The sequence below is a fragment of the Theobroma cacao genome, chromosome 5, assembly GCF_053813885.1.
Source record: "Theobroma cacao isolate CCN51 chromosome 5, ASM5381388v1, whole genome shotgun sequence".
NCBI classification, from domain to species: domain Eukaryota; kingdom Viridiplantae; phylum Streptophyta; class Magnoliopsida; order Malvales; family Malvaceae; genus Theobroma; species Theobroma cacao.
In genome coordinates, this window is record NC_142643.1 from 36162432 (window position 1) to 36234520 (window position 72089).

The window sequence follows — 72089 nt, forward strand, 5'->3', positions numbered from 1 at the left end:
TGATAAAAAATCTAGGTTGGTTATTGCTACTGTTAATAAGGCACAAAATAATATGTTTTCTCTTGAAGTGTCAAAAGTTGAGAATTATGCTTTAGTTTCCCATGGAAGTAATGAAGATTATGGCATCTTCGTTATGGACACTTGAATGCTAATGGGTTAAAGTTGTTAGCTAAAAAGAACATGGTTTATGGTTTGCTTGTGGTTGATTCTCATGACTTTTATGAAGATTGTGTGTTAGGAAAATAAAGCAGAAACTCATTTCCAGTAGGAAAGTCATGGAGAGCTTCAAATTGTCTTGAACTTGTACATGTTGATTTATGTGGACCTATGGATACTGAATCATTTGGTGGGAGTAAATATTTTTTGCTATTTATTGATGATTATAGTCAAAAAATTTGGGTGTTTTTCTTGAAATTTAAATTTGAGACATTTGACAACTTCAAGAAATTCAAAACAGAAGTGGAAAACCAAAGCGGGTGCAATATAAATGTTCTTAGCACAGACAGAGGTGGTGAATTTGTTTCTAATGAATTTAATAATTTTTGTGAAGAACAGGGCATTCGAAGGGAGCTTAGTGCACCATACACACCTAAGCAAAACGGTGCAGCTAAAAGGAAGAATCGTACCATTGTTGAGATGGCTACAAGTTTGCTTGTAGCCAAGGGTCTTCCAAATCAGTTTCGGGCAGAAGCTGTTGCTACAACAGCATATCTTTTGAATGTCTTTCCCACAAGGGCTGTTCTAAACTGTACACCATATGAAGCTTGGAGAGGGATGAGACCTTGGGTAAGCTACTTAAGAGTTTTTGGATGTATCGCTTATGCTTTAGTGAAATCTCAAACTCAACATAAGCTTGATGAAAAGTCAGAAAAATGTATCTTTCTTGGCTATAGCTCTCAATCTAAGGCATATAGACTGTATAATTCTAAAAATGGCAAGATAATAATTAGCAGGGATGTGATATTCAATGAAGATGCAAGTTGGGATTGGAGCTCTGATGGTAATGTAGCAAAGAAACAGCCTCCAATACACATTGAAGCTCTAGAAATTGGTGATCCAGTACCTGCAAGATCTGATGCTACAGCAAATAGCAATAGTCCATCTTTATCACCAAATAGCAACAATCTTACTTGACAAGACAGCAATATCTCTTTGACCCCATCAAGCTCCCAATCATCCTCTGAAACTCCTCCAATACGCTTTCAATCCTTGAGAAATATTTATAATATTTGTACTTTTGTATTATATGTTTCAGATCCTACAAGTTATGAAGAGGCAGCTAAACAACAAGAATGCGAAATTGCCATGAAGGAAGAAATTCAGGCCATTAAAAAAAAATAAAACTTGGGAGCTGATAGATTTGCTTGAAGGAAAAAATGCAATTGGGCTTAAATGGGTGTATCGAACAAAGTATTGTGCTGATGGTAGTATACAAAAGTATAAAGCTCGACTCGTTACAAAAGGGTATGCACAGCAACAAGGTATTGATTTTGAAGAAACTTTTTCTCCTATTGCTAGATTTGAAACTGTGAGAGTTTTACTTGCCTTGACTGCTCAATTAAATTAGCCTGTTTATCAACTTGATGTAAAGTCTGCTTTTTTGAACAGAGATTTAGAAGAAGAAGTTTATGTGGTTCAACCATAGGGTTTTTCTATTGGTGGTAGTGAAAATAAAGTCTACAAGTTGAGGAAAGCTGTTTATGGGCTAAAACAAGCTCCACTTGCTTGGTACAGTAAAATAGATGCTTTCTTTCATGAGAAGGAGTTTACTAGAAGTGAGAATGAACCCATTCTATACCTCAAGAAGCAAGGTAATGCTGATTTATTGGTTGTGTGCCTTTATGTTGATGATATTATTTATGTAGTCTTTTGAGTCTTTACTTGCTGAATTTAAGTCATGCATGATGAAAAGTTTTGAGATGACAGATTTGGGTATGTTGCAATATTTACTTGGACTTGAAGTGAAACAGGGAAGTGATGGAATCTTTGTCTCCCAAAGGAAGTATGCAGCTGATCTTGTAAAGAGATTCAAAATAGAGAATTGCAAAGTGTCAGCTACTCCAATGAATGTGAATGAAAAACTACAACTTGAAGGTAAAACAAAGATAGCAAACCTGAAATTCTTTAGGAGTCTTGTAGGTGGGCTGAATTTTCTCACTAACACTTGTCCAGATATTGCTTTTTCAGCCAGCCTAGTATCCAGGTTTATGCATAGTCCTAGTAAACAACATCTTGGTGCAGCAATAAGAATCTTACGTTGTGTTGCAGGAACTATGGATTTTGGGATTTGGTACTCCAAAGTCTCAAATTTCAAGTTGATTAGCTTTACAGATAGTGATTGGGCAGGATGCATCAATGATCAGAATAGCACATCTGGTAGTATTTTCACCTTCAGATCTAGAGCTGTCACATGGAGTTCCAAGATGTAAGAAACAGTGGCCTTGTCATCCTCTGAAGCAGAGTACATTGTAGCAACTTCAGCAGCCCGTTAAGCAATTTGGCTAAGAAGATTGTTGACTGATCTTAATCAAAAGCAAGAGGGTCCAACGCCAATCTTTTGTGACAACAAGTCTGTTGTTGCAATGATGAAAAATTCAGCTTTCCATGGAAGAACTAAGCACATTGAACTTCGTTATCACTTCAATCGAAGCAAGATTGCAAGCAAAAGAGATTGAGCTAAAGTCTTGTGGCACTGATGAACAAGTTGCAGATGTTTAAGTCACTTTCACAAAGCAAGTACAATTCTTTTATAGTGCAATTAGGAGTAACTGATTTTGAATCAAGGGGGAGTGTTGTTTAATGAGTCAAAATCAATTAAGATATTTTCCTAGTTTTTTATTAGTTAATAAGTATGATGTTGAGTCTGCACGTTTGAAACTTTGTTACTTATTTTTAACTGTTTTTGTTATCATGTAAACCTATTTATGAGGCCAATTTCAGTCATTTGCTATGTCTGAGAAATAAGAGTTCTCTTCCTACAAAAAGTCTCCAGCCTTTGCTTCTCTGTTTTTCAACAGTTGCCATTTTGCTCCTTAATACCCTGGCTGAATTAATGGAAGAAGCAGTTGCATTAATGCGTCCTTCTAACATGTTAGAATGAAGGCTCTGCTCTTGGCGAGATTATCAATAGTATACCATCATAAATTCACCATTAAACGACCATACTGACAGCAATTAAGAAATAATAATTTTTTAACGAGCCAAAGAAAGAAGAAAAAGAGAAAGGTAACCCCACATTGCCAATACATTTTCTAACGTAAGAATTTGGTAAATGACACACAAATGTAAGCATGCAACTGATTTTGTTGCAAAATACTCTGCATGATGAGGTAAGAAGCCCAAATTTTAGTATCCTTATTTTATATGCCAACAAGGAAAGCAACCCTTCTTCTCGATTACCTGTATACACAAATTCTCAAAAGCAAAAGAAAGGATTGGCCAGCTTTTATTGTTTTGAACACGTACTACTACACATTTTGACTTGAAATTAAAACGTACATTTTGACGAGACTACTGTGGAACCCACTCAAAACTCATGCGGCCATATTAGCATGATTGCAGAATTTAATATATGCAACTATATATGGTTAGTAAAATCTTAAATATTTATCACTTGGGAACGAGAAATTTGCCATTTCACTCACTAAATATGCTGTTTTCTTACTTCACTCTCACATGTTGAAAGCAAAAGATTTCTCAGGTTGATGTTGGTGAAGCCAAATCTTGCAAAACATTCTTAGATTTTTGGGTTTTATTTGGATTTAAACTCACTTCTGTTCAGATATTTTATCAGGTCAGTTTGAAGGAGTTCCTTTGTCCAATTGATAACAAAGTTATATATTCTTTGCTTTTACTATTGATTTTTCTTTTTCTTTTTTTGCCATTTTCATGTTTTCTAATGTTTTGCTTTAAGGCCTCATCTTTTCTTTTATATATGTTCCTTGAGCCGATTTATTTCTGATAGATTTAATTCATCTTTTTTTTTTTTTGTATGATTTATTGATGTAATTAGTGTTGGTGATAATTAGACGGAATGTTTCTTCACCTTCGAATTTCAAATTTGACTGAATAATTCTATTTTTTAAATCATATCTAAATTAAAAAAAATGAAAAAATTTTATTAGATATTGTTCTGTTTATGCATGTCAATAGATTTTTCGTCGAAGGATTTCACATCGTTTAATCATTTGTGGTAAAGCTAATTAGTTTAGGGATTTTGGAGATGAAAATCATGTAAAATTGTAATTGCAATATATTTTATTTAAAAATTGAATATATATATATATATATATAAATTATATGTTTTGTTATCCAAAAACTTAAATAATAATTATATAATCACTATCTTATGAATTCATTAAACGACAATTTTAAAAAGATTTTTTCGCATGCATTCATAGCACTAATATAGATTTCAAATGCAACGTATCGATTATCACTCAATCACTAGATTTTTTTGTCGTTTATTATAAATGTAAAAAGTCATAATATGTATGCGTAGATATGAATCTTGTCGTGACATTGTCGTACATTTATAATAATAAACATTTTACAATTTTACATATTGAAAATGTGTGTTTATATAGAGGTTAAGAAACTACACTCATGTAGATATTCATCTAGGAGTGTAGTTTCATAATCTCTATATAAACAAATATGTAATATGAAAATTACATGTGCAAAATATTAGTTATTATAAATATAAACATTCATCACCTATCCAACTTCCTAGGATGGTTAAGGGTTTGATCCTCTTGGGAAAATTACAGAAATTCACCTCTGATAATATTTACATTTATTACATTATTCTATTTTTGACTTTATGCAAATTTTCTCTAATTATTGATTACCGTTTTTTGCAGGACAATTTTCTCATCTATTAACATGAGTTCACCAAACTTTGATGGGAGTCCATGTCTGCCCTTCAGTCCAATGTCCTCTCCTCATCCAACTCAGTTAGCTCCCCAGCTTGAAGATTCTAATACAATATTCATGAATGGTACTTTGGACAACTTATTCCAAAACCATAGTCTATTCCCCATGGCACAGCCAAATTACTCCCCTGATGCTCATCAAAGCTTTGGTTTTCTTTCTAATTTCCTTCAAGTGAACCAAACGGCAGCCTCATTGCCTGAGTATCCCTTACAAAATGAAACTTCGTTGCTACTTCAAAATTCCCCTGAATTCCCTTACAATATGTCCCAAGGGATCACAAACTCTTTCATGGAGCAAAATGCTGAGGAAATGATCTGTGGAAGTGATGAGGCAAGCAATAAATCTAGCACTGTCAAAAGGAAGCAAAGGAATACGTCAAAGAATAAAAAACAAACAGTAGAAACAAGGTTGTTGTCTATCACTTATGCACTCTTGTTAATGATTTATCTAAATTTGTGTATTTGATCATCAACTGAACAAATTCCTGTGGCAGTGTTAAGGATAACAGTAGTCAGAGCTCTGGTGGAAGTAACGAAACCACAAGTAACAAATGTAGGAAAAGACGCCAAAGAAGGCAGGAGCGGGTTTTTGGTGTGAGAAGCTCAACTTACCGGGGAGTAAGCAGGTCTGATTCTATACATCCATCTTATTTAAGTTAGTTAGACATGTAAATAATGCATACATATACAAGTAATTTATGATTGAAATCGAAAGATGACATCGAACAAGATGCAGGTACACTGATCGATATGAGGCATTTTTGTGGGATAACAGTGATCGAAGTCAAAAACCAAAGACAGGTCACTCAAATTATCAAGCTTTCTCTTCTGTTTTCGTGGTTATCATCATCTCATTGATTACTAACGCTTTGTTCTTCTTCTTCCTTGTATTCTTGCAGTATACATAGGTGAGTGATCATTCAATATTGCCACCTTTTAAACTAATTTGACACATCTCAAGAAAAAAATAGTGCTTGTTTTGGAAACAGTACTTCACTTCTTGTTCAGGCTTATAAGCTTCCTACCTCTCCTATTTGGGAAGCACTAATTAGGGAAAAATATTATGAGGTATGAGAGGGGAAGATATGTTGAGTTGCCCCATTCAGAAGCATGAGGGTGCTAACATGCTTTCCTCTCAAAGCTCATGCATGTCCTGTCAATTACAGGAGTACTAAGCTAGCTTGACAATAGGTCTTCTTTCCCATCGGAAAACGAAGAAGTATTGTTTTTGGGGACAAGATTTTTTAAACTTCATTTGGTTTGTCAGGTGGATATGATGATGAAGAGTCTGCAGCAAGGGCTTACGATATAGCTGCCCTGAAGTTATGGGGTGAATCCGCGCCATTGAATTTCCCAGTATGTTTCCTGTCACAGCATATATTTTAGTAGTTTGATCAGTTAATGCTTAATTAGCAGCTAAATTTTCTTCATGTATCTGATCTAGATGTGTAATTATGAGAAGGATTTGGAAGAGATGCAGTTTTATACAAAAAATGAATATTTTCGCAGCCTAAGGAGGTAAGCTTCCAGTTAACTAGAATTATTTCAATTCGGCATTATGTTCCTGGAAGTGAATCAATTGCTTTCTTCATTTTCCTTATGTGCTCAATGGTCCATTAATACAAACGAATTGATTCACATTATACTCTGGAAGCTGTGACTTGAAAATCTTAATAGTTTTTGTGTTATGGCTTATAACTGGACAAATTTCAGAAAAAGTAGAGGCTTTGCAAAGGGTGCATCAATTTATCGTGGAGTCTCCAGGTAGTCTATATATCTATCTATATATATACATCCTCCCCTCTTTTTCTCCACCTGTCCTATTCTTCTTTTTCTCCTCTCTCATGAGAAATCACTCTGCAGGAACTCAGATTTCAAGAAATGGCAAGCAAGAATTGGAAAAGGAAAAGAGATTAAAGGAATTTACCTAGGAACATTTGGTGAGTGCTAATCTTAACTTACTCATTTTTGGATAAAAATTATAGTGATTATTATAATTAAAGATAACTTGGCAATCATGCAATTGTTTATAAGTTATGTAACCAAAGGGGGAAAGCCATCCATTCAAGACAATAAAACCAAAATTAATGTTAGATATAGGATTCTGAAATTGAATTACTTGTAGTGAATTACATCAGAAATTAAACAATTGTGAAACAAATCTAGCTAGCACATTTTTGTGAACTGTTTCGAAGAACTAAATGCTTCAACTTTCATGGTTCATATGTCTTATACTCTTTTTTCAATATTTAAACAACCAGACACTGAAGAGGAAGCAGCTAGGGCTTATGATGTTGCAGCAATTAGGCTCAAAGGTGACAATGCTATTACCAATTTTGATATAAATGAGTATGATCTGACGAGCATTCTTCAAAGTACAAAGCTACCAATTGGAAAGGGAGCTTCTAAGTTATTGCTAGAGTCTTCGATGGATGATGTTATTCGAAAGAAAAGAAATTGTACCAACGAGCAAATCGCCCTAGTACATTTTGAAGAAGATGATTCAGGCAGCCCAGACCCGAACCTAGTATCAATGCACCCTCAACAGTTTCAAAACCTACTAGCTCCAGAAGACCCTAACATGGAGCATCAGCAGAATTTGAACCATTCCAACCAGCAAGACCTGAACCAAATTCTTAACTCCTCTCTTCTCCATGGCTTCCAGAACCTTGATGAGCTCCGGGCTAATCCTACTCTACTTCAAGGATTTAACTGCTTTGGAGGTGATATGAGCAATGATGAGAATCTAAGCTTTAACTTCGACGTGGAGTTTCCTAGTAATGTGGACCTAGATGGGTACTTAACAATTTTAGAGGCTGGTGAGAAGTACAATGGTGGGTTAGAAAGGGGGATTCAAGAAATGCAGCCTTTTGAATTCCCACAGGATATAACAGCACCAGAGAACCTGCAATTTACTAACCAGGTCTTGCATCAAAATCCCAGCTTCAACTTTATGCAAGGCTATGATCAAAACCCTACCTTTCCAATTCTTCAAGGCTACCAAAACCCTGTTGAGTTGCGGGAAAATCTTGCAGGGACTGGCTGGAGGAATCGTTTGGAGACTGCCACAGAGTTTAATGGTAACTATAATGGAGGAACATTTCCAATTGAAGGGATTATGGAAGGCTGTTCAGCAGTGGGATCAGCATATGATAATTTTTCTACTGAATTATCAGGGGAAGTCCAACAGATGCAGCTACGTGAGAACCTTCAGAGCCTGTTAGCCCTTCAGGGACAAGATTCTCATAACTTGAATCAGGGTCATGAGGATGTTACCACCCAGAACCTGTATCAAGAGCCTATTAATTTTCAAACAAATCCCTCATCTGACTATCTGTTTAGTGGCAACTACAATGAAGAAGTTTCATGTAATGGGATTTTCGAGGGGCTTCCAAGAGTAATGGAGATTAAGAATAATTCTACCGGAGACCATGATGACAATTTCTGGGACAGTAGAGCAGCTCTTGTGGAAAACCCAGTCCCAGGAACTGCAGGAAATGGAGTTAACTTCTTTGAAGACATTGAAGAGGACTTTCTTTCCAGTTGCTTGCAAGCACTAAATGAACTGGGACCCTTGAGCTTCTAATTGCGGTAAGGCTTATGGTTGACCAAAAGAAAAGAAAAGAGAAAGACATTATCATGGCAGTGCATTACAAAATTTTTCAAAACCTAACAAGGAACTTGAAATAGTTGACTATTTTTATATTATGCATTTGCAATGCCATGTAATTATTGCAGATAATTGCGTAGTTAAGCTTGAAAGAAGGAAAGAGCTTGCCAACGTGATTATGCTTATTCTAATTATGATTTTATTTGAGATTATATTTGATGCATTGACAATGTAGAGTTTTGATGCACTGTCAAGTCATATAATAATATTATTTCATTAAAAAAATAAATATAATTTTTTGAAAAATTTAAAAATAAATAATACTAAATTTCTTTTTAAAAATTAAAAGCAATTTTTCTTTCTCTCTCCCACTCCCGCTCACCCAATCTCCTCATCTTCTTCTCTCCTTTTTCATCCATTATCAACAATATTAGAAACCTAAATCTAATTGATTGTTGTTGTAATTAAACTTGAATAGAAAAGCTGGAACAGATTTTGTAAAACTTGAATAGAAAAGCTGGAACATATTCTCCAACTCCTTTTTTTCACGTTGGAAAAGATTCTGTAAGGAAAAAGTAGATGCAAAATGTAGTGAAACTGCTACTTTGAAGCATGATATTGTTGTTTAATCAAAAGATAAAAGAATCAACAAGAAAGATTGATGATTAATTTTCAATAAAAGGAAAATTAACAACTGCTAGGTGGTTAAGTTTTACTTTGACTTTGGTTCTTTTGGTGTTTTTGCTGGATAGCTGTTAATTTGGATGTAGAATTTACAGGGTAATATCTTTATTTTGAGTTTAGTTCTTTACGTTTATCTTTAAAAATGAAATTTAATTAGTTTTACTTCCCCTCTTGTTTCTGCTTTACAAAATTTGTTCTAATGTGAAAATTAAGAGTTATTGATTAAATTTTAATAGGTTGATTGTGAACGTTTTCATTCAAGTTTAACCAAACGTTTGAGTTTAGTTGCTGATAATGGATGAAAAATGGGAGAAGAAGAGGATATACATTGGATAAGAGGGAGTTGAAGAGAGATAAAAAAAATTATTTTTATCTTTTTTTCTAAAAAAATTAGTAATATTTATTTTTAAGTCCTTTAAAAATTATATTTATTTTTTAATGAAATGACACTATTTGATGGCTTGATAGTATATGAAAACTATATACTGTCAATGCATCAAATATAATCGCAAATAGTTGACTTTTTTTTATATTATGCACTTGCAACACCATGTATGGCAGATAATTGTGTAATTAAGCTTTAAAGAAGGAAAGAGCTTATAAATATGATTATGCTTATTCTAATTATGATTTTGTTTATGAGTGCTTGTTTTCTATTTTAGAAAGTAGTAGTATCACACCGTAAAAAGAAAATTTTTTTTATCTAATTACAAGATATTACATGTCTTTCGAAGTTAATAAAGGGTTTATATTTGATGCAATGATAGTGTATAGGTTCTATACACTATTAGTTTACCAAATGCTACCAACTTATTAATGAACAAAGACTAAAATGCTTTAGGGACTTGAAACTAGAAATTAAAAGTTTCTTTGAAAAATACGTTAAAAATAAAATTTTTTTTTCTCTTCCCAACTCCCTCACAACTGATTTTTTTTTATTCTTTCTCTTTTTGTCTCTCTCTAACCCTATCATCTTCTCCTCGTCCTCCTCTTCTTCCTCCATTAAAATTAAGTATGGTAAAATTATGAAACTTTAAGAACAATAGGATAATTAAAGATTTCAAGATAAAAAAAAATCAATTCTTTCTTTTTCATGATAAAATAGTAAAACTTTAAAAACAATAGGATAATTAAAGATTTCAAGGTAAAATAAAATCAATTCTTTCCTTTTCACTTATAATTTGAAAAAAAGAAAACACTAATGGGGCTAAGTTTAACGATGAAGGATGAATAATGGTTTTGAAACCAAGCTAAAATTCGAGCGAAGAATCAAATTTTTGTATTTTTTGGGCGATTTTTAGAGGTAATTTTAAAAAATAACTTATAAAGGAATTAAAATCGTAAAGCTTTTTTTTTTAGAGGTGATGAAAAAGGAAATTGAGAAAGATTTATATATGGAGAACTATTTGTCAAGTTCTTAAGTTGGCGTACGCTGGTTTTTTTCCTTTTTAATTGCTATTTGTTGAGCCACGCTCGAATCAAAGGAACCTGTTGAAAACACACCACCTCGTTTAAAAGAACTGAGAAAGCAAATTTAAGATGGACTTAAATACTCAAATAAAACAAGGATTAGATTATTTTTTTGGACCTTTTATTTTATAATGAACACCTGTTAGTTAACTAATTTTTTTTTTTTTATAATTAAGGGAAGGGAGATTCGAACCCTACTATTTAGGCAGGAGAATTATGCACCCACTAATAAATCAAATGCTCGGGTACTGTTAGCTAACCAAACTTGTTTATTTAATTAGAAAAACCAAGAATTTGATGTGATCTTAAGTGGTTGCCTTGCCTTCAAACTCTTTTTTCTCTTTTTTGCTTCATTGAAAAGCCTTCCTTTTTGAAAAAAAATAAAAAATAAAAACCTTTGAACGGCCTTTATAACTATTCATCCTTCATCGTCGAACTTATCCCCATTAGTTTTTCTTTTTTTTACCTTGAAATCTTTAGTTATCTTATTGTTCTTAAAGTTTCACAATTTTACCAAACTTAACTTTAATGGAGCAAAAAGAAGAAAATGAGTTGGAGAGAGATAAAAAACAAGAAAACAAGAAACGAATAGTTGTCCGGGAGTTGGAGAGAGAAAAAAAGAATTTTTTTAATTTTATGCATATTTTAAGGAAATTTTTAATTTTTATTTTCAAGTCTCTAAAAAGTTTTACCTCATTAATGAAGTGGTAATATTTGACCTAAACCTTATAATTTACAGAAATATTACAAAGAAAATAGGGCATTACCGATAGAAAAATTAGACGATAATTGTTAAGATTCTGTCGGTATGTTACATTATCGACAAAAGTTTCCATCGGTAGTTGGTTGGAAATAAAGCGGTCGGTAATGGCAAATTTGTCTATGATGGATTATTCCGTTGGTAAAATATCAATTGGGTGATCCATCGACACAAGCTCAACTTTGTCGACTGTTATTTCGTTGGTGATGGGGAAATGTCGTCAATAATTTCTATCAGTAAAGGTATTGGCGGATTAAGATCCGCTGGTAAACTTCATTTGGTGAATACTAATGGAATTGCTTTGTCAATATTTACCAACAAAAATATCGACGGACAATTGACAGAGCTAGCGGTGAAGCTTTTAAGCAATATCCGTCGGTAATGGCACTAATTTCATCGGTATATTGTTGATATTTCGTATAAACTCCATTGGTAACGGAAGAATTCTGTCAGTGATTCCATAGGTAACTAATGAATTCTATTGTTAATAGATGAATTTCGTTGGTAATACCTACAGAACAAGGTTTTTTTTTTCTATTTAGGAATTAAATTTTGTTCGGTTTGTAATAAAATTATTATATGATACTGTTATTGATAAAGCAAATATATAGCAAACATATATATGAATATAAAAAATATGAAAATGTAATACAAATCGTAATTAATAAAAAAAATCCAATGTAAACATCAATCAATAATCTAATGTAAATACAAATCTCAGTGAAGGGATGGGGGTGGGGGGTGGCGGCTACTACTACTGTGGTGGACGTGACAGATTGGATTGTTCTGATGTGGAAGACCCGAAGGTGTTTGGTGGTCTCCTTGCTGCAATTATCTCCATAATCAAGTTACTAAAGTCTGTTTACAGAAGTCGTCAAGGCATTGATGATACTAACCAATTGTTGATATCCCTCGAGCTTAAGTGTAAAATGAGGAGGAGGAGGTGCAACATTAGGACCGCAAGCAGACTCAGATGTTGATAGGAGCTAGAAGTCTTGAAGTGGGGACTCTGGTGCGAAATCCATAAACATACGTTCGAGTATTGTTGGGCCCTCCAATGGCCTTGATCCATGTCTCAAGATCAAACTCTAGTTGGGTCAATGGTTCATTATCGCACTTCTACGATAAAGTCGAAGCGTATGATTCCTATAAATAAAAAAATAATTAAAATTATTAAGTTATTTAATCAGTAAATAACATATATATTGAATATATATATATAAACACGTATTATTTACATAGATAATTTTGGACTTATTATCTACATTATTTGGTATGCTTCTGTTGCTTGTGAATGCGTTCAAAAAGATGGAAGAACGTCACATTAATTCTTAAAAGAATACTTAATTGCGAACTTTTTCAAAGAAACGAAAACAAAGAAAGATTTGTGTACACAATTAAGGGCAAAAAGGCACCACTAGAGAGCTTGAAGAAAGTTGCAAAACCTATTTAGGGATGACAAATAAGAATGCAAATCCTTTACCCCAATTGGTACCCTTTTCTGCCCCGACTCTAATATCATGTCACTTGTCCAATACATTAATGTCCCAAAAAGAACAAATAGTAATGTTTTTTCTTTTTTAGGGTCTATTTAGTAATCGAAAAATAACTTATTGGAGGTAAATTTTTTCTGTGTAAAATATTTACAGGAAAATTTAATTTTTTTTTGTTGTTTGGATAAATTGTCAAAAACATTTTCTATTGTTTAGATCATCTTATAGAAAACATTTTCCATTATCATTGGTGGAGTTATTTGGATGTTAAAATAATAAATATGAGTTAATTATAAAACAATGGTGTTATTTGGTTTTCACATGAAAATGGGAAAAATCAATAATGATATTTTCCAAAGCATTTAACCCCATATTATAATGAAAGTAAGCTCCAATTTTCAAAAAAAAAAAATTCCATCTTATCTTTTTTTTTATCATAACACTGTAAAAATGTCAATATTCATCAATTGTATAAAACATTCAAAACCTATATATATAAATGTGTATTTATTAAATGACAATTATTGAAATATTTTTTGTTATAATTATTATCAATTTATGAATAAAATATTAATTGCACTGAACGATTTCATTAAAAAATATTTTTTTAATTTTAATGGTATTGAATAATTTTAAGTTAAAAAATTTTTAAAATTAAATATTAATAGTTTTAAAATTTTTTAATATTTTAAATTAAATATTAATATTATCAAAATTATTATGCTAAGCTTAGTATAAAAGTAGTTTTTCTATTTTTCAGAAAATGTCTTACGCCTTTTAAGGACGTGATTAATAAATATTTTTCTGTTGACCCGTAGAATAATTTACATTTGAAATAAAATTTTCATCTTCTAAACAAGTATAAGTTTTAAAAATGTTTTTTAAAAAATATTTTACGTCAAAGTAAACAGACCCTCAGTTAATATTTAAGTGTGTTTTTTCCTTAATTTTCTTGAGTTTGGTGCTTCCTTCAAGAAAAAAAATTGATTTCTTTTCGAGCATCCATTTTTCTTTTCTCCTGTTTGTTACTGCGGATTCCTTTCACAATTGCTAACACTAATTAGCAGAAAACAATCCGAAAGTGGTGGTTTGAGGTTGATTTGACAAAATAAGCAACAAGGTGTTATGAAATGTGCTCTGTTTTATCGTGAGATAGGGCCTATCTAAGGATGATGAGGCATCTATTGAGTTTACATGAGTGGTATGGATGTATTATCTGCGCTAATGCAGGTGGTTTTTGCATTCCTGTACGGTCGGGCCATCCTCTGGTTTTTATGTTTCAGAGATTGGTATTCTTTTGTGCACAGCACGGAGTAGATTTGATAATTCATGTATTTGTATCTTAATTATATAGTGTAAACATAAAATATTGATAGTTATACGGATAAATATGAGTACGATATAGTTAATTAATTATGTTAAGATTTTAAATATATATACGGATGTATTTAATAAACATATAACACGATATGATTAATACATTTATTGTTGTCTTTTTAAAATATTTTAAACAGATTAAGCAGATTTAACACAGTTAAAACACGATTTATTCATATCTTAGTCATATTGACATGATTAATATATGAAACATGATTAACCTTAACCTAAACTCGCTTAAACTTGTATCATGTTTATATCGTATTAACACATCATGTACAAAATTGTCAGATTTATAACAAATGAAGGAGAAACATTACCATTTGTTCTTTTTTGGGGGATTTTAATATATTGGATAGGTGGCATGATATTAGAGTTGAGGCAGGAAAGGGGACACAGGATTTGCATGCGACAAATAAAATCTATAAGCGACGGTTTTGTCCTATCCCAACGCAGTAGAGGTAGATTCTAGGGGGTGCTCCGCACCGCTTTACATATAAAAATAATAAATTTTATATTTGTAAATATATATTATATTAATAAATTTGTTATTTAAGAGTTTAACTTAATATATAATGCTATATGTAATTAAGATGTAATTCATATAAAGAAATAACTTTTTTTATGAAAAATTTACTAAAATATCATTAAAAATAAATTTTAGATCAAATGTGAGTCATAAATATATATTTTAGATCGGGATTGGATATTCAAATGATAACCTTATGTTAAGGCAATGGCGATTCGAGTGGAGGCATCAAGGAGTTTAGTTGAGCAAACAATCGTCCCACCATGTTTATATACCTAAGCACAACATAAGGCCAGTGTCACGCAACTCACATTAGAAAAAGATTGGATGAGTCTTGAACTTATAAATAAAGATCTTAATTCAGTTAATATGTTTGGTTATTGAATTAAAAATGTAGATCTATGACAAGTGGTATCATAACTTATCCAACTCGAATCTAGGTGGACTTTCTCTTCTATGGGTGAAAAAATCACTACAACAAAGACGTTGCACAATTAGATGAGAGAGAATGCTAGAAATCGCACATCAAAAAGAAATAAGATAGGGATTGAGCTTATAAATAAGGTTTTTCTTTTCTTTAATAAGCATGTCTATTGGGTTTGAAATATGAGTTTTTGACACTAGGATTAAATTAATTAATATAATATTATTTAATTATGCTTTTAGTATTTTTGCAATAAATAAGTTGAAAATTTATATTAATGCAACTTCTTGTGTTCATTGTACTAATTGTTATTTGGTTAACCATGGTTAAGATTTTATGTCTCAGGAGTAGAAGCTAGTTAGAATTGTTGATGGAAAAAATCCAATAAAAATAATTGTTTGGAATTATAACTGAAAACAGAAAAAGGAAAATAGAAAGAAGGAAAGCAGAAAAAGGAGAGTTTTCCTGATTGCAAAAATGGGAGGAAAAAAAATGGACAGCACTGTATTCATCCTTCCAATGACTGGATTAAACATAGAACAATATATATTCAGAAAAACATATAAAGAGAAAAAGCTATTTATTCTATATAACGAAACTATAATTGCAGGTTGATTGTAAGCTCTCTCTCTAACCTTCAGCAAAAACAAATGGTCATGTCTAAATCAGAAATAAAAACATCGTTAGATTTCCTTAGAGAAGACTTCATTGCAAACTTTTTCAAGCAAAGAAAAAAATACAAAGGGCAAAAAGGAACCCCTAGCACAGCTTGCAGAAAGGGGCAAAACCCTAATTTAGGAATGACACATGAAATCCGTAACCGACGATTCTATCCTACAAGGACTTGGGAGAGGCAGGTTTTAGGGGTGCTCAGTGCTGAGGTACATATATAAATAATAAATTTATTATTTATTTCATTTTATATTTGTAAATATATGTATGCTATTAATAAATTTGTTATTTAAGAGATTAACTTAATATATAATGCTCTATGTAATTATAATGTAATTCATATTGAGAAGGAATTTTTTTTCGTGAAAACTATATTAAAAATCATTAGAATAAATTTCAGATACAAGTTATAAATATATTTTCTTTATCGGGGTTAGGTATTAGAAATGACAACTCTTTGCTAAGGTAGGGGCAATTCGAGTGGAGGCATCAAGGAGTCCCATCGAGCAACAAATCGTCCCACCATGTTTATATCCCAAGTAAAACATAAAGTCAATGTCACCGATTTCATATAAAAAAATTGAGATAAATCTTGGATTTATAAGCTTTTAATTAGTAGATATGCTTATTTGATTGGAAATGTGATTTCATAATAAGTGATATCTAAATCTACTAAACTCTTAATTAATGTGTAATTTTAAATAAAAGATATTAAGATCAAGATAAATCTAGATTAAAATTGATTTTTATTGTTAATGGGTGAAAGAATCGTTGCAGAAAATAATAATATCACAAATATCATATTAAAAAGAGAAAAAGGTAACTTGGGTCTTAGACTTACACGTAAGGGTTTCTTTCCCTTAATAGGTTTGTTTATTAAGTTGAAAAATGTTATGAATCAAATTGGGTCTCATGCTTATATATAAGGATCTTCTTGCTCTTAATAAGTTTGTCTGTTAAGTTAAAAATGTAGATTTATGACATTACAACTAAACTAATTCATAGAATATTATTTAATTATACTTTTAATTTAAAATTTATTTGAATGGAATTTATTGTGTTCGTAAACTTTTTCAAAACTCAAGACTATTTCGAAGGCTAAAAACAAAATCAAAATGGAAAAAATCTTACAGGTCAACACTAAAAGACCCATTGACCCTATAATACAGTTTCCTTAGCTGCAAAATATCATTCCCTCTCTCCCACTGTGTCTCGACCCTCCCCTTCCTCTCCCCTGTCTTGACCTTTCCTTGCTCTCCCCTCCTTGAGCCAAACCAACTAAACCTCCTCCATCGACAATCCCCACAAGCCATGATTCCAGCTAAACCTGTACAACCTCACAAACGCACATATGCATGTATATAATAAATAAAAATAAATTCATTTAAAAAATTTTTGAGCAAAGAAAAATGTTTAAAATTTTGAGTAGTTGAAAAGGGTGCAAATAATTTGGAAAAGTTAAATGGTTAGAAAAGATAATAAATTGATGGGGGCCAAATAAAGTAGAATAGTAGTAAACTTTGGAAATTTTGAAGAAGTTCAGTAAGGAACTTGGCTTTGTCATTGATGTGAGCCTACAAGGAGGATCAAGTCTCAAAAAAATTTAAATAGCGGGTTATTTCTTTATGGATGCCATATTTTTAAACTCCAATAGGCATATTAAATGATTGTTGTTTTTTTATTTAATATTTAATTATTGTATTAATTTTTTTAAATACATCCATCGAGATGCGTGCCAGTGGTCTAGTTTCACTTATAAAATTCAAAAGCTTTATCACCAATGTCAAGATAAATTTTTTAAAAACTAATTCGATATGTGAAACATAATTTAAAGAAAGAAATCAGTAGGAGGAGAGATTCCCTGATTACAAAAATGGGAGGAAAAAAGGTTGACACTTCTGTATTCATCCTTCCAATGACTGGATTATACACTGAACAATAAATATTCAGGGGAAAAAATAAAAAGAAAAAGCTATTTATTCTATAAAATGATATCATATTGCAGTTGATTTTAATCAGCAAAAGGCAAAGCGACTTCTTCCAACTATACATTCAAGCCATTAGGCCATGCTTAATAATTCTAAAACTTTGAATCATCTAAACACTTTTCTCCCCTGATTTTTTTTTTCTTTGTTTTCCTCACCTACAAAACACGAGAGATATACACAAAGAACTAACTTAAACCCTCACGCAGACCATACCTCACGCAGGAGTTCATATCTTGCATTTGCAGCTCCACAGCCTTCATGCTCATGTTTTCCATTTACTCTTCCGTTGCCAACCATTGTTGGAGATAATGGCAATTTGTCTATTATTGATGCAAGTGGAGAATCCAATTCCTCCAGTTCCTCATCACTGGTATATCCTTTCCTCTGTACCACTGATGCATTCCTTGACAGCTGCGACTTCCCTCCTGCCTTTGCAACTTTTTCTGCCACATCTGCCGAGGACGGAGAAGTGTACACAACTGAGGCAGCTGTATAAGGGAAACTCCTCGCCGAATCCCCTGATAATCTCCGCTCAACAATACTCTAACAAATCAAAGAATCATAAATCAATAACCTGGCATCTTTTTTCTCGTTTTTACCAGTTAAGGGCAAGATTAACTCCTGCCAAATATCAAACACAAATAGCATATGCAAGGCTGAGATTTATTATCTAAGACATGCAGTTGCCACCATTCCCCACCTGTAAAGTTGAATAGTTATCGTCAACTTTATGGACTTATTAGTGAGGTAACTCCAACGCCAAAAACAAGGAGTTAGTTGTGATACGGCCCAGAAAAGGACCAAATATTAGCAGTTTCAGAAACTAGCATATCCAGTAAAGATTCTGCATTATTTATAAAAATTTCGATGAACAAATGTGTTGAACAAGGGAACCCCAAATTAGTCCTACCTCAGCATTCAGGGCTTCCAATACAGCTCCTGGAACAGGATCAGGACAAAATTCATCTGGAGTGAAGTTGCAAAGAATGCGTTTCACCAACGGAAGACCTATTGATGGGCACACCTAAAGCCATGAAAATGGAATATCCTATGAAGTTAGGAAGGAATCAATATCAAAGAGACCAGAAAAGTAATCTACTAATAGTTTAATAATATGCACAGCTTTAATTAGAAATCAACCTCATTTCTGATTGAACGGTCCATTAGCATGTCCTTTGGAAGCATTAGAAGATCACTCAGGGCATTAAGGAAAAGGAAGGATTTAGATTCTCCATCTCCATTTTGTTTGAAATCATCTTGACTGTTAGGCTGGTCTTCTTTTAAAGCATCATCACTATCCATGCCAAACATATCAGTCAGCCATCTTGACCAATTACCAACCTGCATAATAAGCATCCTGCTTTATAGAAATTGTATGTAACTTTTTCATATAAAAACTATGAAATGTGTTACATGGACTGGGGGAGGTACTCAAACACCCAATTATTTTATTTTCCTGTGATAGCAATCAGGGAGCAGATGGAAACCAATCCAACAGCCAGTATTGCTCCACATAGAAGTACATAACATGATAACAGCATCATATATATAGCATAAATTGAGGACTTCATATAAAGAATGTGAGAAGTCACGTCATAATATGTTAACTCAGCATCATAGATCATTCCATAGGCAAAATATTTCTTGGTATACATAAAATGCCCTTTTATACATTTACTCAGCTGCTTAGATCTTTCCATTGGTAATGCATTTTCCATATGTTATCCTGTTTAAATTCAACTAGCTAAATACCTACCTAAACAACTACTATTTGTCACCAATAGCAGTATATCAGAGGACAAGCCACCAACTCTATGATGGCAATTTCTGAGAGAGGCAATGTTCCAATGAAACATGAAACGACAAAATAGACTTAATATAACAACTGCAGAAATTATTGAGATTCACAACAACTGCAACTTCCTCTTGGGACATAAGAAGATTAGTGAAAATACTAGCCCCTAACTGGATATACCACAGAAATCAAGAAAAATATTTAGTGACATAATACTTACTGAATTTTTCAGCTGTGCACCAGATCCAAAGCTAAGATCTCCAGCTGGAATAGGCAGAACCTTTGAATCTACAATAGGATCAGACACAGGATCTGTTGGGATCTCATGGGCTGACTCTCTCAGAATAGCATTGAACATTGCAACATCTAGTCTTGCAATACAGTGTTCCATAACCTAATATAAGAGGATACATCAATTAGCTCACCAGAAGAAAGAGAAGAAAACAAAGCTAAGATACATCATACGACTGCTTAAAATTTACAGAGAGCAAACAGATACAAATATGTACCATTCTTGCAATGACTGGCAAGCAACCACACTCATGTGCTTCTGCTCTAACAGGACAAAGTCGTTGAAAAGCATCTTGGAAAGCATTTTTCCACAGGTTGATAGAAAGACTTCCTTGCTGTTGGTCACCCAAGGCTGGCCCCAATAACTTTCCAACTGTTCTGCTAGCAGATGAACCCTCATGAAGAGCTTGCATATGCGGAGTAAGAGCCTGAAATAAGGAGCACACATGAGATTCCTTCTCTCTTGTTTGTAATTTAGAGATCATAAATTGAAATGTATCAATTAGATCACAATCATGTTTTAAATAACACTGACCCTTTATTAACAAAAATTTGACAAGTGCAACTATTTACCTGCCACCATACTGACTCGACTATTCGAGAAAATATCCAAGATTCCACTTTTTCCAGTGCAGATGTGAAGGTTCCTGTTTCTTGCCAATCATCAACAAGCTGCACAAAACCATTTATGTGTTTACTACCAGCACCACCTTTCCATTTTAGAGTTGGAGGCTTTACTTCACTCCGTTTGTTACTGCCGTTTGACTCAGGAAGCCGTGTAAGTGGACTTGAGTTGCATGAGTTGCCAAATGCCAGAGAAATGATCTCCCTCAGCACTATGGTGTTTGATAACCAGAAGGTTAACCTTAAAAAAAAAAAAAAAAAAAAAAGTGGAACATTATTCAGCCGTCAACAGTATATGGAAACATTCTGAAGCACTCTCCAAATTATATCTGCTTGAAATCTACATACCTCGAAACATCATTACCACAAGATTTAGCAATCAAAATAAGCCCAGACACTGAGTTTTTAGCAATTGTGGCTCGCTTGTTTTGGGTCCAATGCTTGCAAGCATGTATGTAGAGTCTAGAAAGGCGTCGAGCAGGTGTGTGCACTTTATGTGCTGAGCTCCCATGCTCTGGTACAACAGAGTAAAGAGAAATTTCCAGGGCAGCTACTTCTCTCAGCTCTGCTTCAAGTTTCTCAATTCTTGTCTCCATCTCTTCTATCTTTTCATTTAAAGCTGTCTCATCTTCAACTTGAAATTTGTCTTCAGCATCAACGGGTTCACTTTCACTTCCGAAACTTTGAGTGCCATTTGATGTCTCATCCAAAACATCAATTTCTTTTACCTCTTCAGCATACTTGTCATTAGATATTTCTGAAGACTCTGATGAAGGTTTACCAGAAACTTTCAAGGTTTTGGAATTTTTTTCTAAAGAACTCTTGGTAGCATCCTTAGTAGGCCCTCCATTAGATTTTTCAGATTTCTTAGAAGTATTATTCAATGCCTTTGAGCGTAATTTATTAGTTTCAGGCTCAGATCCCATTCTGGATCCACAAGAAGAGCTATCTGAGAGGTTGCCATTGGAGACAACTTTTGGAACTGCGGAAACACTCTCTCCTTTCTCATCCTCAGCTGTCCAGGGATCTCCTTGAGATGATACTGAATCTTTTATTGTCTCAGAATCTGATTCTCCTTCCTTTCCCTGACTTGTTTCTCCCTCCATGTCACTGGAGCGATCATCTAAAATCTCATCCTTTTTTACTTTATTGGTCGTTGCATTAGTTTTTGAATCTCGTGATATTTCTTCAGACCTGTTAACATCATCCACATAATGTATAACCACGTTTTCATAAACTTCAGAGGGCTCAGAGCCTGCATTTGAATCACTTACTAAGGAACTATTGTCTGGTCTAGCTTTCAAAGCTTTGGATTCAGTTTCTTTCACATTCAAAGTTTTGCTACCAGCCTCTTGATGTGGCTTATTATTTTTCCTTTCAGTTCTTCCAGAGCGCTTCGATTGGACATTAGCTGAATTTCTTCTCTTGCCAGTCTCTTTCATACTTAAGTTGATTCACTTTTTAACTACAAGTAAGGAAGAAGCTGTGATGAGGGAGAGACTAGTAACTGATAGTCCTATCAAAGCTTGTTAGTTGAATGTTAACACTGGATGCAAAAAGGCATGTAGTTGCACATACTTAGCATTAGGTGACCTACTCCTCACTTGACAGCAGAACGATCTTCTCCTGGCCCTTTACTCAGTTGAGTGTATCTGCATTAGAGAGAAGCCAGGATCATCAAATATAGACTTATCTGTCACTTGACATAAGCTAAAATCAGCTGCACTTCTGAAACAGAAACATATAATTGCTTTACTTAATCATGGTAGTGGACACCAAAAATTGGCAGACTGCTCTAGACCATACAGAAAGCCACAGACAATGATATTATGAAACTAAGAGTATTAATTCAACATAGCCTCACAAACACAGCCCTGCATCCAATTTGAGCTTTAGGCTTTGAAAGCAAAGGAAGAAAGAGCAGGGAGAAAATGGACCATGCAAAAGAAAGGAAACCAAATAACAAAGGGCAGAAGCATGCAAATCTTTCAGCCATATAGGGTTATAGGTTCTGTAAAGTAAAAATTAACAGGGTGAGATTCAAATTGCCACAAGGATTTGAGAATGCTCAGACCTAAATCAAAGACAAAAACGACGAGCAATTACAAGCTTCTTGTCAACCTTGTATCATCAGAAGCACAAACGGTAGCAATAAAGAAACTTGTATGTCACTGGACTAAATTTATCTTCTTAAAATCACAATTGAATCTATGTTATAGCATCAGGGTAAAATTTTAGGCATAAGAATTTACGACAAACCTCAAGGGTAACAACCAGTAAAATTGAAGTTACATTTTGTCAACCTCAACAAAGGAAAATGGTACACATCCCCATTTTGAAACCTTTAAGACTATCCAGCATGTGCTGTTTGCAACTAACATCAATGATAAAAATTTACAACTTCAAAATAAATGGTTAAATTCACCATTCAATAACTGTTGGTGAAAATAAGGAATACATAACAGTGGTCCTTAAAGTAAAGTATTGAAACAATTCTGAAAGTAATATGCCCTGCTCTGTGGGCTGTGGCCCTAAAAAATGCCTAAATCAGAACAAATTATGCATTTCCCAATTCCTCTTTACTTTGATTCTCATATTCTATTTGCATTTATTCAACATTTCTTGATCCTAGCATAAACAGAGTCAATTTGCACATCTATCCCAAAATTTAAATCAAAGAAGAAAAAAACCCAGATATAAGACATCTGACATCTTGCGATGGATTTCTAGCAGCACAACAAAGTTAAACACTGTCATCATCAAAATCACGGTTAGAAATGACCCAAAAGAAATTCAGAAAGGTTAATGAAGCATTTTTCAAAAGAAACTTCCTCGGTATATAGCATTATCAACCAAGAATATATCCCCTCCAAAAAGAATCAGAAAAAGACAGTCTTGCAGATGACACAGGACAAACAAACAAACTACGCAGTAAGCTAACGCAGCTGAGAAACTAAGCTAACTTTACTCTTTAGTCGCAATCTCTCTTTTCCGACCCATGGCGGAGGCTTTCAAGTTTTCACCATTGAAAAGGACATACCTTTTTTTGTTTCAAGTCCAAAGCGTGCATTTTCATGAATAAAACGACATAAATTTTCTCCTACTCTCATAGATCTTAATAAAAAACGAATATAGAACTCAGACCACACGAAAGTTGATCGAAATTCAGCTCCTCACACTTTTTTTTTTCTTTTTGATAATTATAAAGGTATTAAAAACGCAGCCTGCATTAGAAAAGCTTCAAGAACTGGCAACTGAATTAGAGTCAAGCATCTCAAATAAACAAATACGAAGAAGATAATGGAGCTGAAACAGAGCAAAAAAAGACAAGATCCAAGAATTCAGACCATTTTTCGATGCAAAGAAAACAAGAGAAAATGCCGTTTCGAACTCTTGGTGTTGTCAATTTTCTCAGCTACTAACAGAAAAGAGAAGAAGAAGAAGAAGAAATGACAAAAACGACAAAGAAAACAAGGAGCGACAACGCCAACAGAAAAAGCTGTAATGCAGAAACGCAACGAGGAAGGCTGTCAAAAACAAAGGAAAAATAACAGTAAAAAGAAGTTACCAAATCCAAAGCTTTGTCTTGGATTCTTCGAAGACGGAGTAAAAGTAAGTTTCGGACACACAACCACTCTATCCAATGGGGATTTTAACCTTTTCTAATTTCCGGGCTTCGAGTCTCGTGCAAATGAAAGGAACAAGTTTTTATCTCTGTGGCGCTGGTTCTGAGTGGAGTCGGAAGTGCGGGAAGAAGGGGGACGCATTTAAAAAGGGGCGAGGCGAGGGCCCGCTCTGTACGGGGGAAAAAAAAAAACAAAAGACGAGGCGAGGGGGCTGTCGGTGGGGTGAGAGTGACCGGGAACTGCCGGTTTACGGTTTATGAGGAAGTCATGGCTACTTGGGCTTTTTTTATAAGATTTATTGGTATTACCTAAACCGCCATCATTACTATCCTGTATTGGGTCAATTGTACCCGATTTTGTGTCAAATATTCGATTTTTACATTAACAAAAAACGGAATTTATAGAAATAAAAAGTGTTTGGAAGGTTAGATTGGACCGAAGGGACCATCTATCTACCGCTCCTCGGGGAGCTAATCAAGATGTAAATGTAGCACCTATTTCTTACGGCCACAACAGTCAAGAGATATTTTTCTCAAATTTAAGATAATTAAAATCAAGAGTTTTGGGTGACTTTCACTTTATTTTATTATTCCGATTAAGACTTAACATTGATCTTTTTTAAATAACAGAAAAGACTGATTAAAGAGTATTGTAATTCGTCAATTTTAAGGTAATTAAATCAAAGGGTTAAGAGTACCTGAAATCTTGCATTAATCTCATTTTCAAACATGATGCATTTTTGAGGAGACATTAAAAAAAAAAAGAAAAAGAATCCAAAGTTCTGTTTCCTCTCGTGGATGAATAATTACTAGAAAGTCATAGGAGTTAGTAAATGATGGGTATGTGACGACCTAGATCTGATGTCCTACCTCGTCTATGCATGTATTTTCCAAAACCATAATGCTTAAATCCTAGGATCATGTACTATTGAGCTCTTCCATACGCTATGTTCCTTCCCATAAATATATAAAGGAAACAACTCATCCAATTTTGTAATCGAATTGTAAATAATTTTCTAGTCAATAAATTGTTTGCAACCTTCTTTCTCGGTTTCTCATCCATCACCCCCACTTGTTTTAATGAAGAGATATGCCAGTAGACCACATATAAAATCAATAGTTTGTTTTCCACTTTTGGCATCACCCTTTTTATTAAAAGAACCCCCGATGCTGGCCAGTGACTAACTACATGTCCCGAGAGTCAAAAACAAATCTTTAATACAACATTGCTTGCTTTGAATTCCATCCCAAAGGCTGCCAACTTTTAAATGCAAGTTTCTGAATGAAGCCATGGTTATGTTATTAGCAGTGAAGTAAACACTTATGGCGGGAGTATATTTCATTTCTCTATCTATTTTAATACAAAGTTGAGATAGGTTGACTGGTCCCCGAGCAGGTAAACGTAAGATCAGAATACAAGAGATGTCACAATATTATTCATTTGAATTTCTTGATTTTCGTAGGTTGCAAGTCATTCATATGCACAATGATTATTCCTCCACATATCTGGACTTTGGTAATTTTTTGTGTCCTAATTTTGGCCAACCACTTTGCATTCACATCCATCCAAGCATGTGATTTGTTATTTTAGACAAAACTAATTTTAATTTGCTTACTTTACAAATATTTCAATAATACGGTATTATTAAATGTTTTACTTTATAAGGTTGTTCTTTTTTTCCTATTGAACAAGTGAGATTTGAGTCAATTGTTCGAATAGTGTGGACAATAAAATACACAATATATTTTGTAAAAAACTTATGCTTCAAGCGTGAAAACTGAACATCACACAATCGTAACAATCGAGTATGAAACCACAATCACAAGACAATATTAACGATGACGTTATATAAATAATTCCATCATTAATACAACACTAAGTAATTAAGTTACCATTAAATAAATAATTAAAAATATTAGTTCTTAATTTATATAATTAAATTGAAAATTTATTATTACATTTCATAGTTTTATTTTATATACTTAAATGACTAATTTATTAAGTAATTAATATAATTACTTAGTGTTTATGTAATAATTTGAGTAATCACTAAAAAAATTATCTAAGTATTTAATTAATTAAAAAGGTTAATTAATTAATTATTTAATGGTGTTAATTATGACTTTATGTAAATAATTATGTCATTAATATACTACAAAGTAATTAAGTTACATTTATCAAAATTAATTAATAATCTTAATTATTAATTTGTATTATTAAATTAAAAATTTTGATTACATTTCATAGTTTTAATTTATATAATTACATTCATAATTTATAAAATATTTTTCTTGTAGTACACTTCTTCTTCTTCTTTTTTAAATAAAAATTTCAATTATCAAAAAAATTGAAAAATAAACCATGACTTCTCTAATGAAGAAAAGAAGAAAGGAAAAAAAGAAGACTAAAAAAATTGAAGAGAAGAATTAAATATAAAGAGGGATAAGGCATAAGTTTCAAAAGCATTCGATATTAACAATATACAATATAATTTTTGTACAACTTTGTAAGTGTGTATTTCTGTTAATTCTTTTAATGTAAAAAGATTGTAGTCATATGATATGAGAACTTACAATGGCAGTCGGCTACTCTATTTTTGGTTTGCATTTGAAAAAAAAAACTGTTGCCTTCTTCATAATAGAAAAAGGTCAAAAAGACTGTTGTTGAATAATTGTTTGTGCAAATGCTGAAGAAACAAAGTCTAAACTGTTACGGGACGTAATCGACTCTTTATAAATGTATGTGAAGACATATGAATCTTCAAATGCCAGAGAGATTTGAACTGGGTGCAATATTTCTTCTTTATTTTTTGTCATTTTCTCTTTTCCTTGTATATATTCGATACATTTCTATTTTTGTGGCAATTATATTATAAGAAATGCTCAATAATATATTATAATTAAATTTTAATTTTAAAAGACATTAATTTTTTTAAATAAATAAGTCCAGTAAAATTAAGACTCAAGTCTAAATTTTTAAATTGTTGATTGAATTTTTCCCAACTTGACACATAAATACTTTTAAAACTGAACAGATATAATCTTTTTACTTTTTAAGTTGATAAAAATTTCTAGACACTTTTGGATTTCGAGCAGCATAGCATTGTCCTGGTTTACCTGATTTACTCAAAGAAAATTTTCATGTAATCTTTACTTCAATCTTGGAAGTCCTCTTTTACACAAACAAGTTCACTTCCCTTTAAGGAGTTTCTAACTACTCGTATATCAATAAATGGGGTTTGCATAAAGAGATGTAATCTTTGTTAGAACTCAGAAAAGCTAGCTATCTTGAGATCAAAATTAATTACAAAATGAATCTGCCAACCATAATGAAAAGAAACAGATTCCTATCATTTTCTGCCTCTAAGCTAAGCGAAATTGGATGAATTGGTCCATCTTGTGATCTGTTAAGGTCAAAGTAGAACCCCACATGGGCCAATCTACAATAATATGAAGAAGAATCAAGAGTGAGAGTGGGTCAGTGGAGGTGATGGAAACTTGGATTATGGGATAGCACGGTTTAGCCACATGAGAGGTGATGCACTATTTTTATGCCCACCACCGACATTGACATTTTCTTCTCCTGAATTGACTGACTCTTCAGGACGCTCTCAAATCTTGTCTTCGTGCACCCCACTTTCACCACCATACTTTCATCTTCAAATTTTTAATTATAATTACATACAAATTTATTAATTTTTAAAATAAAAAATTTATTCAAAAAATATAAATATCATTAACCAATAGATATAAAAAAAATATTAAAATATTATTTTTTTATTAATTTAAAAAATTATTAAGAGTGGAGAGCATTGACCCGTACTCTCTTTGTTTTTTTTTAAATTAATAAAAATTATATAATAATAATTTTTAAAATTAATAAAAAATAAATTTATTTTTTAAATATTTTTACGTCATCGAACTAACAAAAATATTAACAACTGATTAATGGTTAGACTTGTTTATCTAACGGAAGATATTTTTTTAAAATAAAACATTCATTTCGAAAACTAATAAATTCGTTTGAAATTTCGATTAAAATTTAAAAAGATGAGGTATTTTACTCGAAAAATATATGCTTTTTCTTTTTTTTGTTTTAATTTGATATTGAGTTTTTGGGTTTAGGAGGGGATATTTTGTGAGAAATGTGAGATGGTTGATGATGTGCGTCACATAAAAATTAAAATGATTTTGATTTTAAATGAATGAAATGATGCAACTGTTTTATAAATTTCTTTTAATGCTTCTCTCAAGAATTGAAAATAAAATTATATACTTAATTAATATAAATGTTATACAATGAATAATTAAGTACGTTAATTTAATGGAACCAGCTAAAGATAATTCCAGGTTGTTGTCGGTTGTGTACTGGGCCCTGGTCTGTGCTAAATGGATGTGGATCCTGCAAAAGATTTTTGTCTTAATTTATTTATTCCTTTATTAATTGTCATTTAAAATTATTGCTGGTGCATGTCCCAATATGAGCATCACTAACTACTCTTCCATGCCTGTCGGTCTTTCATGCCCCAAACATTTTTATCAAAAAGAAGCAATCAGTTTGTATAATCTTACTATTTCTTTCCTCAATTTTTTAATTCTAATAAAGTTAGTTAGAATTAGAGATGACATTGTGTATTATTTTGCTTAGTATTGGACTCTATCCTACTCCCATCAATTAGTTGAATAATTTGAGTACCAGGTAGGCTCAACAATTTTAATAAGTTTCTAAATTTGATTGTAAATTATAAATTTAATTTCAATTTTAATATTTTTTATTTTTCTACTATTTAAATTCAAAATTAATGGCTAAAAATTCATAAACTATTTTACTTTACTTTCTTGACTTTTGTTACTTGATTTGATTGTAATTGATAAAATATAAAAAAAAGTAATATAATGTTACATTATATTAATTTTTTTTCTCATCAAACATTACAAGGTAACTTTACCCTTCACATTATACATTATTTCCCAGGTACGAAATATCCGTCGGGAGTTAAGCATCAAGAATTGTGTTTGTCCTTCCCGTGCCGGTGAAACGACATGCTTTGGAACACGTTTTAGATCTAATAATAGCAAATTGACAATGGACATAAAGCCACAAAGACATGTCTTGTAAATCAAATTGCAGCACCGACATTCAAATATTGCATGCGACCCAAAGGCCAAACGCAACAACACATTCATAAACTAAGCATGGATCGAATTGCAAATGAAGAATGGCTTTTTGAAGCTGCCCCAGTGGCAAAAGCTACATCTTTATGACACTTGGATAAAAAGCATGCAATCTTGAAAAGAATTTTAAAGTTTATGTATAATCATAATTAACAAATGGTTTAGGGGCAAAGGGTACATGACATGTTTAAAACTTTAAAAGATGAAAAAGATTCTATTGGTCCACCCTTATACGCACATGACATCAAATTATTATGACATCCTTAATCAACATTATATCTTTATTACTACTATTATATTAAACCAAGTAGCATTTTTAAAAAGTGAGATGTTGGACTTAATTAGTCCAATGCTTGAAACTATTCATACTTGCTTTACATCTAGCTAATCCAATGACAATTAAACGGTGGGAGATCCCACCGACACAATTATAACCCTTTTTTTATACTCAACTATGATTAACAAAACCCATTATCACTATGGAAAACAGAACAATTTTCCTTATGCTTTGAAATTGTGATGGCATGGCATGGAGGAATTTCTTGGATCAACCAATTTTTGGGCTTGGCAAACAGCACTTGCTCATTCTCGGATGACCCAATTTATTATGCTTGTATTTACATAATGGACTTGCCACATAGATAGAGTTGGAAATAGAAAATTAAATTGTTTTATCGGTATATCCTTAACTTAAGATAAAAAAGAGTTTATTTAAAATATGATGAATAATCTTGTAAATATGTAATACTTGGACTCACATTTTCTCTCCAACCTTTCTCAATTTGGAATACTTAGATTTTATGGATAATATACAAAATGATAATCTCTCTTTTTTTTTCTCTCTCTGGTTAAGCACCTAGAAAAATAATTTCCTTCCTATTTTTTCCACCCCACCCCTCCCATCATTTTGGATTGTTTTTCTTCTTCCTCTTCTCCTCGTCCCTTATTAGTTCTATGAACTTTCCTTCTAATGGTAAACATGCTTAGCTATGATAGTCAGGGCTTACACGAAGAAGTTCAATCATTGTGCAAAGCTTGCTACAAGGGCTACAAAGTGTTAAGATTCGAAGTTCAAGTGCGCAATGCCCAATGGTTTGATTCGTTATAATAGTCTCAATTTACTTTGCTAATGAAGTGACACCATGCACACTTCTTGTCCTTCTTCAGAGTCACAAATACAAGAGTTATACTAGATGGTTTAGTTTTAAAGACATAGGTACGTTGCTACTATGTCTTTGCCAGATCACATCACCTGACACTCTTTGAATACGCAAGAGGGAAGGCAATCCAAACAAAAGAAATCTTACCCTCTACTTGCACTTTTTCCTACATTCCTCTCCTTCCCCTCTTTGTTTCTCTTGAATTCCTTAATTTAAGCTCAGTCCAATTTTACATTAAAACATCACACAATATGAACAGAACGAAAGTTTTCTATCAAATGAACAAAATAATAGAAACATTGTAGGATGATAGTTCAGCACCAAAACAAAGACTATATAACAAGCATTTTTCTGCAGAGGAAGTACCTACTCCTTTAACCAACTACAACTAATACTGAGGTTGCTTTATCAACAGCATTCAAAATCCAGCAAATCAACTTGCCTTCCACTATCCCAAACTTCCCATAGACATTATTATGCTCACTACATGTATGATCTATAGGTGCAGAATAACATCCAAAATGCAGGAAGATTCATTGAAATAAACAGAACTTTTCGAGATGCCTCCACAGAGGACAACAGACTGTCTAGAAATTTGCATCATCCACAGCGGAAGAAATCTAGGATATACAGGGCTGTGTGAATGCGACCACGAACAAAGAGAAAAGAGATGGGTAGGCCCATTTTACTTATTTCGAGGGGGAAAAAGAAAGACAGGGGAAGGAGAAAGGGGATAGTGAGGAAGATGGAGATGGTCAATTTAACAGATGGACAGAGGGCCAGAGTTCTCAAGTAGTATTGACTTACCTGCAGTAAAATAACTTAAGGCACAAATGTTTGGTTGATGTTGCAAACAACATAAACAAGGATAATACTTCTGATGGGGAGAATTCATAAATAAAAAATATGCCCTAATGATCTTAAGCAAGAAGAGGTCCCAATGACAACTGCAGTAAGAATTGGTATCAACAACAGTAAGTAAAAGCTAAGCTATGTGATTAAATATTAAGAAAATACCATGATTGCAGGACCATAAGATAAATTGGCAAAAACAGGTATTTATGAAGTGCCACTTGATATTTCCCATCACCAATACCACATCCTTGATCAACTCTGTAAATTATAATCCTCTCCACTGTAACAGACTTGAAACTGTACTAGTTAAATCTGTAATTTTCTAAAACCAGATGGGCAAATGAAAAAAGATTTATTTGAAAAAATAAACCAGCTGGCAACTGTGGTTATAAGATGAAACTTAACCACACTGGCAAGGTTTATTCGGAAAAATTCCATGGATCATGCCCAAGCCTATTATGATACAACAACTCAACATTCCCTGTTCCCTTATCCTCAATCACAACTCTATCAAGTAAAATAGTATTTCCTCTGGAACAGACTTCCAACCATGGTATTGACTATCAAATCTCGGACACTAATGCATCTATTTTTACAATCAGATGGTAAAGGAGAAAATGTTTTAGCCTAAAAGATGAATCTTGAACAAATGAAAAGGTCCATTGGCAAAGATGAGACTGCGGTTCAAGGTGTCGTAGCTTTTTCTTACTGAACAAATGGTGTCAAGATGATAAGCATTTTGGAAAGGAAAAAAAAACTGGCAAGAAAAGATTGTATTCAAGAAATAGTAGTTGACTAATAACATTCCGGCTCTCATATTCTTAATCACAACTTTATCAAATAATATCATACAGTCCTTCTGCAACTAAATTGCAATCATGATACTAACTATTAAATGCTCAACACTGATGCATAGGCCTTCATATAAAACAACACTAACATGAATCATTCTTTTTTCCCTTCTTTCTGACATAAATTTCATTCATAAAAACCACAGAAAAAACAATTTACATACTATCTCAATCTGCCAAACAGAAACATCTTAACATACGCCATCCCACAGTAGCAAGTTACCAACTCATAACTCCTTTCTTTCCTATACTATCCTTCTGTGGAGGTTACCATCCTCAATCTCTCATGGAGTTCACACAATCGTTTTCTCCACATGCTAACACTAGTCGAATGTGGATTATTCATGCTCTAAAAACCTCCTTAAGCGCTGATATTTTCCTAGAACCTACCAAAAGAACTACTAACAAAAACACTAAAATAACTACATATTTTTCTAAGCTACTCCATAAAAAGATACTCATAAGGGCATTGGCATATTAATACAAGGCCAATTACCCTCAATCCATTTTCAAATTCTTCTGAACATAAAACAATTGGTTAAGCAAACTAAACTAAAAACCCATTAAAAACTCAATAAGTAAATATTAGATTGTGATCCCAAATAAGCCAATGACTTTATCATCATCATCGAAAGCATAAATCCAATTCAAAACCCATAAACTTTAACAACTACAAATTCTTTTTATTTGAACTACACATTTTATCAACAACACAGAATCAAAAAAGTTCCCACAGATCCGTACCCAACAGACCCAGATGAAGTTTGGCCCCCAAAATCTCAGTCAGAAGAAGAAGACGACTCGGCGGCGAGTTTTTCGAGGGCTTTTTGGTGGGCCCAGGTCTCGATAGTAAGATCGGGTTTGGCGTTGAGGCCCACGCCAAGGATGACGATGGTAAGGAAGCTCGTGATGTAGCAAGGTAACTCCCAATCTTCCCATTTGCGGGATTGGCCTGGAGGTGGTGGTGTCCTGTTGAAGAGGTAACCATTGGGTCGCTCCTGGTGGCCCGGCGTCGTCCAGCGGCTTGGACCAGCGTGGCTCGAGAAGGACCGGGATAAGAGGCGTTGGCGGAGCATGGTGGTCAATGCCATCGTAGTGGTGGCTGAAGCCTGAAGGGTGAGGATGAGGGTATTTGGAGACTCGAAAGTGTTAGGGGGGTTTGTTTGGCCAGTAGAAGAACTTCATCACACGGTGGAATTGGTCTTGCACGACGTCGTTTCGTTTGGGCCTTTTTCTCGTTCCACGACAACGTTCTCTGGTGGCAATTGGGCTTGTTTGGTCGGGTTTCAGGTAGTTTACAAATTTGGGCCTATTCCAGTTGCGAGTTACTTGTCCTTGCCTCCTCGGTTCATTAACCTTTAAAAAACGAATTTAAATTGAATCAAGTGCATACCCCATTTTTTGTAATAATTAATACTTAATTGTCAAGTGTATTGCATTTGCACATGACTTTTTTTTAAATAATAATTATATATATAATTAAAAAAATATTTTAAAGCGTAAAATATTAATTTATAAATTATTCAATACTAGTAGCATTAATAAAAAATTTTTTACTAAAATTCATTCAACACAATTAAAATTCTTATTTCAAATTGGATAAATCTTATTAGTATTTATAAAGGAAATTTATTCAATGCAATTAACATAATTTTTATATGCTTACAAATTCGATAAATTTTATTAATATTATAATAAAAAATATTTAGTAACTTAGAAATATTATGAATAAGCATGACCATTTCCATCAATCAAAATGATTTTCGACATCCGTATTTTGATACCATGTATTATATTATAACATAAATATAGATTCATGACCAAATAACTCTTTTAACATGCGGGTGATATAAGAAATTAAAATGAAGTAAACTAAGCAATTAATACACCCAGAAACAAACTAACAATTGTTACTCTAGTTTACTTTCTTTTAGTTTTAATTGTTTTTTAAATTATTTATGGATCTCATCATTTATTGCTAAATTTTAATAGATAATTCATTGATTTTTATATAAAAAAGATACATTCTAGATCTGAAATTTATTAACTTTTAGCGTTTTGCATAAAAATATAATAAAGATCGATTATCATGATCTATAAAGTTAATTATCACCCTACTTATTTATATAAGTATAATAATCAAATCGATATGAATTATTTGTTAGATTACAAATTTATTTTGATAAAAAGTTTTTATATTTATTGTTATTTTTAATTACATATTACTAGAAATCAAGGTAAAAGAAAATATATACAATGAATGCAAATGTCTAAAAGAAAAAAAAAAAACATAGATTAAATGCTACTCTTGCTGAAATATATTGTATAATGCATGTAACTAAATAAACTTTAATTTAACTTAATTATTAATTAATGTAAGTAATTATCTATTTACATTAAAAATTATATATATTATTTTTATTATTAAAAGAATGAAATTTTAATGTAAAAATTACAATATTTACAGCAAAGAGTATTGGTCTCAAAGGTTGGAAGTAGCAGACAAGGACAGCTCTAGTGAACTATGAATTGGCCCAAAGTGTATTTCCTGCTCTAAACCTTCCAAAGCTTTGGTCTTCACCTCACCAGTAGTCTCCACAGGAACAAACTCCCCCATGTATATGGTGGAACCGGTTCTTATCCCTCAAAGACACTTGTCTCGTATAAATCTTTGAAACAAACTTGGAAAAATTATGGCAATCAACACAAATCCGGAGGTTTTTAATCACTCGGAGTGGGACTCCATCAGAGGTAGCCATCAGCCCAAATGTCAAAGCCAATTTCTCACTGTGGCCTAGGAGTATCTTCTCCTTCTGCTCTTCATCCACATCATGTAGAACACAACTCAAATCAGGAACATAGCCAGCTTCCTTCAGCTTTATTGATAACTCTTTCAGCTTTACAAGCACCTCTTCCCTTCTTGGATGGGAACGATCACTTGCATGGAAAGAATGAAGGGTTTGGTCAAGCTCAATCCAGCTTCTTCCTGGATCCTTTTTCACAGCTTTCTCCATCATCAAATCCCTCACCATTCTTACATCTTCCCATCTCCCTGCAGAGGCAAATAAGTTAGAAAGAATAACATAGTTCCCAGCATTCTCAGGCTCAATTTCAAGCAGACGCCGGCCTACAAATTCACCAATGTCAATGTTTGAGTGAACCCTACAAGCACCTAGAAGTGAACCCCATAAAGCTGCAGTTGGTTCAAAAGGCATCTTTTTTATAAATTCAAAAGCTTCTTCTACTCGACCAGCACGCCCAAGCAAATCAACAACACACCCATAGTGTTCAATGTCAGGCTCGACCCCATCTTTCCCGTTCACCATCTCATCAAAGATTTGCAATCCCACATCTTCCATCCCTCCATGGCTGCAACCAGACAAAACACCCAACAGAGTGACACTGTCAGGTTTGACTTTATTTTCATTTCTCATCAATCTGTAAAGCTCCACAACCTCTCTTCCCATCCCGTGTTTGCTATACCCCACAAGCATTGCATTCCATGAGATAACAGTTCTCTCAGGCATGTTATCGAATATCCGTCTTGAGTAAATGAGGTTCCCACACTTCGAGTACATATCAATCAAAGAATTCTGAAGCACCACATAGAAGGGAAGTTGACATCGCAGGACATGGTTGTGAACTTGCTTACCAAGATCTAATGCTGCAAGCCCAGATAATGCAGTTAGAACACTCGCATAAGTAACATAATTTGCACTCATTCCTTCTAAATTCAATCTTCGGAATAACTCTAATGCATCCGCATCTAATCCTAATTGAGCGTACCCTGAAATGATGGCAGTGCACGAAACAACATCCCTTTCTGGCAGGCAGTTAAAAATCTCTCGAGCTTCATGAATTCTACCAGCTTTGGCATACATGTCAAGAAGTGAGCTCCCCACATATATATGTGTATCGAGAGTTCTCTTGATTACAAAGGAGTGGATTTGCCTTCCCAGCTCAAAACCAAAAGTACCCGTACAAGAGGTAAGTACAGTGGCAAAAGTGAATTCATTTGGTTCTGTATCTGCAGCAATGTATTGTTATCATGAGTAACAAGAAATTAACTCAAAGTTAAGTTGCCAATCCATTTTAATGCCCAGTAGTTTAAAAACGCTAAACCGCACCACATAACAGAAATTAAAAATTACCTTGAGTCTAAACCACTACCTATCTTCAAGTCAAATTGGGATAATGTCTAAATTGTCCAAAATAAGAAGGTGATTTAGAAACCAACAACAAATAAGACATTTGAATTTTTTTCTTAACTTTTGGAACGACCCTGTTTCTTAAAACATTTGAAGCATATTTCCATTGACAATACTGTCAGTTCCTAATAGACCATGTGGTTCTCCAGAGGTTGATATTTCATGCTACAAAGGTTTTAGGGACTACTGAAGATATCTCCTATAACCCAAATTTTTAAACAACCAGAGAAAGGGTCCAAAGACTGTAGAATAAAATGAATTTCCAAACACCATTGATGTGATCTTATATTACACATTGCCAGCTTTATAGCTCAAGTTGTTCCATTAGCTCCATTTTGCAAACCAAGTCTAAATCACGAATACCCAGTTTCCTAAAATCTAGAAGAATTAGCAAAGTAGCAAACTTAGTGCAACCTAAAAAGAAACAAAAACGAAAAATGCAAGTTATTCTGACTCACGTGTAGCAAAAATTCTATACAAACAAGTTTTCAGCAAATACCTGATCTTAACATCTGAACAAAAAGATTCAACGCTTCGGAGGCAAGCCCTCTTTGAGAATAAGCAGAAATCATAGCAGTCCAAGAAACCACATTCCTCTCGGGCATTTCATCGAGCACATGCCTCGCCTCCCTCAAGCAATCACATTTACCATAAAAAATGATGAGCCTAGTTCTGAGGTAAACAGGCGGCAAATATCGAGTTTTGATCATATGGGCATGAACCCTTTGGCCTTCTCTGAACCTCCTTTTGTTTATACAAGCGTTTAATAGCATATCGTAGCTTTCAAACCTCATTTCAAGGCCTTGAACCGCCATTTCTAGCAAAGCTTCTTTCAGGTGACCGTTGGAGCATAAAGTAGGTAAAAGAATGTGTGGGTCTGGCGGGAAGGTAGTGAGAGTTAGTTGGCGGACGATAAAGGAGTTGAATAGAACTGAAAATGATGGTTTTTTGGGGTAGGAGTGGAAAAAGCAGTTGATTTTTTTAAGTAACTTCATCTTCCAAAACTATGGTATGTTTGCAAGCTTTTTACTGACGTTTATATAACCTGTCTGTTTTTTCTTTGGTCGAGAGTTACACTAACCATTACCCCTGCAGATTAAGGTAAATTGATTTCATAGCACAAAATGGTATACAAGTTTATGGACTTCTAAGAATTAAAACACCAATTTCCCAGGCAGGCAAGTAGCCTCGGAGATAACTATTTTGTGGATGGTTCAGTGGCATTTGTTGAATCTTTCTTTGACATAAAGCAGCCAACTGGAAGTGTGAATCAATAATTTCTTTTTTTGTTATAATTAAAAGAGTTTACAAACAAAACTAATCCTTAAATGATAGTGTCCACACATGTTTCGTGTAAAGATCATGAATTCGTATCTTATTTCCAGCAAGAATGACTTGGCAAAAAGAATTCTCCTCCAACCTTCCTGTCACTGACTGTAGAAACCCGAGTGGAAATTAAGCAAAGAAATATTATTCACCGTTGAAGGGGTGAAGTCCAGAGGATTATCCCATTGCACTGTTCGTCCATCGAACCATCTCATATTTACATTCTCAACATCCAAACCATCAATATGTTCCATGATAATACCAGCTGCGCTGTGATTCACAAGTCCCTGACATCCAGGCCTATAGTCAACCAACCCGCCAACATAATTTGTCCATCGTTTGTAGGTTAGATTCATGTTAATGAATCTCAAATTCCTTAGCAGTCCACCTTTAGAGCCTGATAAGAAGATCCCATTTTCAGAATTCGCAGTGATGTTTATGAAGTTTACATTAGAGATTGAACCCTCTGCTGAATTTGAGTCTCGCGGGCAGGTTGTCACATAAATTGGTTCAGCCCTCCCCCACCATGACGGATCATAGTATCTTGTGCTGATGTTTATATTCGAGACAGTAATGTCGCTTACATTTCCTGCAGAAGATAAAACCCAAGTCATTGAGGAAACCATAAACCAAAAATGTTTCACTAAGTAAGCCTTGTGTCAAACCCGATAACGTTACCTCCATCACGTATCTGAAATCCAAGCCCTCTGTGAGAATCTACAATAGTAATGTTGTCAAAGACCAAATTCTTGAACTCAAACCAACTAGCACTTCCAAGTTTGATTGCTGAAGATTTTGTTCGAATCCAGCAGTTTGTGGCTGTTAAGTTATGAAGAGGGGAAGTGTATGTCTTCGGGCATAGAGCGTCATCTCCAGTATCGATGTGGCATCTTGTAATCAGTGTATTGTTTGAATCCTCTATGTCTATCCCATCATTGTTAGGCGTATAAAAATCTCCATATATTGAAACATCATGAATTGATGTGTTTTCACATCGAACTATGTGCAAGCTGCAATGTATCCAAATTCTTCATCAGAATACAAGGATAAGTTGAAGGCACGGGAAGAGATAGACCAACACAATTGATCAAGTTAGTTGCTTTATATAACAAATTTAAATGGATTGAAGACTAGCATGATTGAAGGACAGTAAAGAGAGTCTATAGCTCTATGTACTCCACTAGCTAATTCACTAAATGACTAGAAAACATTTGCCAGAAATCCACAGAAAAGCCAACTGAATTCTGGGCTTAAACCATTTTAACCAACCAATGTGGTTCCCTTTCTGTTCAGAATGAAAATTTTAGTTTAAACCAATCCCTATACTTCAAAGGAAATAAATTTAGTGACTTTTGTTGGTACTTCAAGCAAAAACATATTCAAAGTCAAGATCAACACGAAAATAAATCATAGTATTTAACGTGGCTTGACACTCATTGTCTACATTCCAGATGAGAGAGCTAAATTCACTATAAACATAAAGTTTAAAAAAAGTACAAATACCCAAGAAGAAACACTAAACCTGAGCCCAAAAACAAACCCAATTTTCATATTTCTGAGTGTTTAAACTCATGAAATACCCTTTTATCCCATATAACCCAATGTTTTCTCCACTCTTCTTCACATCCCTAAAACTGTCTCTGTGAAACTCTCACAGAAAATCCACCTATCAAATAAAAATTACATCATTGTCATAATTATAAATGTTATGGCCCACCTCATATTTATAGAGTCTTGTTACTTGATCACTAATAACTTTTGATTATTAAGTATATTTATCCCTTGAATAAACTTAATCATCAAATCATTTTCAACCAATAAAAATCCACTAGAATTCAAACTGATTCTCAATTAGAATTTGAATAAATATATAACAAATTTTCAACTTAACACAAATTTCGCTAAAAACATCGGCCTTGTAAAAACCCCACTACACATCATAGAATTTATGCTAACTCCATCTCACTAGCATAAAACGATCAATACCCATGTACAGCCACTAAGCCATCTTCAACCTTGTTGACCTCAGAGATGAACCTCAATCTAACATCTCTCAACAAGAATCGTCTCTTAGTTTGATCTGCATCCAGAGACTATTTTTTTTTTTTTTTTTGAAGGGCTCCAGAGACTATATTAACTAGCACTATGGAGGTCTTTTCTTTTCTTTTGCTAATCTCCAAGAAAGTAAACCACCAAACCCTTCTTCTCATCAAGATCACCTTGCCAAATGTGATTTTCTTGGCAAACCAATATTACACTCCACATATTTTTGAAACATGTAACACCATCCAAAAATTGTGTACTACTCACCCTGAGTAAGAGTATAATATCATAAAAAAATTATCAATACCTCTAGAGTAGTGAGAAATTTCTAAAGTATTCCGTGTGCTCTATTCCTATTTACTCATGATTTGCACTTGTTGCTGTCAAATTTTTAACAACATAAATTCTCACACAGAATCAGAAATTTGTTGGAGTTCCACTGAAACAATTGAGAATTATTCCACTTGCCATTGTCATTTTGTTTTGACAAATCTCCTCTTGCATGTCTTTGATCTAACCAACACAACCCATAGCAACAAATCCCCCAACACCGAATCATCATCCCTATCACTACTCGTTTTTCATGATCATATCATAATAATTCTTCAACCATATTTTTGATATCACTTGTTGAGATTTTCAAGTGAAAACGCATTCAACATCGTGATCAACTCACAAGAGACTATTTAATGTGGTTCAACATTCATTGCTTACATCCACGAAACGTAGAGATTACTAAGAATATAAATACCTAAAATAAAACATTAAACCCGAGTTCTGAAACAAATCCAGTTTCCATGCTCCCTAATGTTTAAACTCATGAAATATCCTTTATCCCATGTAACTCGGAATTTTTTTCCACTCATTCTCATATTCTTTCAATTTTGTGAAACCCTCAAAAAACTCATCTCTCATATAGAGATCACTCTCATAATTCTAAAAGTTAAAACCCACTTTATAGTCATAAAATCTTATTAATTTCGTAAACTTAATTACTAAATAATTTTCAATCAATAGAATTCTGTTGGAATTCAAACCAATTTTCTATTAAAATCTGAGTCAAATATCTAACAACCTTATTTCTTGATTATTTCATCCAAACCCTTTTTAACAGCAATTGTCTGGTTTTATTAATTGCTGTCCTTTTTAAATAGCTGAATATTAAATAACAACACCCTATCAAGCAATTAATGGAAATAATTCTAAACATAAAACCTGCATTAGTTGTCAAATCTAACATTACCTGCAACAATTAGTTCCTTACAATTCCAATTCAAAATCTACTTTTATGTTCATTTTGATCAATGAATATTCAATTAATCTTTTCTATCATCAAAACAAATCAAATTAACTCTAGAAACACATGGTATCAGATTATCTAATCAAACAATTAACTAACACATGGATACCAGCAACAAATCTTAGCCCTATGCCAGCCAGTAGCCACCCTTTAAATCATTGTTTGTAACTTGGAACTATATATACTAATTCTGACAATATGTCTATTCAAAAAAAAGTGTGGGATAATAAATATCAGACAAATTATTGACAAAAATACTAGTAGTACACTAACAAAAAGGGTGCAATGTAATAGAAAATGGTCCACCCATAAGAAAGGAGAACCAGAAACGTTTAGCATTGATGCCAAGAAAGTCCAAAGTCAAGTTGCCATCCAGACAAGCAAAAAGCGGAAAAGGCAGCAGTCGCCTTCCGTTAAACAGTGGTCCTTTCGTGAGGATAAGCTAAAATGCAATGACCAAACTACATCTCCATTACAAAAAACACATGGAGCAACTATATAAAAGCCTCACATGGAGTGTGTCGGTCCTGGATAGCCAGTATCCATCAAATGAAGAACGAAATTATGTGAAGGAAAAGTGGCAAAGGATAAGCTTCGGAGCCAACATGCTTCTGACACATATATAAACGCATCATAAGAATGGAAATTTAATTGGGTTTGAAAGATACCGCATCTGATTATAATAGCATTTTGTAATCCCTGCTTTTTTAATCTTTTATTTCAATTTTAGTTAATTTCATTTTATATACTATTATTAAGAGTTTGACCTAAAAATAATTGATAATGTACAGCATGTTTCCTAATCTTTCTTTAACATCTTCTTTGGTTGGAAGGAATGACTTCCAAAAGGCAATAAAAAGATTAGTAGACAAAAATGCTGATTATCAATTTTAAGAATTACCCTACCATATCAAATGTAATTTATTTACTTTTTACAATTTCTTTCCCTTTCTCTCTACTCAACTATCTCTATGCTTCTCTCACTAAATTAAAATAAATTTAAAATTAAAAAAATAAAAAATAATATGATTTTAAAATAAAAAGATTTAAATTTTAATTATAAATTATAAAAATTACATAATAGCTATTTATCTTTTATTTATTCCTATAGAATAGCTATTTCACTCCCACTTTATTCTTTTCTGCGAACCAAACACACTTTTAAAGTTTTACATTTTACTTTAGTAAACTACGATAGATGAATTATGTGCCTATGTGGCACATATCAATATAAGAATATTATATTTTATTTTAATTAAATCCTAATTTATATATATTTTTTTGAATTTTAAAAGATTAATGTTAATATTTTTTATTAAAATTAAAACCTTTTTGTACTAAAGTGTGCCACGTGGTTAAAAAAAATTAAATTGACATGTCATGTCATCAACACAAACTCCTAAAGTAAATTTAATTGCAAAATTATAACATTGTTATTAGTTATCCATAAAATCAACTTTTAATAAAAATGCATGAATTATTCATAAAATTTATGCGTAGATTAACCGAACTAAACGATCTAATTCAATTAATCAACAAATTTGATTAAAGCAAAATTTTGATCAATTCAATTAATTTTTTACAAGAAATTAGATTCAGAGAATTTTTTAATCAAATTAATCAAACACACTCCCTTAATTTATTTAGTAGCAAGCAATTTTGAAAAAGTTTAATGTAGTTTCGATTGACACCAATTTGGCATGTTCATTTTGCTTGTTAGAACTTTAGTCATGACAAACAATTATCTACAAGATAAAAGAGATATGATTTTTTTTTTTTACGGAAGAATTCGAATTTTAATTTGTACTAATGTATTAATGAAAGCTCATACTCTTTGTATATTTTAGTTTTTCTATTTTTTTCATATGTTTTCATCCTAAATAAAAATATAAGTGGACAGAAATGCAAATAGAAAGGAATAAGCAAAAGAAAACAGACTAACCACCAATAAGCCGGCTGCGTGAGGGTAACATTCCAAACTCTAACATTGGTCGAGTCGAGGAAGCCAACCAACCTGGGCCGACACTCATCGCCCCAGCAAGCCCCTGTCTGGTTCCAACTCACCATCACATTTTTCCTCTTATCGAACTTCACCACGAACTCCGATCCCTGCCCGTCAACCACGCCTCCACCCGTTATCCCAACATCGCTAGCATTCTCAGCCAATATCACATACCATCTATCCCACGCTTTTGGGTAGTCTTCCAATTTGGTCCCACCCAAGATGGCAGAGCCTTTGGGAATGTTCAAAACGACGTTGGATTTGAGGAAGACGGTGGCTGTTAGATAGGTGCCTGGTGGGAAGGTTACGTAGCATGGTTTGGTGGTGGAGTTGTGGCAGGTGTCGATGGCTGATTGGATGGCGGATGTGTCGTAGTGTTTGCCGTCTCCGGTGGCGCCGAAGTCTGTGACGGAGATGGTCGAGTAGGTTGAAGGATGGGATTGGATGATGGTGGGGAGGAACATGAGAGTGACAACTGTTAGCTGGGGAATTGGATGAGCACCCATGTTTTTCGATTGCTTTCGGCACTGATTCGGAAAATAATATGAAATTTGGGTTTGGTAAAGCTGAAATCTGGTGCAAGTGGTTTCACCATATTGACACGGAACTAGAATTAAAATATCACAGTACTATTATTATATTCTAGTCATTGGCATGTGTAGAACAAGGAAGAGTCAAGATAAAATTAATAATGGCCAAGCCAAATGAACATATCAACGACATAAAAATAAATGGGTTTAATTTAATTTAGACACCATTCATTAATTGTGACTCGTTGCTTTCTGCTTTTCTTCTTTTCCCTGTCTGGGATAACCAGACAGATCAAAGCACAATGATGAGTGGATTGGCAATGGTTTTCAGACTGCCTTTTCTGTATTTCTTTCATTATAAAGAAAGCACGGCTGGAGAAGGAGAACTGATTCATTGGAATTGAAGGTGTGAATGTCAACCTTCTAATCAAAATGATACATACGGCATCGGACAGAATAGGGGCCAGTGGAACCCTTTTGATAGCTCATATTCATAGTCACAGCAAGATTCAACCACAGACATAGCAGATTGTGACTTTACAACATAAGAATAGAGAGGATCCATGATCACTTGAAATGAAGTCAAGGTGGAAAGGAATAAATATTGGTATCACAATCAATATAAGTTTCTCATGTCTTAAAAGAAGAAGAAGAAGAAGAAGACACCATTTAATGACAAAATGAAGCCGAATTCTTAATAGTTTAATCATAGTCCGTTCTATGATTTTACAATATAAGTCAATCAACCTTACAAACTAAGTATTAGATTGAATGACTCTTGAGTTAGTATATATAGTAAGAGATATTTAATAACAGCATACTGACATTTCTTGTCTCCGGTCCTGAGAAATCAAAGGTTTCCAACTGACTCGCATGGAAACCCAAAGATAAATGGTGAGGCCTCTCTCCTAATTCTTGCTGATTTCTAATATTTGGTATATACAATATTACTAGCTACCACTAGAACAATTTTTGCATAAATCTAACCATTGGAACTTCTTCGGCCTTCATAGCTTCATAGCTCCATTTTCACTTGATTCGAGTGCAATGTTGCTGCACCAAAGTTGCAATAGAAGTTAGTCTCGGTCTCGATTTACTTTGGATTAAAAGAAAGATACAACTCCAGATATTTGAATCAAAAAGGTATGGCTTATATCAAACTCTAAAAGTTTAATGTAGCAAATATCTGGAAGCTGAAAAGAAGATTTTTGCATCATTTCCTAACAAAGAATAAAGTTCCCTACAGATGAAGTAATATAGGATAAAGTTTAAAATACAATACATTGCCTAGACACCCCTCCCCACTTGCTCCCCCCCTGATTATCAAAAATAATAGTATAACAATACCCCGTGCTGGCCATTAAACGGAAAATAATTTGCAACACCTTAAACTATTACCAAAATTCATTTAGCTCAGCTCTTAACTAGAAATAAACAAAAATCTTTGAACTGACCACAATTTACAATGCCATTCTTTCTCCAAAATTCTGATCAATTTATTAAATAGAAATGAGTTGACTGAATGGAATCTGTGAGAAAATTTATCAACAGCGGCCTAAAAGCCAGAACTAAATAATTTGTTGGTTGTCCCTGACCATTTGAACTAAGGGTATTGCCCAAGCGTTACGGTTTCTTTCTTAAGTTGAAAGTTAGCAGTGATCCAAAACGTTATTTTGTGTTTTTGCCTATTTACTAATTACGATTTAGAAGGCAAATATGCCTGTTTTATCTACCTGAATTTGCCGAGGAGTCATAACTTAAAAGCGAGTTCTCAGGAGTAATATAATTATTGCAAACTTCTTCTCTCACCCAAATGGGCTGCTGAATTGCATCAAAATGCCATTGCTGTTGATACTGTTGTCTGTTTCCATTGACTTGAACCTCAGGCCACATCAGAGGCATAACCATGCTAGGGAAGTTACCGTCCATTAGAGATCCACTCTACATGTATTCAAAGATAATCAGACATGTTAGTGGAAATTTTCAGGTAACTAAAACCAATAGCAAATTAGCTATTGTCTTGCCCTAAGAAGAGAAACTTGATGGGAAACTGTGTAAATAGGGCATCATATATATATGTGTATACCCAACATAATCTATTATACAATTAGTTTATGGGCTTTATAACCAATGTACATGAAAAGCCAAAAGTGTAGTCATTACACAACAAAAGGGTAATTTAATAGCACCATTTCAGTAATTTTCATTCGACACAATCTGCTAACCAGCATTGCATTTAGTTTGAAGACCCATGAATTTCAATAATTTCCTGCAATCATGGGCCTTCATAGATGGACCCACTATTCTGATGTTCCACTGAAATGACTACATTTACATTCAGCTGACTGGCAACCATTTTTCCCAATCACACATTAAAAAATGGTTGAAAGCATAAATAGGCAGATGGAAGATGGTGGTCCAGACATGATCCACTGCCCTCCAAATATAAATGAGGAGCAGTCCTTTTGGATACTGGGTAGAAATCCAAATGAAGAAGGCATACCATAAAGTGCACACCCATTTAGGCTTTACCAAATCTATAGAAAAAGTTCATAAACAACAATTATGGACTTAAAACAATTTCAAGACACTCCCGCCATAAAGGTGCTCTGAAGGAGTATAGCAGTAGCTTAATTCCCGCCAAAACTATAAAAGGCTAAAAACAAAGCTACTTGTCGCATGAACTGGGAGAATCACCAAAAGAGCTTTCAATTCCCAACTTTATACCGTACATACAAGACTAAAGGTGCCTAATACTTACTTCTGCTGTGAATATACTATCAAGGTTGAAATCAATTCTTGGGTTCACAGCTGCAAGTCTCATTGATAAGAACTGCAACCAAAGAAACATGTTACCAGAATTAGACCATGGGGATGGAAGATGATGCAAGTAAAACCACACCACATAGCATACAATAAGGCATGCCAGCCTATGGGGATCTTTGCTTAATTTTGCAAAGTTTTCCTATATGGTTGGGAGGCAATGCAAACAATTCCATTTAGCAAGCAAAGGATGTTCACAACAAGAACCAAGAGAACCATCAATTTGTAACAGTTGCAGAACACAGAAACTCTCATAGCAGTAAGCAAGGGAGAAGGAAATGTTGACTTCTATAAATTGGTGAAACCCACCTAAAACACTTCGGCAAACATCTAAGATGATTAATCGCAGGCAGTCTTGATAGCTAATGATAATTTGAAAGTGGTTTTGGTACAAATCAAGACAATTTTGAACACTGATATGATCAACAATCATTTGAAAATTTTGGGTAGCAATTCCAACAGGGGGGCCATTCAGTGGCCAAGTCCTGTGTCTCTCCCTACAACATATAGTCCACTTGCTATGCTTAAGAACACATTTCTTGAATTCATAAATTTTCTCCATAACCAAATTTCTTACAAGTTGAAATGTTCTGTTATCTGCGAAAAACAAAACTAATGCTTGAGATGCACAATGCTCACCTCTACTTGGCGTTGTAGGGACTGCACATGATTGATGATTTCATCCAACACCAATGCTGTACCAGAAATCTGCAGCACATGACATTTTTCAGATCACAAAAAGTTTTCAATTTATTTGAATTCATAAGCATTCTATAAAGAAATTCAGATGACAATGACTTTCTGAGCAACCAACTTCTTGAACCTAATGCCATTTGAACTTTTCATTTATTGTACTTTTTGAAACTATGGCCTAAGCAACAGGCCAGAGAGCAAGAAGTCAACTGAATGGGACACAGATAAAGGTTGAGGCTTAATATAAGGGTATCCACCTAGATTTTGATTGTTTGAAAATTAAGACTTGAACTTTCGACATAGCCACATAATGATCTTACTTGGCTGCATATCAAGAACCATGAAACAGACATAAGAAACAAAGGAACTACCCATGGCATGCAGATAGATGTCCCAAACATGTATCCTCATAAGGGATGATATAAGTTCCAAAGTAAGTTCCCCCCCCCCCCCCCCCAATTAAAAGTCTAAAGCTAGCTGGATTTCTGTAGATGTCCAGTCTCCCAAAAGATGCAAGGTAAAAGCATCAATGAATTGAAAGCAGTTAATATCAATATTTTTTTCTAACAATTAGGCATCTATCATCCTTTCAAATTTTAAGGAGATCATGGCCGGTGGTCCTAGGAAAAAGAAGGTAATTCACAGGTTAGCTCATCCTGTCTTCAATGAATTTCGGTCATTTCATTAAGAAAAGGCACCAGAAAATGACTCAGATCTTGTGAAACGTCAAGGCATAAATCAAGTTACGTTTTGAGCTCAACTAAATAAATTTGCTAAGGACTATCACATCAAGTCCCCGTGTAGTTTGGCAGGCATTTTCTTTTGGCCATCCTTTTTCTACTTATCCCATAAAGAATGGATGCCGAACTTGTAAGAGAAGTTAGCAACTGTTGTACATCAATGAAATGGGACCCAATAAAGACATTCAATCTAACAAGCAACTAGACATCTCTACCAAGTATTTCCTTGTAACGTCCAGCTAGCATTTCCACAAGACTAAAGTTTTCCTTCACTGTCGTCAAAGGCTATAATTGTAATATTACCGATTACTATCGGTTCTGTAGATAAATCAAAAACATCAAAGGCTATAATTGGTTGAAAGTTAAAAGGTAGAAAATCTAGCTTGACAATTTACTACCTTCACTAAAACAGAAATAAATTGTACTTGCGATTTGAAAAGACGAACTTAACCCCAAAAAGGACTTCTAACAAACTCCCCCACGAAGGGAAAACAGCTAAAAGCATCAAAATTACAAAAGTGCCATTGGGACACCAGATCAGCACTTTTCTTCTTACAAAAGTAATCCACTTTTGTGCAAAAGGTGACAGGGACAAAGCCGTTATTAAACAAAAATAATCCACAGATGTAAACACACTTTTTGTACCCCATTTAGAAAGATATTCTTAATTTAAATCACCATCAAATCATTAATCAACCAATTAATCCAACTGAACTGACCTTATTGCATCCAGGTACCAACTCCTGTAGTAGCTTCATTCGTGCATTAATCTTCTCTCTCCTCGCCTGTATGAAACACCAAACTTAGCTTAAATAAAAACAAACAAATTAACAAATACTAATAAGTGATTAGCACACTAATTGAGGAGTCAATCATGAAAATTTGTAAATTACTCTCTCTGCTAAGCTATGGCTATCCGTTGCTTGTCCCCGGCGAGCTCTAACGTGAACGTAAGGCAGCTTCTCCGCGTCCTCTGAGCTCTCGTTTGCCGCAGTTTTGCTTTTCTTCGTTGACCCTTTAACCTATAAATCCGCAAAAACAAATTTAATCAGCTAATTAATCACAATTATACCAAAAATGGAAAACCCCAGAAACCCTAAGTAAATTTTTCTCCTCCACCTTCTTTTCTCGGTCCTTTCTCTTGATACTCCGCTTCTCCACCGTTGGATCAGAAACTAACGGCTGACATGACTCGGTCTCGGCCGGCTCACTCTTCACCTCCTTCTGGGGATTCTGGCTTGAGTTGTTCGACGTCGTTTCAGCCGAGCCGGTCTTGTTATTGTTGTTGTTACTGTCTCCAGCAAACACAGAGAACCTCGCAGCTCGTTCAATCAAACCAGTATTAGAAGGAAAATGAAAGCTGCCTTTGATATCTTCAACGTTGGGCGCCGGAGCCGCGATAAGCTTAGCCGACTCAGGAGAGTGAAGAAGCTCAACAGCTTGTGGGGCGGGGAGCTCAAGCAGAGCCGTAAAGGAACTCGCATTATCGGTTGACGGAGCCGAGATCAAACGGTGGATTTCGTCTGTAAATTGGAGCGATTCGAGCGCCACTGCTTCGTCCCCATCCGACGTCGTTCCATTAGATCTGGTTTCCGTCGTCCTTGCTTTTGGCTCCATGGAGAAAAAGAAAAGAAAACTAGCCAATTTCGAAATTCTGAAAAATACGCAGTTAAAATTCGCGAAACTAAAAAGTGGTCTCTGGCTAAATTCAACCCAATTTTGAGTCTGACAGCCTGAATTTTGAGAGAAACTTTGGTTTGTTTCTTCAATGGAGGTCAAGCTTAGAAAAAAGAGTTAAATGCTTGTGAGAGAGAGTTTGCTGCTCGGCAAAAGAGATTACTTCTCAGCCATTTGAAGTATAGGGAAAGCAACGTTGCTGGGGTTGTCTGGTTTAATAATAAAAAGGGAATTTTTATTTTTTTTTTATTTTTTTTGTAATTTTGCAGAGACACAGAGAGAGAGAGAGAGAGAGAGAGAGAGAAAGTAGGGTCTCAGTCTGACGCTAAACTTGTACAGTTCCAACTGTACAGTTCGTTGAGATTAGGAAGAGAAAAGAAGTTGGTTGGGTTGGGTTGGGTTGGGTTGGGTACGGCCCCAGTCACCACCAGGCTTTTTGTTTATCATTTTATTATTATTATTCTTATTATTTTGTTCCGATTTGGGTTCGCCTTGAAAGAGGGATCTTAAGCTTAACATAATTATAAATGAAGATTAAAAAATTAAAAAATGAAGGCAGCGATTTCTTTTTTTTTTTTAATTGTTTCGGTTGATTGGTTTTGACTTTTTGGGGATTTTCCTTTTTGTGTGTTTAACGTTCATGTGAGGATATTAACATTGTTATGTTCAACGTGCTCCTTTTACTTTTTTTGATTTGGCAATCATTAAAAGGGGAACACACTAAACTACCCCAATCTCACCAAAAAGAACACACCTTGTGCGCTCCAACCTCCCACACTTTAAGACTTTTTTTTTTCTCCACAGATTTTTAATACCCACTTTCTCAAACCTGAATATGACCATTCCATTGCCAAATTCAAGTACTGCCGACGAGAATTCGAATGTCTAATTCAATAATAAATACTATATAACTACTTAGTAGTAATATACAGTTAGATTTAATAGCATAAAATTAGTTTTATTCATTGTATCAAAAATGTAATTATATTTACGCTAATTTAGTGGTAATTTACAATAACCAATATGCAAAATTAATTTGGACTTGATATCGCATTCTAGAAAGGAAAAAAAAATTCATATGAAAAATGCCAAGGACTTTTCATGAGTTGTGATAACGTGTTTTTTGTTTTTTTTTATATGTATTTTGTATCCAATCACAAAAATTTTGTTAACAACACGTTTTCAACACTACATGAAAATATAAAAAGAGAACACTACATGAAAATATTATAATAGTTAATAATAAAGAGTTGACTCAATTTATAAGTTTCGTTTACTTTAACAATAAGTAATATTGATTTTATTTGAGTCTAACCAATAATATTTAATTAATGTCAATCTGGAATATCAACTATTATGAGATTCGTATAACATAAGTTTTTACTTAAACTTGATCACATACTAAAATACTTATTTCTGTCACAAAACAGAAAAGAAAAATCTAAACTATTGAAATCAATAATTGAACATCAAATGATGCAAATTGCAAAGTAAATGGTAGCAATAAATAACTTAAGAAGGCATTTTTAAGGGAAATAAACTTTCAATGTGCATATGGGTATGTACAACACGGCACGACAATAATAAATGACTAAAAACTAAAGAGAAACTGAAAATGATGTGGTGGAAACGGGAGCGAGAGACATGGAAGGACGAGCCGTGGGGCGTAAGACACTAGCTCGGTCCCATAGGGCGGGGACCGGCCACGAACCAAGCCCCGACACTGTTTTTAATCGCAGAAGATGACCCGTCATTATCTGCTATTTATTTATAAGCATAATATATATACATATAAACCATATATCATATATTAGTGATATTTATAATATTTACCACCTCTGCTACTAAGTTATTTCACAATTATTGTTGCATAGGTTTGTCAAAGGAAAGGAAAGGAAAGGAGAGTGGCAGTCAAGATTTTGTGAATGTGTAGAGTAATAAATTTTGATTCGATGAATTGTTGATACTTTGACCTCTAAATTTGGGTAGCTTTGACGCCCTCCTTTCCAATTATTAGTTACTCTTGCAGATTGAACCCAATCATAAAAATAAATTTAAGTAGGCACAACTTAGACCTGTCTACGTGTTAGGGAATGGACAAGGTTACTAGACTCCGATTGGACTTCACTTAAGATATTATTATAAATATAAAATATTTACTTTTCATTTAATTTTATTTTAATTATATTTAAATAGAAGAGTCAAGTTGACTCGAGTTCGGATTTAGGTTTTACAAATGTCAACAAAGTTCGGTTCGACCATAGACACTTCGGTACAACTCTCTGTCTTGAATTCAATTCTTTTAAGAATATTAATTTTATAAATTTAATAATGAAAGTTTTTATTTTGTTAAGGACGTTTACAGTGTTGCAAAATGTCTATTTTGATTATAAATAAAAATTAATTAAATAAACATGTGTCAATTATTTAAAAATTTAGTGTTTCTACATAGAATAATAAATTAATAATCCCTTTTTTTTTATTTGGATGACTTGGATTTGTAAGATTACCAAATTAAGTTTTCCCTAATTTTTTGGGTGATACATAGTTAGTACTTATTAGCACATGTGACTTTATTTTTGGGTGAACATTATTGATGAGAGAGTTAGAGATGTTTGAAATAGCAACTTGTGCTAATTGGATAATTGGATATATAGTAGTTTTATACTCCACCGATATCTGTTGATGTTCCTTTCAAAAGAAACCAATTTTATCATGTATAAATTTATAAATAATGATGTTGAAAGTTAATTTTATACATTCATCTAGATTTCATTAGGTTATATATAGAAATCTTGACTAGTGGCTGTTAAAACACTGAATTGAAAAATATCAAAAAAGGCTTCAAGGCTTGTATTAATGTCATTGTTTTTAAAGTTTTATTCACTCTCATTTGTAATGTCAAAAGAGTTACCGACATATAAAGTCAACGTATAAACCTTGTAGATAAAATGAAGTACAGTGATTGACGACGTTTTACATTAACAAAATCAATACATTGAATACTCATTCGAGTATGACAAAATTATCAAACTTCTATAAAATTTTTTTACAACAAAATGATATAAAAAAAAAACTCGAAGAATGTTGAGATGGGAAAAGAGATTGTTGTTATTGTTTTTTATTGTATGTTTTCTAGTTCAAATGAGAGTTTTTTTTATAAGTTTAGGCAGGGGCAGAGCTAGCCAACTTTTATTGAAGAGGTAAAAAATGAAGAGGAATAAATGTTAAAAATGTTTAAAATTAATATGTTGAACTTAATCATTAATAATTAAAAGATTCATAATAGACAATAATTTTATATAATATGTAAATGAAAAAACAAAAAGAAAAAGATTTATAATAGTACTTTAGGAAAGTTTTGTTTATTGATGGTAATGTTTTTCTCAATATAAACAACTAAATTATCTGCAAAAAACTCATCATCTATTTTATTTCAAAATCTTGTCTTTCTCAATATAAACAACTAAAAAAATAATACAATCAATATCCAATATTCTTATTTTATTCTATTTAAGCATAAAATACTAAATATTAAACTATAATTTATAAAATAGAAATAGTTAAATACAATATATAAAATTAATAATTTTCTCTAATATAATTAGGATTGTTTAAATATTAAATACTCAAGATAATTTTTTTTAACTAAATATAAAAAGTAAAGCACATTAAAAAGATATACTCAAGATAATTTCTTCTTATATAACTTTTTTTTTTGAACCAATTTCTTCTTATATAACTAGGATTAATAAAAAGCGTACGTATCAAAGTAGTTAATCCCTAACTTTTGCATAAAGCCTTTGGCTACTAATCTTACTTTGAAATTGTCTATGGTTCCATCCATTTTCATTTTCTTTTTGAAAATCCATTTACAACCCATTGGTTTGGAACTTGTTGGAAGATCAACCAAAATTCAAGAATTATTTCTCATTATTGAGTTCATCTCATCAGTGATTGTTTCCTTCCAAAATGCAAAATATTAAGACTTCATTGCCTCATCATATATAATAGGGTCTAATTCCAAATTAAAACAATAAGGAATTTTATTGTCAATATTTTCTCTTGTTCCTTCTACAATGAACATATAAAAGTCTAGACCAAAATCTTTTACTTTTCTAGCATTTTTGCTTTTACTTATTTTTGGACTAGGTTCATCATTAATTTCATTTTGTTTCAGTAGAATGTCATTTGATTGAACTAATTGTAGTGCCTATAGTTGTCTTGAAACAGATTTGAATCTACTTTCATCAAATATTGCATCTCTTGATTCAATAACAGTGTTGACTGAAATTGAATCATTTGATTCAATTATCATGTACCTACATGCTTTACTATATTGTGCATATTCTATAAATATGTATTCTATTTCTTTTTCACCTAATTTCTTTCTTTTGAGTTTTAGAACTTTAATTACAACTTTACACCCTCAAACTTTCAAATAACTAAGGTTCGGTCTCTATTTCTTTCATTGCTCATATGAGATTATTTTATTTTCTTTTTTAAGAACTCTATTTAATATGTGACAAGTTATTAATAAAGCTTCTCTCCAAAAACATTTACCAATACCTGTGTATGATAACATAGCATTACCATTTCGGTCAAAACCATACTTTTCCTTTTTGTCACATTATTATGTTGTTGTATGTAAGGTGTTGAAATATGATAGATTATCTTGGTGGAGGCAAAATAACCTGGACTATAATATTCTCCATCTTTATCCGATCTTAAGCACTTGATAAAATATTCATATTTTAATTCAACTTTTATTTTATAAATTTCAAATTTATCAAACACTTCATCTTCAAAATGCAACAAATATACATAGCAATAACCAAAGAAATCATTAATAAATGTGACAAAATATTTCTTTGTTGCTATTGTAGGTGTACTATGCAAATAACACACATCATAATGTATTAGTTCAAGTAATTAAGTATTTCTTTTAACTTTAGGAAAATGATTTCTAATTATTTTTGTTAGCATGCATGTATTGCATTATCAATATTTTGATTAAATTCTGTAATTAAGTTCATTTTATACATATCATCCAATCTTTTATAATTTAAATGTTCTATCTATAATGCCATAAATAAGAAGATTCAACCATATAAGCAGAAACAACTATTATATTATTATTATTATTATTATTATTAATATTAATTTGAACATTCCATCACACATGTAACCTTTCCCAACAAATATGCCATTTTTGAACAGAATGAATTTATCTGCCTCAAATATATACTTAAAACCAAACTTATTAATAAACTCATAGACATTAAAATTTTTCTAACTTCTAGAACATAGTATACATTTTTTAAAGTTGAAGTTTTTATAAAAGTGAACTCAAGTTCAACAGTCTTTTTGCCTTTAATTATTGTTGTAGAAGAATTTCTCATTTATAAAAAATTTTCGCACTCACTTGGTGCGAAATTCTTGAAAAGACTTTTGTCATTGCATACATGCTTTGTTGCTCTTGAATTAACCCACCAGACATCATTTTCTTTAAGCACATTAATTTCAAAAATCATGACTACAAAATTTTTAGAAGCATTTTTTCTTGAAGAATCATTTTTCTTCTTCAATACTCGACATCTTTTCTTGAAATGTCCTAGATTTTCACAATGAAAGCATGTGCTTTTGTTTTGTCTTTTTAATTTTAGACCATTGACAATCCGTTTGAACTTATTTTTTACAGGTTTAGTGGTCTATCCTTCCTCCAAAACGTGTACTCTGACTTCACCAAAACAACAACTAGAAATAACAACTTGTTCTTGTTTCCTATATTCCTATTCAATTTGATGATGATTCGCCAAAATCTCAAGAGTTATTTCTTTTTCTTGTTTTTCAAACTTCTTTTAAAGTCTTTCCATGATGGAGAAAGTTTCTCTATAATGAAGGATACAACTATAGTTTCATCCATTTTCATTTTATATTGTTCAAACTGATTAAGCATTCTTTCAATTTCTCACAGTTGTTGTATAACAGAATGTCCATCGATCATTTGATAATTATTAAAGTGATTGATAAGAAATTTCTTACTTGTTGCATCTTCTATCATGTACTTAGCTTCTAGTTTGTCCCACAATTCTTTTGCAGTAGCCTCATTCTAGTATGTGTTAAATAAGCCATAAGCCAGATCATTCAAAATGTGACCCTTGCAAATATAATCAGTATTGTCCCATTTTTTCCTCTCTCTAGTTGCAGCAACAAACTCATTTTTGCCCTCTTCTAATCTAGGTGTAGTCAAGACATAAACAACCTTCAATGTTAACAGTAGGAAATACATCTTCTTCTACCATCTTAAAAAGTCGCCACTATCAAACTGGTCCAATTTCTCAAAGTCAGAAGTCAATTCTCTTAATGTTCCATTTACAAATGAAATAAAACCTTAAGATTGTTAGAACATTGAATTGAAAAATACCGAAAAGATTTCAAGGCATGTATCAATGCCACTGTCTTTAAGGTTTTATTCGCTTCCACTTGTAGTGTGCAAAAGAGTTACCGGCATATAAACCTCGAAGACACAATAAAACTTAGTGATTGATGGCATTTTGTACTAATGAAATCAATCTACTGAGTACTCATCGGAGTATGACAAAATTATCAAATTTCTGTAAGATTTTTCTGCAGCAAAATGATATGAAAGAAAACTTGGAGAATGTTGAGAAGGTAATGAGAGATTATTGTTATGGTTTTCTATTGTTTAAAGGAAGATCCTTTTTATAGGCTCAGTGCCTATTCTCAATAGACACAATTGTGTCTATTTCAAAGACACAACTGTTAGCTTTTTCGAACAAATGTGATTCTTTTTTTATTTTCTTATTTTCATCAAACATAGCCATTCCTTTATTTTCTAATTTCCAATAAACATGACTTTTCCTTTTATTGTAACAAGGGATTGTGTCCGATATTTATTTGAAAATATCCAACAGTGATAACCTATAATTCATGAAGCTTTTCATTAACTTTCTTATATTAATGTGTTATTATTCCACACATTAAGGTACAATTTTTAAATTTAAAAAAAATGAGACTAATGGTGGTTATATTTCTATGTAACAATTAACTAATTTATTAATTTTTAGTGTTTTATAAATATACATGTATCTTCACTTTCTAATTTCTCTTGTGAATTTTAAAAATTGAATCTGATAATAATCTTTTAATTTTTACAAATTATTATATAAAAATAAAATTCACTCCTTTAACAAAAATTATGGACTAATTGTATGATTGAATATCAAGCAAGATGCCAATAACTGTTTTGCTTGTTAGAGTAAAGTTACAAGTTCTTTCCCTCATTAACAGTTTTGGTTTTTTTTTTTTTTGATTAAAATGAAGGATTGACAATGGTCTAACCCATTATATAGCTAAGGCATATCGCGTTAAATTAGTAGGGAACTGGGATGCTTCCAACTTACCGCTTGAATTGAGAAGTACTTGTATGTATTTCAACGTAATTTGGTCCTTCTTGCAATGAAATTTCCTTTTACCCAAGAAAAAAAGAGACTTAAAAGTGGTAGCAGCAGGACACAATGTTTTTTTCACGTATCAAATTAAATCTTTTTTTTTTTTACGTAACAAATTAAATCTTTTTTAATTAAGGATACGTCGATTCGCAGACATATTTCAACAAATAACACCAACGTTTACTACTGAAACAGTAACAATGGTTACCATTTATTGTTATGCTTATGCAGCATGCATTTTAGGTCGGGCAAGAAGTCGCTCCGACAATATTAGCAGAGAAGAAGATATGAGCTTGGTGATGAGATGCATCAAAACTTAAAGCCGAACATTACCATTTTCCAAACTCCCCACGGTAAATTCATTCCTTCCTTGGCACATTTTCTTTTTGTTAAAAAACACTTGATGTGAAATATGATTCCATATATCAACCAATCAGATTCTATCAAATTCGCTCTGGTTCTGTCAGGTATGAAACATGCTTAGGTCCAGCACCATGCATAGGTCCTTTCTCTGCGATCTTTGTATTGTATGTATAATGATCAACCGTATAAGATATTGTTTGATGTAAAAGAGTATTAATTATAGCTGAATTAAAGATTTTCACTCAAATACATATATCTATATATATATATATATATATATATATATATATATATTTGTAAATTATAAAATCTAAACAAAATGTAAAGGTGAAACACTAATAGAGTAAAAAAGTTGGGGAGTGTACGATGGTGGGATGACAGGTTGGTGGTTGACAGATGGTATCGTTATCGATGGCCACGATGAATGGTTGAAGACAATAGTTGAGAGATGGGGTCCTTTGCCACTTCTCTTTTAACCTTTTTTACGCTCATTATAGGAGACCTCTCAAAGGTAGGGTCCCCAAGACAAGAGCATCTACGAGAAGGGATGCCCTCCACCACTTCTCCTTTCTTGTTTTATTGATTCCCGATGCAGCCATTGAATTCTATCTCTTTGATTACTAAATACGTCTACTTGTAATTAAACTAATTACCTACGTAGTTAATTAATTGTGTTTACCATTCATGGAAAGGCTAACATTAGCTTATGAGTATCAGTTATTATTATATATTGAAACTTATTTGATTGTGATTAATATATATAAATTTCATTTGTAACGCGTTAAAAATCAAAATCCAGGATTAGGCAGGCATCTCTGACCTTAGTCCGAGTCCTACCAAGCCAGGCATAAATTAAGGCCCCAATTTAGAGCAATTTCTAAACCTTTTTGCCGATAGACTCGTAGCCACAAAGCTTCTCTGCAGTTCCATTAATGGATACTTACATCTTGGGGTACCCCTAAATTAAACCATGACCTTCCTTTAGGGTTCAACCAGGCACAAAGTACCCTCCACATTTTGCTTTCACCGTTAAGAAAAAGGTTTTTTTTTCACAATAAAACCATATAGCAGACAATCAACTATGGGCAACACTTCCAGAAGCAGTTCCAGACTTCACATAGTACAATCCCCACCTTATCTGAATTCCAATTGTAGGCATTTTCTCAGACAACTCCTTAATTTATGTTCGGACTTGAAATATGTTTCATACGCTCTCTCTCTCTCTCTCTCTCTCTCTCTGTGGATCAACCTTAACTCATTGTAGCTGGTTGCATGAATTTCTGCTAAAACCTACTAGTATATATCTAGTTTTGTGTTGGAGTCTAGGCAGTCCTTTATTTTCTTTTGGTAAGCAAACTCGAGATCTGGGTGTGCAGTTCAACAAGATCATATCAATAAAAAAAATTAGTTTCTCACCTCAGTTTTTTTGGCATTTAATTTTAATTCAACCTAATGGCAATATCAAATTAGGCTTGAAAAATGGAAGAAGAAAATGGTAACCAGCAGTTGTACTACTTAAACAATCATGAGACAAAGGATCTTCCCTAAGACATTGAAACCTAAAAATTCAATTCACTTTGTACTCTCTGACAAGGGGGTTGGCAAGATGTGAATTGGAGTCTGTCCAAATAAAATGCACTCTTTCTATCTATGAAATTTGTGTAACAGAACCTATGATTTGTGGTCCATGCATGGCTCAGCTTTATAATTGAAGGCTAAGAAGCTTTGGTTGTGGGATCAATTCATCTAATTTCCAACTGGCTGCTCTACCTGATCTGACTATGACGTGACTCTCAACGTTGGCCCAATTTAGGTCCACCTTGTAGGTGAGAAATAAACTCTAATTTATCTGCTCCTTTTGCATAATGCACAAAAAGAGAATCTGCTTCTTCTACAAATCCCTTTTTTCTTTCATCATTGCTTTTTCTGCTGTTGTCAATGAAACTGTTTATCTATTATTGTAGAAGTTTCTGCCGTAACTACAGCAATAATAAACTTAAAGGCAGCATAATGTAATTTCATTTATACAAAGCCATTAATGGCATAAAGTCAAGGGGTTAATTTTGAAGAAATAAAAGCATGAACAGCAGTGCGCAGAACTCTCTTTTAATTAAATACTCTCCTTTCTTAGCAGTCAATCTTTGGAACAAAGTGAAGATTTTGTATGCTAAGGTGGACAAAGTTCTGAGAAAAAGAAATACTGAGAGGAGGAAAAGTAAGATTGCAAAGCATTAGAGCAGTTCATGAATAACTTAGAATTATTAACTCAATAATTTGCTCCTTCCAGCTTGTTTGTTTAATGTTTTGAATCAAAATTAAAAGCTTCATTATGAGGCTTGTTTGACATACAAATCTTAGCTCAAACTCTTTCTTCTTCCTTCAAGAAACATCTAGGAAAAGACTCTAAGAAAGAGCTTTGTTATAGATTGGAAACCTGAGTTACTTAAGTCAAGGGGAAATTGGATAATCTAGGGGGCAAAACACTAATCACAGGATTTGAGCTTTATTGCTATCTTTCTGATCTGTATATATATTACACTACTAGTTAGCTTTCAACTGTCTTAAATTCTCTCTAGCTTTCATTATGCTATTACAATTGCAGGAGGAAAATGAAAATCCATTATTCTGATAACTGCAACTCTAGCATTATCCTAATATCACTAATATCTTCAGAAGCATTCCTCTATGTGAACTCACTTTCCAAATCAGCTGCAGAAAAAAGATGCCCCAAATATTTAAGCCACTAAAATATCCTTCATTATTTATGAAGCAAGAAAAAATAGGAGAACTAAAGAATGAAAACAACAAGTCAACAACAACAACAACTAGCTGGCAGAAGAGATAGGAAATTTATTGTTGAGTGATAAAGAGAGAAAGGGGAACAAAAAATCAGAGAAAGCAGAAGGCTGGCAACTTGGTTGTGGCAATTGTACCAATGTCTTCATCAATGAAATGACAATCTGAAGGGTACGGCCAGTTTTGGACTTTCCAATTGGGTAAGGAGCAAAACTTTGTTGGAACTTGGGAGTGTTTCTTGCCACTGTGGTCAATAAATTACTAGAAAGGTGAACCATTGTAGTGTTGGTTGTATTAAAAACTAAATGATAATACGCAACACTGAAAATATAGCTAGTGGCAGTAAAAGCAAACAATTTACTTTTCAGAAAAGTAAAATATCGAAAGTTAGTTTTTATTTGCTAATTGTATGAGTTAGTAAAATAAAAAAAAAATCTATGTTTGAGGCAGAATACTAAAAATTTTCATTTTTTTTATGTTTGAGGCTCAATCAACCAAAAATATATTATGCTTGAGTAAATAAGAAGATATTCCAATTATCTCTTTAAGGAGAATTGTAAATTTCTTAAAAGCATTTACCAAATTCAGCTTTGAATGCTGACTCCATTTTTTCAGTCTCATAAAAGACTTAGTTATAATCGAAATGAGCTTGTCTGTCAAATTTTCTAATTCTACAGAGAATGGACCTATTTTGTTTATTTAATCTTTTGGTTCTACCCTCTGACAGCATTGTTATCTCTTGTAGCCGTTCCACAGCTGCCATTGTTTTTTTAAAAGATAAATGAAATATCTCAATTGTTCAATTAATAATAATAGCAATTATTATAGAAGGTCAGACTTCAGAGTATGCTAAGAGCAAGAGAATTATTGAAAATGAGTCTTGTCAATTGTGAATAGACAGCTGGCTTGGTAGACTACTTAGCTGCATTATGCCCTGCCAGCCTACAATCTCCTCCAAAGAAAGATTTAATGGTTGAGTTTCATAACTACGTGATTCTCACAAAAAAGAAAAGAAACAAAGATAGCTCCAACAGACACAAATTGACCTTTGGAGTGGTAGACAACACCTGTCCATCTCCTTTAGGCAAAATTGCACGAATTGTCGTGTCCAGCTGCATGAAAACGCCCTAATGTTCACATCTAAACCTTCACTTGGTTGCATGATTAACAATATTGGCAACCTGTATATATCATGTCTAATTTTTGGAGGCCAAACATATCACGTCTATTGACGTAAGGGCTACTTGCTATTATTATTATTATTATTATTATTAATTAACTCAACATGGTTTATACATAACCACACATCATTTTGAACTTTCAGTATCTGGGAAAGCTTTAGCTGATATTTTTCTTGTTGGACCTGATGTTTTTTAACAGTCAACATGCTTAATCATTAATATATATACATATATATAAAGTGTTTTCTTGTCATATTTCTATGCTTCATTGATTTATGATTGTTAGTAAGAGAAAAATAACTTATTTCATGAACTAAAGCTTACTTATTTAACATTTCGATTACAATTATCAATTGCAGTTGAAAGTAAATTTAATATAAATAGTAAATATAGGTAGTAATAAGGAATGTGTTTACAAGAACAAATTTAAATGCTTAACTTAAATTTTATTTTTATTTGATATTGTCATACATATAGATTTCGTTTTGAAAATAAGATGAGAAATTTTGAAAACAAATAACAATTTTATTAATCAAACTTGCAAGTATAATCTCTGAAAATTTTTAAAATGAAAAAATAATCGTCTAACTTTTTTCTAGAACGAATCCACTTCAAGAGTCTTGAGCAGAGGAATTGATCTCCTTCCTTTTGCTGGAACAAGATCAATCAAATAACAACTCCTTGAAAAATCTTGAAATCGAAATATCGATGTTTTTTGAATTGTTTTCAATTCTTCATAACTTAATTCTTGAGACTTTGGACAAGTCTTTGAGTCTTTAAAATCTTCTTATTCTTATGAATTGTGTGTGTCAAATGGCTTGAAGGAGCATGATAATTCTTAGATAGATTTTAATTAGCCAAACTCTTAATTAGTTGTTGAATTTTGATTGGTTAAACCTTACGAATCTTTTGTGTAGTTTCTTTGGTTGATTCACTTGATTTGTATACCAATTTTGTAACATCTCCTTGCTTGCATCCAACTCTTACTAGAAGCCTATAAATATTAGGATCAAAATCATTAACTTGATATAAAGGAAGATCATTGTGTTCAACCAGCAGTTTGTTTAATGACCTTACGAATCCTTTCAATAGAAGCTTGAAAACCTTTGACTCTTCCAAGCTAGTGAGTGGAAAGTCAAATTCTTTAAGCCATGAGTAATTTCATCACCTCCATTAGTAGATGAAGGCAATTTCTTTCCCTTTTGCTTTGATGGTTCTCTTTCATCATTTTGCTAGTTCATTATAAGTTGTACTTCTTCTACATAGGTACCCTTCCAAACAGAAATTAGTATCAGCAAAATTTACCTCTACAATAGTAAATGGCTTAGATTCTGCATAACTGTCTTTATTTGGTCATTTCTACAATACTTGAACCATTGATGAAGTGTTAAATTATGAGATGATACTGTTTTGGTGTATCCATGGTTGTCCTAACAACATGTCGTACGTATCTTTACATCAATTACATAAAATAATAGATTTGATTTCGATTAACTTTCCCAAAAACCCTTTATCTTCCTTAATTGAAATCTTAAATCATTAAATTTCAATTACAAAAGGTTACAAAATCTTAGATAAATTTCAAAAGATAGATGACATCTTAAAATTGGATAAAACTTTTTTCTTATTCAATTGTGTAGTTATAGTAGAATTCAAAGACTATGATAATTCCAATTATAACGTTACAAGCTCTAATTTAAATTAAAGTTCAACTAAGAGATTGAAATCTATGGAATCTAAAAAATGGGTGTGAATGAAGTGAAAAAAGAGAAGGGCATAGCAGAAGAATTTCTCACAAACGTTTTGATTTTCGGTTAATTGGGCCTATGGTTTGACATTTGTGATTAAATATTAAGTTAAGTCAGGCCCACAATTCTAGAATTGTACTTAGAATTAAAGCGTAACAAAAGGTCTTCAACTACATTTCAATTTTCTGACCATAAAAAAGAATAAATTTAAAAAAAAAAAGAAAAGAGAAAGACATCAGCGATGACATAAGTAAAAAGATTGGAACGACCCTACAACTCTTAGTCAAGTTTCCACAAAGTAGTATAAATGAAGTGAACATGGATAATGGATAATAATAGATTAATAGTCGGTGCAATGCAAATATATATGTACGTATGTTGGACAGGCAGTTATAATAAGTAAACATTTGGGCCTTCTGCCGCAAATGGTGGGGTATGAATTGGGTATCATCTGGATCTATTTGTTCTCTTTTTACCTCCCAAAAAGATATGATGCAGCTGTGTGTTAACAAAGTTGTTTGGAAGATGTTTTTCTATGATATTGACTGGTTAATTTAGCTTTTGTAATAATGGAAAAAGTTTTGATGTATGACTGCTTGTGGGCATGGTTCAGATCTCTGTAGCATAGTTAGTTTAGAACAGTAAGGCCTCAAGTTATTTTCAAGTTTGATGACTTTGTTATGGATCCTCCTCGTGCTTACTCAGAGTAAAGCTCCATAAAGATAAAAAAAACACAGGTTACTAGGTCTCCTTCACCTCATGGCAATCTCACATTCAACGTGGATGGCTTTAATTACATTAGGAAAACTTGGTCCAACTGATCGATGGGGTATCATGTGATGATCAAGAAAGGTTGTTTCCAGAATTCATTAATAGTGCAGACTCCGACCATGTTGAGTGTTCTGCCATTTCCGAAGCTTCACTAATCATTTACTTGAGTTGTTTTGTATCCTCTGATCATTGAAAATGATTCTTTAAATGTGATATTATAAGTAACAGAACGTTTTATCATCCCTTAGCGACAGATGAGGTTGCTAAGGCTATAGAGTGGTTGCGCTGTAGCCTGGACTTGACTCTAGAATGACATTTCCTTGGAGGTTGGTTCTTATTTTATTGTTGAAGTTTGTATTTCAACTATTCATTGATCAATAAAACTACTTTTGCTAATTTTCAGTGAGTAAACATGATCTGCTTGTTGGCGACCCATTTTAGTGTTTTTATTCGATGAGAATATTGTGACCCATTATTAATCCTCTAAAGTAAAGTCATCCTTATCCTCTCTTTTCGCCTTTAAAAGTTGTAAACTTCAGCCTCCCATCTGCTTCATGATTAGAGAATATTAGGTTTATAATACTTTTATTTTGAACTCAAAATGATTAAACAAATAATGCTTAAAGAAAATATGAGAGGAATGTGAAGTCAAATATTCCTTCTTACAAGTCATAGTTTTATGTGTAGGAACATGAAGTTCTTTCTTAAAAGTTATAACAATGCCATTTTTAGGAACATGAATTTGGAATGAGATGTTTGGATTTTATTTTTTATATATTTTTATGAGGATAAATATCGTATAAAAAATTAATTAAAATTAAAAAAAGATATATGACCAAGATAAATTTAAAATTTCATTTTTGAATTTGATGCCGCATTTTTATATATTTATTAGTATCCTAAAAAGGGGGGAAATTTTTCAGATTGGTGATTTAATTTGATAGAGAAGGGGGAGGAATATGGCACAATTTGTTGATGTTAACAGGTTGTATAAAGGGGTTTGCTATATTTTGTGACCACTAAAAGATTTTCCCCAGAATCTAAGATAGAATACCACCACTAAGGCCATTGGTCCACTTGGAATATATTAGTTTTAATATTTTAAGTATTGTTTTGCTTTGTTTTTAGCTATATTAACTTTTTCATTAAAAGTAAAAAGAAAATGGTGTGGCCTATTTGCATCAATGGATCACACAATTTGACTACAAATACAAGTTAGGGTTTTGGTTCCCAGGGAGGTCACTTTCCTCTTCATTGCAACTTGTGGTGGATTATAGACCCTTTATATATATAACATTAGGTAAAGTATAAACAATTGTTATATAAGTCGGAGCTTATGTTAGTCAAGCTTAAAAGTGGGTTTTCAATATAAGTTTGTGTTTGATATTGTTGAAAAAATAGTGTATTTCATAAGATTCAAACATTACACATTGCTAAGGTACATTAGGGTGTAAGTGCTTTAAATAAGCAAACATACTATAAACTTGTTGTAAAAAAGAAAAAAGATTGGGCGAAGCCTTGAGAAAATTCAGATTTTCCCCCTCTGCGCATGAGTATACGAGTAGGCAAGGCCCAAGTGAATTTTTGTTCCTTTGCTTTAATTTTGTTTAAGTTTTCTTAGCATTTGATTGAATCAAACTTAAACTCTACATGCTCATGGCTCTCTTGGTTTTGCTACAACAAAACAGCGTCTATCTGACCAAGTACTCTACCATGCTGATGACTCTCCTGATTTTGCTACAACGTATACCTGACTACGTATACATGCTGACCAAGTTTTTCTCAACTCTTTGATTTGATGCAACGTTCACCTTATTTGGTACAACATTCACTTCATTCCCTGCCTATAAATACAGCCTTCCTACCTTACTCACAACACACCAAAGCTTCTCATATTCTTTTAAGTCTTCTCTGCTTCATTGATTTCCTAACTAGGTTTTTTCTTTCTGTTGTTCCTACCATCCCTTAATAGTTTGTGCAAACAATAAGGAATGGTCTGTTGAATCTTGGAGGATAACCATTACAGTCATTTTACATCGAGTTTTATACTCCAAAAAGATAAAAATTATCGTTAATAACAGTGATACCATGCCTCAGACTTCTTAACGTTTTTACTTACTTTATTTTCTTTTCTTTTATTTCTCAATTTTTCTAACAATCTTAAGGATAATGGATTCCTACATTAATAACGTTGCTGCCACTGTTCTTACTACTGTCTCTGTCTCTATTGCCACTACCACTGTTAATGGTTCCACCATGGCTCCCACTCCGTTGATTGTTCCTTTTATTCCTTCGGTTTCATATGCTAAACCATTTTCAAATATTTCCAAAATAGAAATCTTTAATGGCAGAAACTTCAAAAGATGGCAAGAAAGGATTTTTTCAATCTTTGATGTTCATGGGGTGGCTTTTATGCTAATTAATTCCCAGCCAGATGATGTCAAGATGCTGGAACCATGGACGTACATAAATAAGGTATGCAATTATACAATCATTAGCACATTTTCTAATAAGCTGTTTGATGTATACAGTCCTTAGAAAGAAGCAAAGCAAATATGGGAGTCAATGATTGCCAAATGCACTACTGAAGATGTTGGGAAACAAAAGTTCGTGATTAGCAACTTTTATAGTTGAAAGATGACAGATGACAAGGACATCAAGAGTCAGATCAATGAGTATCACAAGTTAGTGGATGACTTGAAGGTTGAAAAAATTAACTTGCAAGAACAATTCATTGCTAGGTTACTAACTGAGAAGCTGTCAGAATTATATAATGGCTACAAGCAACAATTGAAGTACAAGAAAAATCAGTTGTCACTTGCAAACTTGATTGTGCACATCATCATTGAAGACACAACCTAGAGGGAGATTAAGTCCTCCAAAGTGAAAGAAGTTATAACTAAAGCCAATTTGATTCAAGGCAAACGTCGATAAAGATTCATTTATAAACTTGACAATAAACCCAAAGCTTTTTATCCCACCTTTAAAAAGAAGGATAATTGTTTTGTTTGTGAAAAGCCAAGGCATCATGCAGCACAATGCAGAAAAATAGCAAAAGGAAATGACAAACCTGCTCATCCAATAGTCAATTTGGTCAAAGTAGATGAATCCGATGATGTAATTGCTGTGGTCATTTCACAAGCCCATATGGTGGCTAGTGTGAAGAAATGGGTGGTGGACTTAGGTGCTACCAGGCATATTTGTGCAAACAAAAATGCCTTTACCTTTTATATTCCAGTAAGGGAGGGAGAAGAGATAATATACCTTGGTGATTCTCGAACTGCTCAAGTTCTTGGTAAAGGGGAAGTCCTTCTCAAGCTCACATCTGGCAAGACCTCAGCTTTGAATGATGTTCTTTATGTTCCCAATATAAGGACAAACTTGGTGTCTATGGCTTTATTGGGTCAGGTTGGGGTGAAAGTGCCATTTGAATCTGATAAAATTTTAATGACAAAAAAAATATGTTTGTGGGTAAAAGTTATCGTAATCAGGGACTCTTGTACTTAACATTTTCAATGTTTTGAATGAAAATGCCAGTTATTCCGCTTATATGATTGACTCTATTGATTTATGGCATGATAGACTAAGACATGTTAGCATTCCGTATATTAAGAAAATACAATCATTAGGTTTAATTTCTAGTATTAAAAATGAATGCTTTAATAAATGCAAAATATGTGATGAAACGAAATCAACAAAGAAAATTTGTATTTCAGTAAATAGAGAATCTGAATTATTAAGTTTAATTTATATAGACTTAGGAGATCTAAAACAAACTATAACTAGAGGTGGTAAGCAATACTATGTTACATTTATTGACAATTATTCTAGATTTACTAAAGTTTATTTACTTAAGCATAAATATGAAGCTTTTGACATGTTTATTAAATATAAAAGCTGAGGTAGAAAATCAATTGAATAAAAAAAATAAAAAGAGTTAGATCAGATAGAGGGGGTGAATATATAGCGACTAATGATATTTGTGACAAATAAGGAATAGTTCATGAAATTACTCCTCCATATTCCCTTGAATCAAATGGTGTAGCTGAAAGAAAAAATAGAACTTTAAAAGAAATGATGAACTCAATGCTTGTTAGTTCTAATGCACATGAAAATTTGTGGGGTGAAGCTTTATTATCTACATGTCATATTCAAAATAGAATTCCTTATAAGAAAATTGGTAGGATACCTTATGAATTATGAAAAGGCTATTCTCCTAACTTAAAATATTTGAAAGTGTGGGGGTGTCTTGCTAAAGTAATGCTTCCTTATTTTAAGAAAAGAAAAATTAGTTCTAAGATATCTAATTACATGTTTACTGGTTATGCTGAATATAGTGTTGCATATAGATTTCTTGTATTAAAAAGTGATGCTCTTGATTATAATACAATTGTTGAAATAAATAATGCTAAATTTTTTGAGCATATTTTTCCATTGAGAACTGATACAATTTTTCATGCCCCTTTAATAAAAATGATTTTGAAATACAAAATAATGATTTGAGAAGGAGTAAGAAACCAAGGAAAGAAATTTCCTTTGGTAATGATTTTAATACTTATCTTGTAGATAATGATCCTTTAATTTATGCTGATGCAATTTCTTCTAAAAAAAGTCCATTTTGGAAAGAAGTTAAACAAAATAAGAGAAATTCGATTTTACAAAATCAAACTTGGGAATTAGTTGATTTACCACCTAGAGCCAAACCAATTAGTTGCAAATGGATTTTTTTAAAAAAATTTAATCCTAATGGTTTTTTTGATAAATACAAAGATAAATTATTTGCAAAAGGTTTTAGTCAAAAACAAAATATTGATTATTTTGATACTTTTGCTCTAATAATAAGAATTTCATCGATTTGTGTTTTATTTGTCTTAGCTTCAATATACAAACTTATTGTTCATCAAATGGATGTTAAAACCACTTTTTTAAATGATGATTTAAAAGAAGAAATTTATATGGCACAACCCAGGATATGTGTTCTTCTTGGTTAAGAAAACAAAATTTGTAAATTGATTAAATCCTTATATGGCTTGAAACAAGCACCAAAACAATGGCATGAGAAATTTGATCAACTTCTTGTCAGTAATGGATTTTCTACTGTTGGAGTTGATAAATGTGTGTACACAAAAACTGTTGATAGTGAATGTGTGATTATTAGCTTATATGTTGATGATAAGCTTATTTTTAGTACATGCATTAATATGGTCAACAAAACAAAATGGTTTTTGACTTCTAAATTTGATATGAAAGATATGAGAGAAGACAATGTTATTTTAGGTATTAAAATCGTAAGATGTGATAGTGGCTTATGTTGAAGGCTGCTTAAAAAGTTTAGTCATTTTAATGTCACACCTGTGAGTACTCCTTATAATAATAAATCCAATTAAAAAAAAAATAGAGGTGATAGTGTAGCTCAATCTGAGTATGCACAAATTATTGAGAGTCTGATGCATTTGATGAATTATATTTGACCAGATATAGCTTATGCTGTGTGTAAATTGAGCAGATATACACAAAGCCCTAGTCAAGATCATTGGACTACGTTGAGTAGAGTGATGAAATATTTGAAAGCTACCATAAACTATGGTATTTTATATAATAGATTTTTCGCTGTATTAGAAGGATACAATGATGCTAACTGGATTTCAGATACAGATGAGACAAAATCCATAAGTGGTTATGTATTCACCCTTAGTGGGGGTATGGTAACTTGGAAATCAACCAAATAAACAATAATTGCTAAATCTACAATGGAGTCAGAATTTGTAACTTTAGAGTTGGCTGGCAATGAGACTAAATGGTTGAAAAACCTTTTAGCAGATATTCCATTGGGAATGAAACCAGCACCTTCTGTGTTTATGCATTGTGATTGCCAAGCGACAATAGCCATTGTAAAGAATAAAACCTTCAATGGTAAAAAATAGATACATTCGTTTGAGACATGATGTAGTAAAGCAATTGCTTAGAGATGGAATTATATCCATTAATTACGTGAAGTCAGAGTTGAATTTGGCAAATCCTTTGACTAAACCCCTTAGAAGAAAATTAATTAATGCTACATCGAGGGGAATGGGACTTAAGCCAATTGAGAAAATCAACAAATAATAGTAACCCAACCTATATGATTGGAGGTTCTAGGAATTAGGTTCATATGGGTAATAACAAGTTATTTGTTGATAAATTAATGCACTATTAAAATTATTGTCCCTCCTATGGTGTACGAATAGTGCAAAATTGCAATGCAAGAGAGGTTGAGTTAAACACTTAATGAATTTCATATCCCTTATGGGTAGTGTATTAAACTGTAGTGTACACTTGATAGAATCACCTATATAAGTGTGGGGTGGGGCTGCTCCTATAAAAATTGTGGTAAATTCTCTAGAGCACTTATGAATAACCAGGCACGTGCATGGCCTATTCGCTCAAAACCGTGTTGAACAGAAGAAATTGTGGGGTGTAATGTGATTGATGAAAACTATACTTCACATAAACACTTTTTGGTTCCTATAAGTTATAAACTTCACCAAAATTCTGTGATTTTTGTTTCATTCTTTCTAGGTATGATTCATAGCTTAAAAAGCATCAGTCACGATGTATTACATTTAAATGAAATTTAACCCATCAAAAACTTCCTATAAAACCTTATGAAATATGTGGGGGATTGTTGGAAAAATAATATTTTTCATAAAGTTCAAACATCCTACATTGCTAAGGTAAATAAAGATGTGAATACTTTAAATAAGCAAACCCACTATAGGCTTGTTGCAGAGAAGAAAAAAGAGTGGACTCGTGCACACACGAGATCGAGCTAGGCTTTGAAAAAATTCAAATTTCTCCCCCTGCATGTGAGTATACAAGTGGGCTAAGCCCAAGTGAATTTTTGTACCTTGGCTTTAATTTTTTTTAAGCTTTCTTAGCCTTTGATTGAATCAAACTCAAACTCTACACGCTGATGACTCTCCTGGTTTTGCTACAACAAAATAACATCTATCTGACCAAGTACTCTACCACGCTGATGACTCTCCTAATATTGCTACAACGTATACCTGACTAAGTTTACATGCTGATCAAGTTTTTCTCAACTTCTTGATTTGATACAACATTTACCTTATTTCGTGCAACATTCACTTCATTCCCTACCTATAAATACAATCTCCCTATCTCACTCACAACACACCAAAGCCTTTTATCTTCTCTTAAGTTTTCTCTGCTTAGTTTCTCTACTTCCTTTCTTTCCTAGCTAGATTCTTTCTTTTTGCTATTCTTGTCATCCTTTAATAATTTGTGCAAACTACAAGAAAATGTTTGTTGAATCTTGGACGATAAATGCTACAGTCCTTTTGCATCGAGTTTTATATTTCGAAGAGACAGAAATTATATTTAAAGACAATGATACCACGCTTTAAACTTCGTAATGTTTTTACTTGCTTTATTTTATTTTCTTTTATTTTCTAATTTTTCTGACAGATATATACTTATAGATACACTTAATTTAGTCTAAGTTTTTTCTTATGAATATATAGAGGGTCGAACTTTGATTCCCATATGTCTGTATCGGACATGAATATATATTATGGCAATTATTAAGTCGAAGAAACATATAGGATAGGCTGGAGCTGACAGTTGCATAAATCCTCCAAGGGTAATCAATAAAAGTCGAGGTGATGAAATGAAATAAGAGGATGTATCCTGGTTGTTGTCCCTCCTTTTATAGTTTTGGTAATTCTTATCAAATGTGTGTATCTATCTTGCATGGCAAGATGGGACATGTTTGGCAGTTAATTAGATGGAGCCGTGGAATAGCTAGCTCAAAGACAAAGGGTTCATAAAACTTGCAATCATGTTTTGTTAGTACAATTTCATTATATTTGAATTATCCAAAAATATATAATACTACTTGAATGTCATGTCAATCTATCTCATTAGATAGTTTTCATTTAAATTAGGGAAACAACCAATCAAACTGGTCCGATTAAATCAATTCAATGTTATTTTAATTTAAGTTATAATGTGATCATTTTGATTTATTCAAGTGATTTTGGATATATATTTAAAATATTTAACCCCCTTCTCCTTCCAGCTTGGATGCTTTAATT

The 72089-nt window shown here is 32.9% G+C and overlaps 6 protein-coding genes across 17 annotated transcripts in view; 1 reads left to right on the forward strand and 5 right to left on the reverse strand.

Moving 5' to 3' along the window:
* LOC18599039 (uncharacterized) overlaps positions 1–2984 on the forward strand; it is a 4356-nt gene extending 1372 nt beyond the window's left edge. Inside the window, exons 2-6 of one of the 9 annotated variants that reach the window (XM_088806204.1) lie at positions 556–786; positions 1256–1481; positions 1609–1811; positions 1927–2094; positions 2269–2984. In XM_088806204.1, coding sequence (XP_088662330.1) covers positions 556–786; positions 1256–1309 — 285 coding nt within the window. In that variant the 3' untranslated portion in view covers positions 1310–1481; positions 1609–1811; positions 1927–2094; positions 2269–2984. Of the gene's footprint in view, positions 1–555; positions 787–953; positions 1482–1608; positions 2095–2268 lie in introns of all 9 variants that reach the window. The other 8 variants (XM_088806203.1, XM_088806202.1, XM_088806208.1 and 5 more) reach the window with 8 other exon arrangements.
* Positions 2985–17827: 14843 nt separating this feature from the next.
* On the reverse strand, positions 17828–24412 carry LOC18599040 (uncharacterized). 3 transcript variants are annotated; one of them, XM_018121108.2, is made up of 9 exons: positions 24220–24412; positions 22230–22303; positions 21000–22116; positions 20601–20892; positions 20246–20455; positions 19957–20130; positions 19082–19282; positions 18852–18965; positions 17828–18484 (listed from the first exon to the last, which is right to left on the reverse strand). In XM_018121108.2, the coding sequence occupies exons 3-9, from the start codon at positions 22091–22093 to the stop codon at positions 18140–18142; spliced, it is 2430 nt and encodes an 809-aa protein (XP_017976597.2). In that variant the 5' UTR covers positions 22094–22116; positions 22230–22303; positions 24220–24412; the 3' UTR covers positions 17828–18139. The 3 variants fall into 3 exon arrangements, with proteins under 3 accessions (XP_017976597.2, XP_088662648.1, XP_088662649.1); XM_088806522.1 differs by lacking the exon at positions 24220–24412 and adding an exon at positions 23999–24102; XM_088806523.1 differs by lacking the exons at positions 22230–22303; positions 24220–24412 and having other exon boundaries at positions 21000–21845; positions 21926–22064.
* Positions 24413–32907: 8495 nt separating this feature from the next.
* Positions 32908–33477, reverse strand: LOC108662054 (uncharacterized). The gene has a single exon (XM_018121133.2). The coding sequence runs from the start codon at positions 33406–33408 to the stop codon at positions 33097–33099; it is 312 nt and encodes a 103-aa protein (XP_017976622.1). The 5' UTR covers positions 33409–33477; the 3' UTR covers positions 32908–33096.
* A 1300-nt stretch (positions 33478–34777) lies between these two features.
* LOC18599041 (putative pentatricopeptide repeat-containing protein At3g13770, mitochondrial) lies at positions 34778–37649 on the reverse strand. Its single transcript, XM_018121115.2, has 2 exons — positions 37025–37649; positions 34778–36344 (listed from the first exon to the last, which is right to left on the reverse strand). The coding sequence occupies exons 1-2, from the start codon at positions 37518–37520 to the stop codon at positions 34900–34902; spliced, it is 1941 nt and encodes a 646-aa protein (XP_017976604.2). The 5' UTR covers positions 37521–37649; the 3' UTR covers positions 34778–34899.
* A 140-nt stretch (positions 37650–37789) lies between these two features.
* LOC18599042 (Pectin lyase-like superfamily protein) lies at positions 37790–43857 on the reverse strand. The gene is made up of 3 exons (XM_018121122.2): positions 43137–43857; positions 38530–38861; positions 37790–38440 (listed from the first exon to the last, which is right to left on the reverse strand). Exons 1-3 carry the CDS (start codon positions 43700–43702, stop codon positions 37953–37955), a joined length of 1386 nt encoding a protein of 461 aa, XP_017976611.1. The 5' UTR covers positions 43703–43857; the 3' UTR covers positions 37790–37952.
* Positions 43858–44394: 537 nt separating this feature from the next.
* Positions 44395–49986, reverse strand: LOC18599043 (basic helix-loop-helix (bHLH) DNA-binding superfamily protein). 2 transcript variants are annotated; one of them, XM_007028840.3, is made up of 7 exons: positions 49102–49986; positions 48876–49004; positions 48702–48767; positions 47189–47257; positions 46488–46559; positions 45536–45667; positions 44395–44779 (listed from the first exon to the last, which is right to left on the reverse strand). In XM_007028840.3, the coding sequence occupies exons 1-7, from the start codon at positions 49597–49599 to the stop codon at positions 44756–44758; spliced, it is 990 nt and encodes a 329-aa protein (XP_007028902.3). In that variant the 5' UTR covers positions 49600–49986; the 3' UTR covers positions 44395–44755. The 2 variants fall into 2 exon arrangements, with proteins under 2 accessions (XP_007028902.3, XP_007028901.3); XM_007028839.3 differs by having other exon boundaries at positions 45460–45667; positions 49102–49984.
* Positions 49987–72089: the final 22103 nt, after the last annotated feature.

Excerpts from the sequence above, each read along its gene's own strand:
- LOC18599040 (XM_018121108.2), bottom strand. The coding sequence starts at position 22,093 with ATGAAAGAGACTGGCAAGAGAAGAAATTCAGCTAATGTCCAATCGAAG. Across the intron at positions 20,131-20,245 it reads TGCCAGTCATTGCAAGAATG|GTTATGGAACACTGTATTGC; the intron begins GTACATATTTGT and ends CTCTTATATTAG. Across the intron at positions 18,966-19,081 it reads ACCGTTCAATCAGAAATGAG|GTGTGCCCATCAATAGGTCT; the intron begins GTTGATTTCTAA and ends TCATGGCTTTAG.
- LOC108662054 (XM_018121133.2), bottom strand. The coding sequence starts at position 33,408 with ATGGCATTGACCACCATGCTCCGCCAACGCCTCTTATCCCGGTCCTTC.
- LOC18599041 (XM_018121115.2), bottom strand. The coding sequence starts at position 37,520 with ATGAAGTTACTTAAAAAAATCAACTGCTTTTTCCACTCCTACCCCAAA. Across the intron at positions 36,345-37,024 it reads TGTTCAGATGTTAAGATCAG|ATACAGAACCAAATGAATTC; the intron begins GTATTTGCTGAA and ends ACATTGCTGCAG.
- LOC18599042 (XM_018121122.2), bottom strand. The coding sequence starts at position 43,702 with ATGGGTGCTCATCCAATTCCCCAGCTAACAGTTGTCACTCTCATGTTC. Across the intron at positions 38,862-43,136 it reads ACGCAGCCGGCTTATTGGTG|CTTGCACATAGTTCGATGTG; the intron begins GTTAGTCTGTTT and ends GATACATTGCAG. Across the intron at positions 38,441-38,529 it reads ATTTCAGATACGTGATGGAG|GAAATGTAAGCGACATTACT; the intron begins GTAACGTTATCG and ends TATCTTCTGCAG.
- LOC18599043 (XM_007028839.3), bottom strand. The coding sequence starts at position 49,599 with ATGGAGCCAAAAGCAAGGACGACGGAAACCAGATCTAATGGAACGACG. Across the intron at positions 46,560-47,188 it reads CCCTACAACGCCAAGTAGAG|TTCTTATCAATGAGACTTGC; the intron begins GTGAGCATTGTG and ends CTTTGGTTGCAG. Across the intron at positions 45,668-46,487 it reads ATAGTATATTCACAGCAGAA|AGTGGATCTCTAATGGACGG; the intron begins GTAAGTATTAGG and ends GAATACATGTAG.